This window comes from Esox lucius, chromosome 11 (assembly GCF_011004845.1).
Source record: "Esox lucius isolate fEsoLuc1 chromosome 11, fEsoLuc1.pri, whole genome shotgun sequence".
Lineage (NCBI taxonomy): Eukaryota > Metazoa > Chordata > Actinopteri > Esociformes > Esocidae > Esox > Esox lucius.
Window position 1 is genome coordinate 35,071,841 of NC_047579.1, and position 60,948 is coordinate 35,132,788.

Sequence of the window (60,948 nt, forward strand, 5' to 3'; positions counted from 1 at the left end):
ATTTATTAAAGAAATGCTTCACAAAATGCAAAGCAGAATAAAAAAAAATGACAAAAAAAACCAACATACTAAACAGATAAAAACAAACTCTTTTTATATAAATGTACAGTACAAATAGATATTGCCAAGGGAAACAGAGTTGCAGCTCTCATCACAGGCCAGAGGTACATAATGCATGTTAATGAGGTCCTGAGGCAAATGATCAGGTTGATTTCTAAGCATTGATATTCATATATCAAGCCTCAAATGTCTGACCTGCATGTCCTTCAACTCCCTATTTGACAAACACTAGTCTCCAGTTCATGGGAAGGCTTCTGCTAGGTGTTGTAGGGTGTTCTTTGGAAGGTCCAGGTGAATGGCGTTCAGGTAGTGAAGGAACCTGGGTGGGGGGCAAATACATATTTTCACTTTATTTTCCATCTAATAAGTGTCATGAACATTTGAATATTGCCATTTTGACTCAGACAACCTAGAGGATGTAGGAACTCTGTCCCCTCAGCTGCATTCATTAACAGCACGTTGTCAAAGCAAGTATGATCACTGCCACTGCCAGTTTGTGCTGTCATTACCAGCCTTACTAAATATTGCATCACGCCAAAGGGCTGGAGGAAACAAAATGCACAAAACTTCTTATTTACAAACTCATTGTAATATTTGTTTGAAAACCAAGCAATATAATTTGTTAATTATATTGATCATGCTTTGACCAGCATCAACTATCCTGCCAGCTATGTCTTACTGTAGGTCACAACATGTGCATGTCTAGCAAATTCCCTGTAGTCTATTGTTGCCGCTTATTTCACGGCAACATTCAAAACACAAAATAATACATAGTGGATTTATATCATAAATAGGGACTAACTAGGCCTAGTTACAAGGCATGTTCAATGTATTTTTGCTAACCATACAATTATTATTTATTCATTTTGATTACATTGAGCAATAGACAAAACACACACCTCAGTTAGAAATTGCCATATAGAGTCTGGTTTTCCTTGTTAGGGTGATATATAATTGTAGCTAGATTAGTTCTTAGCTCCAACAGTTATATTCACTACCGCTGCAATTTTTTTTTTTATGGCAACCATAAATAAAATTCTAAGTAAGGCTGGTTGTAACTTTGAATTTGTTTCTGTCAAATTTTTGTCATGCATTTTGTCAGGAAACCTTTAGAAACTGCATTCCACAAACCTTACAGAAAGAAATACATGAACGCTTCATATTGGAGACAAGAAAAACAAACAAGCAAACTTTAGTTTCCAGCCAAATCCTGATCTCTAGATATCACTGCATACAAAATGACACTTTGAATGCCCCCTGTTTAACTATATTCCAGACATCCACCTTCACCCTGACTTCTCACCTGCGTTTCACCTTGCCCTGCTCCTTTAGCGTCTCTGATCTGCAGATGGCCCGGAGGCACGGCAGGAAGTCCAAGGCAGCAGCCAGTCTGTTACCCAGCGCGCCTGCCACCCGGGCTGGTAGAACCTCTTGGACCTCCCTCCTCCTCTGCAGAACCCTGAAGCAACAACAACATAAGGTTAAAAAAAGGCCACATGTATTTACTCAGATGGGATGTTTGATGTATCCAACATCAAGCATATGAAGGTTTATTGGAAGAAATGGTTAAGAATACAATTAAACCCACTGATCGAATTAATAACAAGCACAATTATTTGAATACGCTTTTATAAAGGATCTATCACATTATATCAACACCCTGCCAACTGTTTCTTATAAGCCAGACATAATGAAGTACAAAGACTCACGTGGGTTCACAGAGGCTATCCTGAGTGAGTCTGAAACCTTGTCTGTGTGGAGCCACAGGGAGTGTGAGCTCTGTCACAGCCTCCTTCCTAAGCTCCTCCTCCAAACCCTGGGCTTCATCCCATGCCGCCTCCACCCCGACCCTGCACCTCTGAAAGCTCAAAGCCTCCACCGCAGTCTGGATCTCCCCGGCTCTCTCCCCCACTACCCAGCTCCCAGTGTTGAACTCCTCCCTGGGCTCGTCAGTCATCCCGTCTTTTGTCTCGATGTGGGCCCTCGGGCCAAACGTCCTGTACAGGTCTTTGCCTTCGCGTGGAGGTGAGTCGTGGAGGCGGAGACAGGAGTCCAGGAGGGACACGTGGTCAAAGAACTCGGCCATGGAGCCCAGGCAGCTGGACACCGGCCGGCTCTTCAGCCTCTGCTCTGGAGTCAAGGACAACCTCCTCCTCTTCACCGAGGCTAAGTCCTGACTGTCCCCCAGCAGCCAGGCGGTCTGTACCTGGGGGACACCCTGAGAGGGTCTGCGGAGGGAGAGGAAGGTGTCATCCGAATCAGAGTCGGAGAGAAACGGGTCCTGGTCCTTTCGGGTACCCTGCTTCTTCCTCCTCTTCACCCTGGAGGACACCTTCACGGGGCTCTCGTCCGTCTCGGACCCCCCCACCACCTGTTGTAGCAAGTCACTGCTGGGCTTCTGTGGCATTGAATCAGTCTCTGGCTTCACACTACCAATACCAGGGGAAACATCCTGTGGATCCGCGCTGGGCTCTTCTTTTGGACGGTTTTTCACTTCCTGGTGCGTTCTTTGGGTTGTGACAGTGAGGTGTGTGGTGGGTAGGGGAAGCAGGGCCTCCATGTTGGAGTAGAGCAGATCCAGTCCTCTCCTCCGGCTGGTGGTCAGCAGCTCCCAGCAGGCTGGCTCCACTGCAGACGGGCTCTGGGGAGACAACACAGCGCAGCCGCTTAAAAACTATACTAGGGAATTTGTCTTTATACGTCCATCATTGCTAGAGTCCCATACTGTTTTTCATGTCGCCAACCCATTTTTGAAGACATGGGACTTTAACGAGCACGGCAGATCCTCACCATGATACGAATGCATTTTTGGGGAGGTAACAACAACAACAACGGAGGTCATAATTCCGTAAAACATCTAGACAGAGAAGATAAGAAACGGTGATCCTGGATCGGCACGGGGTAGACTCCTGAGAGATCTCGACTGCGCCGCCAAGGCATCAGGGAGGCGTGAGACGGACGTCAACCACCAACCTTGAGTAGGTCCGGCAGATCCCTTCGCGGCTCCATGTCGAACAGCCCCAATACGTTCTCGGTGCAGCCCGTGTCACAGCGGGGCAGAGGTTCTCCCGGGGTCAGCCGCTCACACTCCTCAGCCCTCACCACTGGTTCCGCTGTTGGCTGGCGTTCTATCGTTGAATATACAACATGTTTTTTAAATAAACATATCACCAAGTCAGCCTTGAGACAGAGTCTTTATAGACAACGAAGGCGTTGGAGCCGTCCTCACCTGTGGGGGTTGAACACTGGAGTGGACGTGGAAGCGGTCGCCCCCCTGCGGAGCGGCTCCAAAACTGCAGGTGCATGAGACTCTGGCGTATGTCACAGCCATTTAGGTGGAGCAGAGAGGAGATGTCACCGGCGTCAAGACGCATGTTCTCAGCCAGACACAGCAGCTGGAGGTAGCTGCTCACATTCACCTGCACGGGCCAAACGGGGTGTTACGACAACAGCAGTAACATTGATTTGAGTGGCAATGTCAGTGTAGTCATTTTATTTCCAGGTTAACAATACCAGAATGAGCCCATCAAGATTTACATTTTCTAGGTGTGTGTAGGACACAGAACAGAAAAGCAATGCCGTTTGTTTTTAGAACAAAGGTCTTTCCTACCGTGGAGGGCGTTTTGAAATTAATTTCCTCAAAGTAGCCGTCAAACATGTTACAGAAGGTGGGATCTATAGGATGAGAAAACGTGATTTAGATGAAGGTCACAGCACAGGCCATAGTGTAGGGAGGCAAAAAATGACACTCATTTACATTTTCTTTTTCTTTCCCGTGAACTGCCACATTTTAGCTTGTCTTCTAATCAAAATGTAATCTAAACAGAATTAGAACAAAATGTACACTACAGCCTCTAACTAATCAATGGAATGGAGTCCTTTTTAACTAGTATTTAAAAAATGTACTTTACTACTAGCATAGAAATAAGAATTACCAGTAGACATCTGCAGGTAATGTTTTAAATTAATATTTCAAATACTATTTCTACCAAATGAATGTGACTGACATATTCCTCATTTAAACTTTCTCACAGGTCCGTCTATCAGTTTACAATTATTTGTGATCTCCTTACACTCACAGTACCGTACCACTCCAACCCTAAACCACTCTGGACACACTAGTACTGTACCATCCCAACCCTAAACCACCCTGGACACACTAGTACTGTACCATCCCAACCCTAAACCACCCTGGACACACTAGTACTGTACCATCCCAACCCTAAACCACCCTGGACACACTAGTACTGTACCATTCCAACCCTAAACCACCCTGGACACACTAGTACTGTACCATTCCAACCCTAAACCACCCCGGACACACTAGTACTGTACCATCCCAACCCTAAACCACCCCGGACATGCTAGTACTGTACCATTCCAACCCTAAACCACCCCGGACATGCTAGTACTGTACCATTCCAACCCTAAACCACCCTGGACACACTAGTACTGTACCATTCCAACCCTAAACCACCCCGGACATGCTAGTACTGTACCATTCCAACCCTAAACCACCCCGGACATGCTAGTACTGTACCATTCCAACCCTAAACCACCCCGGACATGCTAGTACTGTACCGGTCACGTTCATTAAGGGAAGATGAGGAGGATCATGTCATTGTTTAGACGCAGGACTCAGGGACCCTTTAACAGTGTACATCCATAGAACAATGAGTGAACCACCCACCACTGGTAGTGAGAATCACCGGCCTCTTGGTAGTGGTCATGAACGTTTTGATGGCGGCCAGGAACCCAGAGTCATCGTCAAAGATGACATCCACCTCCTCAAAGAGAATAAGCGAGGTGGCGGTCTTCTTGCTTTGCTCATCACTGGGGACCGAGGAGACCTTGGTGACTGTGGGTGCTGATGGGTCCGTCTGAGGTTCTTTAGTCTTACTGGAGCTCTCTTGGGCTTTACTGGTCCTCTTGGGAGCCGCTAGGTAGAAATACATTCATAGAGATAGAGGTGACTTACGTAATTTAAGTCAAATCAGTAATTAAAAGGCATAAAGCTCCTTTGCATGTCTGGGCTTACAGTGCACATTGTATTCACCTGTTGGGTTTTGAATAAGAAAGTAAACAGTGGGACAGAAACGTACAGAAGGAAAAGGATTTCATTCTAACCTGATGGCTGCTTCTTGATTTTGCTGGCACTGGTAGGTTCCTTGTTAGTGGGACCAGGTCTGCCTGTTTTGAAGAAGTTGGCTAGGGAAGTGGGAGCCAGGCTTCCTCTCTTGACACCACGTGGGGACTGGGGGGGCTTCCTGGGAGAGGACACCACCCTTCCAGGAGAGTTCACCTTTCCTGGGATAGGAAGTGAAGAATAATAACCTGTGAACATCGATTTTGTGTAATCCTATTGTAAACACCATAGGTAAAATCATAACGTAACACGCATGCAACCGGAAACCTGACATGCCACACACGCGGAAGAACAAGGCATGTGTGTGTGCTGCCCAAGCATCTCAAGCTGAACAAATAATTATTTTACTGGTCGCTAGGAAAGTCACTTATTAAAGGAGAATCTGGTTGAAAAGAAAGGCCAGTGGGGTCCACACTCACGTGGTGAGGATGCAGCTCTGCTGCTGAAGCTGTTGAAGTAGCATGGCTTGTTGGCATTGACCCCCTGGATGTCCACCTGGTGGGACTGGGTGGCCTCCTTCAGTTGGGACAGGATCTGACGGCCGTTGCGCTGGGATGAAGCGTTTACCTCAAACACCTAAGGGTGGGAACAGGTTAGACAGAGACCAAGACATGGAATTAACTGTCATTTCAGGGGAAAGTCATCAGGGACAATAAAGGCACTTTGAACATGCAAAATGACACTTCACTTCACTTCCATAGGACACACACAGCTGGGTTGAGAAATACGCAACATTTATTTAAGTTTATATTCAGCAGAAACTAGGGGCATAACAGTACACATATTGTGCCTGTTCTTTTGGTACTGAAGCACACAGTGACCAGAATAAATACAAATCCGTACATAAAAACAATAGACCAATAGGCTACGGATGCTGTGTAAATACATGGGAAAAAAGGTGACCAGGAAAGGGAGTGAAAATTTGCTTGCAACAACATTGCTTCAGGACAACAGTTAGAATAGTGAAGTGTGAAGGAACCTTGAAGCCGAGCTCATGGGCACAGGCGTAAACGGCAGCGGTCTTGCCCACCCCCGTGGGACCAGTGATCAGCAGGGTATTACAGGGTATTAGCTCCTCCCCCTCCTGAGAATCCACATCCTCGGTGTCCCAGGAGTCTGTTTTCACCAGAGAAAAAAGGCAGGCTGTTATAGGACAATACTTTTTGTCAAAACCGGATTTTGTGCTCAAACATTTATTGTGCCATCTAAAAATACTAGTAAAAAAAACAACAGCAGGGCGCCAGCATTTTCAGAGATGTCTGTTTACCATTGCTGTCTTCCTCCTGTTTCTTTTCCTTCTGCTTTTTCCTCTCTTCCCGGTCAGCTCTGAGCTTCCATTCTTTCAGCCAACTGAAAATGGGATGGATATTCAACATTACTTGACCGATTATTAAAAGAAACATACAAGGAAAGCCAATCAAGCTAATAAAACCACTAATTGATAGCTTTTCCGTAAAACACATGTAAAGCCAACTGCGTCTCTAGTACACCTGGTGATCTACACAGTGGTTCAGTCCTTACCTGTGCAGCCTTCTAACGGAGGCAGTGTTTCCTATGATGTCACTGGAGTGCTGTGGCTGGTACTTCTCTGTCCACAACACGTCTTCTTTTACAAAGTCAGCTGGAATAAAAAAGCAGCAACTATAACCAATGTCATGGAGAAGAGGAAACCAGCAACTTGAAATATCCAACACTGCCCTCAGCTAAGGTTTGGCTACCACACTATAAAGTTCATCAACCAAATAAGTGACTCAAAATGCATCAAATATCGCTCAGGGTCAAGTGACGAGTCGATAATGGATTCCAAATAAACGATCTGCAATTTTTGTTACTGTGGTCCATCAACTAAGATTGTTTTAATGTACAGAAAAATTATTTTAAAATGTCAACCAATCTATGATATGTACAGAGCTTGCCTGGTGCTTTAAAAGTGCATGTTGAATGAGGAAATAAATCACTAATATGGTGAAGGTTAGGGAGGCAATAACATGGAAATGTGGCCCTCAGTTTGCCATTTTGCCAAGAACTAAACTAAATCATTATTCAAACAGACCAAAGCGGTGCTTCCTAATTTTATTTTCTATTCTTATTATCTTTGATTACTGGTCCTTGTTGTTTTGTGTTCTATGTTTTCTGCTGTACAGTGGCCTCAGGTTTCTTGAAAGGCGTTTAAAATCCAATGTATTATTGTAAGTATAATATCCTCCATTATATTTTAGTGAAGAATGGTGAACAGAAGGTAGCCTTCACAGACACGGTGGCTTGACAGTAACTTACCCACGGCCACAGGGTTGTCAGCCAGCGGGGAGTCCTCCAGGACAATCACAGGGTCCGTTTCAGAGCAGTGTAAAGTTTTTGTCTCTTCTTTCTCCTTCTCCTCCTGCTTGCGCCTCCTCCCACGCCCCCCTCTCCTTGGTGGCTCCAGTTCGGGGGTTGCGGTCTCTCCTTTGACCTCCATATTCTTGCCTTCATCGGACCTACGGGACCTCAGCTTCTTGGCCACCTTCCCCACTGCCCCGTCACCCTCATCCACCCTCTTCCTTTTCCCCCCCGAAGGCTCTGCTGATGCCGGGGCACCAGGGACCTGGGTGACACACTCTGGATCTAGGCAGGAGAGTAAAGATGTGGGCATAGGCATCGTAAAGGTGTGGGGTTAGACTGGCAGCTCAATTAGCACGTTTATCCTGGTGAAAATCCCAGCCAACAGAGGGAGGTATTCTGTTACCTGAGGTGGTGCACTGCTGGAGGTGGTCACCCCGCCTCTTCAGGAAGCGGGTGAAAAAACGCTGGACTGGAAAAGAAGGGTTGGACGCACTGATCTCCCCCATCAGCAGCTTACGGGTGGGCTCGGAGAACTCCTCTCTGAAACCTGACCCCTGCCATCATCAAATTTATTCTGTTATCAACAGTTACACTCACTGAAATGACCTTGTCACGACACCACTGCAGACATAGATGAGTGAGATGAAAGACTCAAACACAGTGTCTGGACATTCACTTTCAGACTGTTAAAGCACGGTAGACAAGACCAAAACTGCGAGGTTGTGCTTTGCACTTTGAGTTTCTTAGTAAATATAACATTTCTGTTTACATTTACTAAGAAATGTACTACTACTTTACTGAGAAACTACATTTACTACTACTGAGTAGTCTGGTTGTTCCACCTGGCTTCTTAAAATTACTAACATGCACTGTCAAGTCACTCTGGATAAGTGAGCCTGCTAAGTGACTAAAATGTAAATGCCTATGTTGTGAAAACATACACAACATGCTCTTAGACTACCTTCAAGCCAAGTAAATCTACCAACAAATATTGCATGTTATAAAATGTAAATAATGTTACCACTAATATGAATAATGTGTAAAATAACAAAACAAACCCTTTCACAGTGAGCTCTGGAGGCTGGTTCAGTCTTAAAGAAATCAAAACCAGGGCGAGATGGAAGCTGGTTTGATGGAAGACTAGGAAGCTTCTTAAGGCAGTGTAAGAGAGGAGAGACAGGCCATGGAAGATTCCAGAGAGGACAGTCTGGGAAAGGGCAAAGACGTTTAAATAGATTAATACAGACAGGTTCAAATCCTGGCTATGTCACACCAATTCACATAAGAAAACTGCTGAAAACTGACATGTGTAAGACAAACATTAACAGGGCGTGGGGCACCATTCACACATCATACAACAAGAGCATTTAAATTGAAAATGTTAGCATGGACACCAACAGACCCTGTGGCGCCTGGAGGACGTGCACTACAGGCTGGAAGGAGGAGCAGGACACTGTGTAGGCCTCCTTGTTGGCAGCAGTCTTGGCCCTCTGCATTTTAATGGACTCTGGGAGGCCACTCTTCAGGAACTCCCTGCGGGCTCTGAACTGCTCATCGTCTTGAGAGTTGTCAGAACCATCATGGCTAGCAGAGACGGTAAGGGACAACAGTGGTGTAAGGCCCATGGACATATGGGACGTTTCTGACTACATTTACAACATAGACCAAAAGATGTGGCGTATAATAAGGTATTAAGTCTAATCTACTATGGAAAATATTACCTGCTGTCATCAAAGATGGATGTGACTGATGTCCTCTGTGCTTTTTTTCCAAGGAACATGGGTGCCACTTTGGGCGCCACAGCTGACAGAAAGACAAAATAAAACAATGTTAGGGCCTTTCAATTTTGTCTTAATAGTAAACAGACCTTATTCCAACCACAGTGATGTAAAGTACCTGCTGAATTCTTTGCCTCTTTGCTAGCGGGTGCCTTTTTCCCCAAGACATCGTTAAGACTACGTTTCTCAACTCTGCTCTTCCCCTTGCCCGTCTGAGCCAAGCCATCCTGGCTTTCTTCCTCCAGGCAGACCACCGAGTCCTGCACAAACAACATGAAAACAGGTTATTTTGTGAACACACTACACAATGTTCAGTCCTAAAATCACTGACCTTAAATTAAAGTGTTTTCTGTCATTCACCATTGCCAATGGCGTGAAAAGTGAAAACTATCTACACTATTCCTAATTACATTAAAATCCATGTTATCAGTGGAGCATGAATAGTACAGAAGGCAACTCATTGCATTCTGTGAGGCTAGAATCGTACAAAGGAAAACCTTACAAGCCAAAAGAGAAATAATCATTCTACGAAAATACTGATGTACCTCATCTGTGTTGTAACTTTTCTTGATGGAAACCTGGCTACGAGAGGAGCGTCGTGAGGAGCTCTGATCTTCCTTACGCACAGCGGCCTTCTTACTCTGCTGCATTGCCCGGGCTTTCTCTACCAACTTCTTAGCCTTTTTTCTCTTCTTGGACGCACTTGATTCCTTAACAAGAGGATTGAAATGGGTTAAGGATGAAGAGAAATATGCCAAAAGGGAGTGTCTGCATTTTATACTGGGTCAAATTGCAACATATATAATTACCTTCGAAGTTAAATCAATTCCACCCGCAGAAATAGTGCTTGGGAATACTCTGGTAAATTTCATCCTAAAGACGGAGAGACAACAGTGGTTAAAACAAAAACGAAATACCCCCAAAATATACAACATTTTTATTGTTTAAAGGTCTGCATGTCCGCAGTAATGTATCGTCATGCCTTTAAGACCGTGTCCAGACTAGGGACAGGCCTCCATAGTGGACGAGTCACTCTATGTCCAGGCCTGCTGCCTCTCTGTTACTGACCAACAGGACGCAGAAGCTAGACAGGGAGGGAGTTTGATTAAACACTGGGCTGTGATGGGGCGGGGAGGGAGGAAAGCCCTTCTAAAAAAACACAAAAGATTCAAATAAAACTGAAATGTAGACTGTTGTCAAGAAGGCTGTATGGTGCATTGCTCAGAAACACAACAGACAAATGTTGCATAAAATATTTACTGGTCAGTGTTTTAGGGACACCACTGGTGTTCAAATGTGGGACAGGGCTAATGGCTAAAGTAACCACTTTCTACATGGTCAAATCTCCTCCAAAAAAAAAAACTGCCATGATAAACTAGACACATTTTGGTCACATCTTACCTGATGGGACTTCTTGTATCGTCTGGTGGACAAACCATTTGTGCTCTGAAAACCCTGCGTTTAGACTTGTGAGACTTTGGGGTGGACATCTGAAACAGGCAGTCCTCGGTGACAGCAGCAACATCTTTCCCCATTTCTTTTTTTGTTTTCACCACTGGGGCAGTTTGATTGACCACAGGGGTCTTCTTGCGGGGGCCTTCCCTGGGGGACCTCCTAACAGTTGTTGGGGTGGACGTGGGGGACTCTGCGTCAGGTTTAGCATCGGTCTTTGCCCTAACGGTCTCCACTGGCACAGGGCCTTGTTTTGTCACAGGGGGAGGAACTGCCCCCTCCTCCAGGGCCTTCGTCCTCCCTCGCCTGGGACATATCTTCTTGGCTGTTTTATTACCTGGCGGGTCTTCCACTGGGACAGACGAATCGGGCCCGTCCTCGGCAGCCTCCAGAGAGGCCTTGTCCGCAGGCTGCTTCCCTGGGCCCTTGCCAGGCTTGGCTGGTTGTTTGAAGGCACTCATGAACTGCTTTCTCTCAATCTGGTTGCACTTGGGTGAGGATTCAGACTCGACAACGTCAATCTCCAAGTCTTCCTCCTGCATTACCACATTGGACCTCCACCTTGGGGCCGTCAGTAGATCCCGTCTAGATTGTGAACAAGGAGAGGGCGCTGACTTCATCTCTACAGCTGCTGAGATGCCCACTCCTTTTCCCCTGGAGAAGATGGAGGCCACCCTTCTCTCTGTGACTCGGACTGGCTCAAGGCCAGGGGAAATGGAGTGCACCTCAGCTTGGACGGTGAGTGTTGGAGGGGATATCTGCTGGAGATGCAGTTTACTGGCTTTGGGTTCATCCCACTTGTCCAGGTCATCCTTTTCTGTCGTTGGGTCGACTTTGCTTTCATCCTCCACTTGCTGCTGCTCCTCCTCCACCTCCTCCTCCTCCTCTTGACTCTGCAGGAAGTCCTTAAAGGAGATGGTGACAGTGCTGCCATTCAGCTGAGACTCCTCACTAGGGTTCACCTCCATGCTTGCATCACACAAGGACAGCTGAGACTCCTGAACCTCTGGCGCACACTCCTCTGTATCTTTTTCCTCTTCTTGCTGCTTAGCTTTTGCCTTAATACATGTTTTCTTTTCTGGAGCAGGTTTTTGACGTTTCACCTTGCCTCTCCAATGGATTTTAGGAGAACTGCCACAACTTTCCTTTTTCTTAGTATCAATCTCATTTTTTGAATCCACCCTCAGGGGTTTATCTTTTTGAGCCTTCTTAAGACATTCAATTTCATTGTCATCCACAGCGCCTCCAGCCATACCAACATCAGCACTGAACTGGGCAAGCAAGGCAGCCGTGTCACTACCCAGAATGCCACAGCAGCTGCTCATTGGCTTGCCCTCTGACCCCTCACAGTCCCCTGGACAGTCTAACACTACATAGTCCTCTGTCTGAGTTGAGCCTGCATCAGCATCCAGCACATGTAACTCCCGGGCAGCCTTGTTGGGCTTTCTGCCTCGTTTCTGAGGAGGATTTGCAGGCTGTGTTACCGGGCTGTCTATTCTGGCAGGTGCTTTAGTGGACTGGGGTCCCAGTTGGTTCTCCTTAGTCTGCTCGACGGTACTCCCTTTCTCTATAACTGGAGGAGTCTTCCGGCTGAAGTAATTCATGATGTTGTTGGACCTGGGTGGGGAGAAGTGTTTCTCCATTGCCTTGGACACCGGTGAGAAGTAGTTTGCAATTGTCTTGACAGCTGGTGAGTCAGAATCTTTACACGATTTCTTGCATGACTGTAAATCAAGGATAGATTATCACTCCATCATTAAATTGATGCAACTAACATAAAGTTCAATGATTTGAGAAAGGCAACTGTAGACAGAATTTACCTGAGTGTCAAAGTCTTCAATGACAGATGCCATGGCAACCACACCAGCCATCATTTCAAAGGCCTGAAAAACATTTACATGGTTTTAGTTGCAGTAGTTCTTGGCCAACGTAAGAAATAAATACTCATATTTTAAAACAAAAAGCAGATACTGTAGAAAGATAACGAAATGTGGCCGGTTGATAGACAGCTATGTATGGTCAATAGTTAGCTAAAAAAAAGAAAGAACACTTACCAGCTTAGTGTGGTGTTGAGCAACTTGTTAGCTTTTCCTTACTTATCCCTTGAAAGTTAGTGTTGAAGACAACACCTCTAAAGTTTGCGAACATTCATCATGTGCAGTGGCAAAGTTGTTAGTTTGATATCTAACTAGGTATCTAACAAACTAAATAAATGACCTAAAAACATTAGTTAGCTGGCTACGGTCGGTAGCAGGTGAGCTATGCCACTCAAACTATTGTTGGATGGCATGCTAGCTGTTCAAAACTTGCTTCCACTAACACGCGCGTGCAGACCGCACAACCAAGTGGTAACGACAAATAACTTGCTACAAACGACGAATTACACACATATATAAGCTATAATTCTGTATATAACATTGTTAATTCGGCTTCAGTCTTCCAAAAAACCGCCTGACTCTTGTACAAAGGGCGCCAAATAATACTTGACCTTCCGCGACATCAATTCAACCAATCACAATGGCAGAGAGTGTAGACGTCACGAACAGTGGTTTGTTTTTTTTACAACAGGGCTCCACCCAACGAATCATTTTCAGCAATTTTTTCAAACTATTATCAAGAACACACAATAAAACAAAGCCCATAATCTGTGCATAGATTTTAATGCAAAAAAATAAATAAAAATACGATTTTGTGAATCAGATGTTCTTATTTTGTCTTATATAGTCCATGACGTTTTGGAGATATGCATTAGTTACGACAAATATCAGTGCAGACAGTCCCTGATTGGGGTGTTCATTTTTACACCACCTGTTACTCTGACAGATGTCCTGCAAAACTCTTCCAGGTGATGCAAACATGAATACAATTATAGTTGCTTCCCATTTGTAAATTGCATGTATATTGTGCAATGTTTACTTCAGACTATTAAGTATCAAATACATTCTATTCACATTTCATTCTCGGTATGTTGAAGAGGTTTACTTCTTAAATATAATATTCTCTCTCACACACTCATAGGTTTGTTTTTCTATCCTTGTGGGGACCTTATCCGACCCAGAAATCCATGCTGCCTAAACCGAACATTAACCCTAACCATAAGCCAACCCTTAACAAACCCTAGGTCAAACAATTACACATTTATAGTGGGGACCGATTTCTCTGTCTCCCTCTATCACGCACACAAACCCAAACCCAAACCCAAACACACACACACACACACACACACACACACACACACACACACAAGCACACACGCACGCACGCACGCACGCAACTAGTTTAATGCAGCATGTTGTTGGGTTCATACGACTTTACTGCCTCGCGAGACTCTTCTCCAGTTACTTGCCCCTCCCCGAATCTTGCTCTTTCCGCACCTGCGCAGCTCTGTCCTGGCCTAAAATTATAGCTAACCAACACAACTTTCGGCTTTCTCCATTTTCCCGTCCTCTAACATGTCGGATTACAACACAGTACCGCCACCCGGGGCTGGTGCTTCTCTAGGGGGACAGCCAGCTATCGGGAACGGTGGAGGAATAAAAAAAGATGCCTTTGCAGACGCAGTACAACGAGCCCGGCAGGTGAGAGAGTAGTGTAGCTGGACATGCTAGTAGTGACTGTGAATCTGGGCAGGGAGGACAAAATGTGCCTCTGCACTGGTTTCGCGGTGGTTTCTTAATGTGTTTAGCGAATTATATACATTTTTGTCATGATAATTATAGGTAACTAGTTAGTAATTCAGCATGGTTAGAACAAAGTGGATTTGAACACTCACTTCCAACTCCGATAATGTTATGCTGTTTTCAATGCATTACCCCCCCCCCCCCAACCCCCTTTGGGGTTAGGGTTGGTGTTGTGGTTGTGTAGTTAAGTACCTCAACTTAAGTTTTTAAATGGTTGTATTGACTTGAGATACTTAGTTATCAACTGTTTGTGTTGACGTCGAAGGTGCGTTATGCATGCCACATCACGATGATAGACAGGAGGATGTCGAGCCATTCCAAAAAAAGGATATCACTAACCTGCCAATGTTTGCTGTCATATTTATTATTATACTCACATAACAGCTAGCATCAACCAATATGTTTGGTGGCATATCAGTGTCTCGCTAACTAGTTAAATGAATCAAATTGACAATGATATGGTCTATTTAACATTGAATATAGACTTAAGTGACTTCCTACTTTTTTTTTATATATAAGATTGCTGCCAAGATTGGTGGCGATGCAGGGGTAACCGCTATGAACAACAGCAATCCCACAGATGGGTTTCCCTTCACAGCACAGAAACGTCAGCTGGATGACCCAGGTACATACATACACACACACACACACACACACACAGGAACTACCGTTTTTTTAACGTTTTTTTAATTTATTGACAGATCAACCAGAGAGCAAGAAAATGGCCCCACAGAGTGACATGGATTCAGCCACTGCTCTGTGTAAGCATCATGTTTGTCAAGTCCATTGATGGTTTGTAGTAGGTGTCTGTGACAGTACAGTGACTGTCTGGCCACTGCCCTTGTTTGCCCACTGTGTTTGTTTTTGTCGGGTCCTCATGTTGTGGTCGGTTGGTCGGTACATTTTTCTCTTTATTTATTTTCTAATGATTTGTTTTTATTGTCACAGCAATTGGAGCCCAATTGGCAGCTTTGGCTCAGCAGAGGTAAGTCATTATCCAAAATGTGTAGCACTGTAAGTCTATTAGCTGAAAGGAAAAAAGCATTGGGAATAGAAATTGAAATTGTGTAGTTCTTAAAACTAAATAGTGACAGTATGTTGATTGTTCAGATAAAGAACTCCTATGCTTGGCTTCTGTCTTCCAGTGTCAGACCCACAACCACGTCAGAGGAGTACAGTGTTCCTGATGGCATGGTGGGGCTCAGTAAGTACACTTCCACCTGCTTAATTGTTTTTTGTATATTGTGTCCATGTTTTGAATTTGAACAATATTGGACTCAAAGTACTAACATCAGAATCAATAGAACAACTCATCCCTTGTCCTCTCCATCAGTCATTGGCCGAGGTGGAGAACAGATCAACAAGATCCAGCAGGACTCGGGTTGCAAGGTTCAAATAGCCCCAGGTGTGTGGGACGTACTTCCTTTTATCTTAGTGGTTGATATTTAAAGCCGAGCTGGAGTGGAACTCCCTTGGTTTCGGTGTTCTGTGTTCCTGACGTTTGCCTGTTTCCAGACAGTGGAGGTTTACCAGAGAGGAGCGTGTCTCTCACAGGGACAACAGAATCCATACAGTGAGTGAGATGTTACTGGCTAGTTGAGGCATGTTTGTGTGTTTGCATGTGTATCTTGCCAGTATCTATAGCAGTTAATGGATGCCACTCATCAGCTGACTTGACTGCCCCTCTGCCCCCCCCCCCCCCCCCCTTTCTGTCTAGAAAAGCAAAGATATTATTGGATGAGATTGTGTCTAGGGGGAGAGGAACACCCCCCTCGTCCTTTCACGAAGCGACTAATGGGCAGAGTGGCTCTGTGCAGGAGATGATGATCCCTGCAGGCAAGGCTGGCCTGGTCATCGGCAAGGGAGGAGAGACCATCAAACAGCTACAGGTGCTGCTACTACTAGACACATATAAGGGCAGGATCCACAAATTCCACATACATGTAAATGTTGCTTAAAGAGTCCTGTTAGTATGTACAAGTTGGAAAAACCCTAACTTGCCATCTGCGCCAGAAATACTGTGTGCCTTCTTGCTGATCCACTGTACTCCTTAGTTTGGATTTGGGAGGTGATCTAGGAATGTGAACTATTGTGCTGAAATGATGTCTGAGCTCAGAATCTTAATGATTGGTGTGTGTTTTTTTTTTTAATTTATATTTTATGTCGACCACTGTGTGATATCTGTGAGTGATTCATTGGCAAGGGTTGGTTGACCAGCGCTGAAAATGCCCTCTGCGTCGACAGGAGCGAGCTGGAGTGAAGATGATCCTGATTCAGGATGCGTCTCAGGGAGTCAACATGGACAAACCCTTGCGGATCATCGGAGAGCCATACAAAGTTGAGGTAAGACATGAATAAATCCATGGGCTTGCTACATTTGGGTTGTTTTTATTAGAGCATGCGTAGAAATACAAGCTAAAGAAGTCGAGGTACAATTTTTGTTTTATTTTGCTTTCTTTTCGTATACTATGTACAATTTCCATATTCACGTATAGTCAGGTTCAGTATTATTAGTACACTTTATATGAGCAACAAAAATTGCATTAAAATAAATACAAAAATGTCTAAGCTATTATGTATCTTAAAGAAATTGAGAGTAAATGGAGCACAATATTGTATTATATTGAATTAGCTGGGGTTTGACACACAAATACCTCATCCTTGTACTTCATCCACAAATGTGCAGGATAGAGCAAACTAGAGATTCCCCTGCCAGACGAGAGTGTTGACCTCTTTAGATGGGTCGTTTTCACTGTCTAGTACAGGTCTGAAACTCTACATTATAATGCAAAGCTTGAGATGCCATTATGATGTAATTTTTATGATGTCTTTACTGGACCGTGTAAGCGGAGCCGGCCAAGAAGAGTGAATGTCTCTTACTTACTGACTGAATGAGTGACTGACTGACTACCTCTTGTTAAATAGAGTAGTGGTTAGAGACGCGGACTGGCAACTAGAAGACCCGTGTATGAGCCTCGTCATAGTAAAATAAATTATGCATTAGGATTTGTTCAGGATAGACAAAAACTACGCTGTCTACAACCTTCAGTAGCTACGTTATAGTAAGCATATATTAGAACACAACCCCTTGCGCAGTAAAAGGGGTTTTCACAATTTTCTCATTGTTTCACTTGATGAAAAAGTCAGTTATCATCACATATTGATAGTTATTGTATCAATGTCACTCATGAATGAAAGAAAAATGAACGTTGTGCCATGAAATGAAATAGCCCAAAACCAATTATGCATTAGAATTTGTTTAGGATGGACAAATACTTTGCTGGATACAACCTTCAGTAGCTACGTTATAGTAAACCTAAAATAAAACTGTATATGGTTATATTGCAGCTATTTCTGGTGGACTTTCGAAGTGTGCACCCGTGCATGCTTTTTGGGGTAATAAAGACTACAACCTCTTGCGCAGTAAAAGAGGGGTTTCTACGATTCTCTCGTCTTTTCACTAGATGAAAAAGTCAGTTATTGTCACCTATATGGGTAGTTATTGTGTCAATGTCATTCACGGATGAAAGAAAAACAAATGTTTTTGTGCCATGAAATGAAATAGTTTTGGCAGTGTAAAAGTCATCTTCAGTCTCGCTAGCAATTGCTAAATTCTTGTGACTATTCCAATTAGTAAGTTAGTAGATACTAGTAAGCCTATTACTGGCTAATAAGCTGTTAAAATGGCCAGTGGCAAAAGCCATACAGTTCATAGATGCTATTTGTGGTGGACGTAAACTTAACCTCTTAATCATTGTTTCATTTTAAATCCATTCTGCTGGACTACAGAGCCAAAACAACCATATTGGTCACTGTCCAAATACTTCTGGACTGCACTGTATATTGGTTAGTGAATATTGTCACACATTTTACAAAGGTGACACTGTAATCTGTCACCTTTGAATTAGGTCCTGCAACACTGCACAAAGATAGTTTGGTAGCATATTTTGGTGCCTCACTTACCACACCTTTCCTCATAAAGACAAAGTTGAATGTAAAAATCTTGCCTGTATATTCACAGCAAGCCATGGAGTTGGTGCAGGAGATTTTGAGGGAGAGGGATCACCCCAACTTTGGAGAAAGGAACGAATATGGCTCCCGTGTGGGAGGAGGAGGCATGGACGTAAGTAAAAGAGCGCATGTGTGTTGTGTGTGCGTGCGTGCATGCATGCTTTTGTTATCTGTATGGATTGGGCGGTTTCCTACAAATAGATGTTGAAAAAGTCACAGTGGATTTTAAAACTTAACAGATAAGGGTACCTTGGGAAATATTTTGCGAAATTGACAACTTACATAAACATATACGTTTCATACGAACAATGGCATGGGAATTGGTTTTTACAATGATTGGCGTTCACATGATTACTAAACATTTGAAATCTAAAATGCATCTATCACAGCAACATAATGTTGACTGACTGCGTAGGTCCCAGTGCCGCGACATTCTGTGGGAGTGGTAATTGGTCGCAACGGGGAGATGATCAAGAAGATTCAGAATGATGCTGGAGTTAGGATACAGTTCAAACCAGGTAAAATATTTTCAGAATCATGGCATATGAAGTACTGCTGCCAGCGTTATAAAGTAATTAAGTGAGTTTCTTGAGCGAGCTCAAAACCCTGTTTGAGGAGCTGAAATGATATATGTGCATGGGAAATTGATAGAAGTTGCACATCTGATCTTTGCTGTGGGTGGCATACCAAATTCCATGGCACTCATCAGCTTTTATTTGCAATTGTGCAGTCTCAGCTTATGGTTTTAATGTCGGCTGGAAATCTAAGGTGTTGCTTTAGTTACATTTAATTACTTATTCAAGAAACAAATCCGGACAGTGACTGCTACGCAACGAGTTTCCACAGTTGACGTACAACTTGCATGACTTGTCTACTGACAAGCTCTGTGGAGAGGGAGTGAACGGCTCCGTTGATATGTCCTGTCTGTGCAGATGACGGCACCGGCCCAGATAAGATAGCCCACATCATGGGTCCTCCAGACCGCTGTGACCATGCTGCCCAGATCATCCAGGAGCTGCTGCAGAGCATCCGGGTCAGGGAGGAGGGAGGACGAGGGGTACGTACAGCCCTCGCTCATACGAAGTAGTACAGAGTCAGGCTCAGTGGAACACTGGAAATAGCATAGTGTTTGGAGTTTGGCAACTACCTCTGCCAGACCTTCTCAAATAGGGCTGATGGATTGCAAAGAGAGTTGAACGGTCATTAGGGTGTGGTTTGATCCTTGTTATTGGAACATTGCAAAGAAATGGACATCATAACCAAGAAAAACTCAATGCTGGAGCAGTCACATAATTCCCCATACAGTACAAATTAGTGTTAATAGGAGGCAAATACCCTCTGAGGCATAACATTATATAACTGATGCGTAGCATTGACTGTAGCATTTCTAGGATGTAAATATAAATATGAATTGCATTAATAGACCCATTTTTGTCTTCCCAGGGCCCCCCTGGGCCTCCAGGAATGCCCCCAGGCAGTGGAACAAGGGGCCACAGCCGAGGGGGCCAGGGGAGCTGGGGCCCCCCTGGTGGCGGAGGTGGGGAGATGACCTTTTCCATCCCTGCCCACAAGTGTGGCCTGGTGATAGGGCGGGGTGGGGAGAACATCAAAGCCATCAACCAGCAGACTGGGGCCTTTGTGGAGATCTCCCGCCAACTGCCCCCCAATGGGGACCCGAACTTTAAGCTCTTTGTCATCCGGGGCTCCCCACAGCAGATCGACCACGCCAAGCAGCTCATCGAGGACAAGATCGAGGTATGCAGGCTTCCTGCTCAGGGTAAGGAAGAAGGGCCTAAGGATGGATGGGTCTGTAGTGTTGGCAAACTCCTTGGAGAAGTGGACATGGTCCCTCATGCACAATCGTTGGAGTCACACTGTTTATACGTCTGCTGTGTTCACCACGGATGGGAACATTTCAAAACAGTTTTGGTTATGTTTTGTAGGGTCCTCTCTGTCCTGTTGGGCCCTCAGGCCCCATGGGTCCTTATAATCCTGGTCCCTATAACCCAGGAGCCCCTGGACCACAGTGAGTTGAAACTGGAAACACTGATGTTTGTCAGACACTGGCTTTCACTACCTTCTAGAGGCTGAACTATTGCATTACAATGGTCCAGCCATGCATGGGGGGGATGGGTCTGAGTAGTAACTATCCTCTCTCGTTCTTTCCAGTGGGGGTCCCCCCGGTCCTCATGGCTACCCACCACAGGGCTGGGGCAACACTTACCAGCAGTGGCAACCCCAACCCCCCCACGACCCCAGTGAGTTGCCGGCAACATTTTACGTGAATCACCTTGACTGGGAGATGAGGCTACGTTGGGATTATTCCCCTGGATGGCCTCTTTCATGTGTTTTTTTTTATTTATTTTTATGCTGTATTCACTTACGTGCAGGCAACTCCTAGCCTAGCGGTGGATTTTTCTACTGTGGGTTGATCTTAGATGTGTAACGGTACACACACACCGCATGACGGTACACACACACCGCACGCCGGTACGGGGCCGCTTGGTTCAGACTGTCCCGTGGATGAAAAAGAAATAAAAACAATTCAAGAAGCGTTTTGTAAAATGCAAAAAAAAATGGAACAAGACAATTTTAGATTTTTTAAACTGAGAATTCTTTTTTAACCTAAATATACTTGATAAGAAAGATTTTTTTGCAGTGTAGGTTTACAGCTGGGGATAATGTAAGCTTGAGACACCCCATTTATGCAAACTAAGCTAATTTATCTATTCGTCATGAGTCACAAGTGCCCATTTGGATCAGCCTTGTCGTTTAAAAAAAAGCAACAACACAAAGTTGTCAGTCTTTGGTCCCAGATCTTTTTCTGGGGCCAAGCTGGCTGTTAGTGGTATATCACCCCAGAACAATTAAACCCTCTGTGATGGGAGATGGACTTTCAGTGGTTTTCAGTGGTTCTGTTGATAACCAACCTCCCCTCATGTGTCTCCCCCTGGTTTCAATGCACTGGCAGGTAGCAGGGCGAGCTCAACACTATGAGGACCTCACCTCCAACTGAAATCTTTTTTAGGCAAGGCACCAGGAGCTGTGGACCCCAACGCGGCCTGGGCAGCATACTATGCCCAGTACTACCAGGGGGGGCAACCGGGGGGAACAGGCCAGCCCCCCGCCAACCCTGCCACTGGTGGTGGTTCTGCACCTGGATACCAGGCCCAAGCCGGCCAGACCCCTGGAGGCCAGCCTGACTACACCAAGGCCTGGGAGGAATACTACAAGAAGATGGGTGTTGGTGAGTTATTTGTGTTATCATTTCAATTTGTTATAGTGTAGTATGGCATGGGAAGTAGTGATTTAAAATGTATGTATTTAAAGGAATTATAGAATTTATAGACCTGTGTAATTACCCTTTAGCCGCTCTTATCTCTACATACAGTGGGGAGAACAAGTATTTGATACACTGCCGATTTTGCAGGTTTTCCTACTTACAATGCGTGTAGAGGTCTGTAAATTCTATCATAGATACAACTCAACTGTGCGAGATGGAATCTAAAACCAAAATCCAGAAAATCACATTGTATGATTTTTAAATAATTAATTTGCATTTTATTGCATGACAAGTATTTGATTACCTACCAACCAGTAAGAATTCCGGCTCTCACAGACCTGTTCGTTTTTCTTTAAGAAGCCCTCCTTTTCTCCACTCATTACATGTATTAACTGCATTTGTTTAAACTTGTTACCTGTATAAAAGACACCTGTCCACATACTCAATCAAACACACTCCAACCTCTCCACAATGGCCAAGACCAGAGAGTTGTGTAAGGACATCAGGGATAAAATTGTAGACCTGCACAAGGCTGAGATGGGCTACAGAACAATAGGCAAGCAGCTTGGTGAGAAGGCAACAACTGTTGGCGCAATTATTAGAAAATGGAATAAGTTCAAGATGACGGTCAGTCTCCCCCTCGGTCTGGGGCTCCATGCAAGATCTCACCTCGTGGGGCATCAATGATCATGAGGAAGGTGAGGGATCAGCCCAGAACTACACGGCAGGACCTGGTCAATGACCTGAAGAGAGCTGGGACCACAGTCTCAAAGAAATCCATTAGTAACACATTACGCATTCATGGATTAAAATCCTGCAGCACACGCAAGGTCCCCCTGCTTAAGCCAGCGCATGTCAAGGCCCATCTGAAGTTTGCCAATGACCATCTGGATGATCCAGAGGGTCATGTGGTCTGATCTTTTTGGTTTAAACTCCACTCGCCGTGTTTTGAGAAAGAAGGACGATTACAACCCCCAGAACACCATCCCAACTGTGAAGCAGGGAGGTGGAAACATCATTCTTTGGGGATGCTTTTCTGCAAAGGGGAAAGGACGACTGCACCGTATTGAGGGGAGGATGGATGGGGCCATGTATCGTGAGATCTTGGCCAACAACCGCCTTCCCTCAGTAAGAGCATTGAAGATGGGTCGGGGCTGGGTCTTCCAGCATGACAACGACCCGAAACACACAGCCAGGGTAACTAAGGAGTGGCTCCATAAGAAGCATCTCAAGGTCCTGGAGTGGCCTAGCCAGTCTCCGGACCTGAACCCAATAGAAAATCTTTGGAGTGAGCTGAAAGTCCATATTGCCCAGTGACAGCCCCGAAAACTGAAGGATCTGGAGAAGGTCTGTATGGAGGAGTGGGCCAAAATCCCTGCTGCAGTGTGTGCAAACCTGGTCAAGAACTACAGGAAACGTATGATCTCTGTAATTGCAAACAAAGGTTTCTGTACCAAATATTAAGTTGTGGTTTACTGATGTGTCAAATACTTGTCATGCAATAAAATGCAAATTAATTACTTGAAAATCATGTGATAGGAGGCATGTGATTTTCTGTTTTTTTGTTTTAGATTCCATCACTCACAGAGTACTATGATAAAATGTTGACTTCTACATGCTTTAAGTGGGAAAACCTGTAAAATCGTCAGTGTATCAAATACTTGTTCTCCCCACTGTAGGTTTCTCATTTGTTGTTGTGGCGTATAGCTGTCTTTTCTAAGCTCATGATACAGAAGATCTAAAATTGTTTGACAAAGTTGTACTCGCTTGGTGGAATCCAGTTCCACCAAGTGAGTTGGCACCGTTCAGGACCTCTGTAGAGTCACCGTCCTACAGAGGATGGGCACCTGGCCGGCGCGGTCTGGGGGTGGGGGGTTGGTAATGGACCACAAATTTTCCCCGCCTTGTCACGCTCTTGAAAAACGGGGGTAAAAGACATCTTTAAAATAGAGATATATATTAAATCACTTCTCCATACATATCACGGTCTCCTCTGCCTCTCCAGCCCAGGCAGGAGGCTCTGCAGCGGGGTCGGGAGCAGCCACTGGTGCCACTGGTGGAGGCCAGCAGGACTATAGTGCAGCTTGGGCGGAGTACTACAGGCAGCAGGCTGCCTACTATGGCCAGCCTGGACAGACTCCAGGACAGCCTGCCCCCCCTCAGCAGGGCCAGCAGGTAAAGTTACACTAGTACAGTGCCAGTAGAAAGTCTACATCCTGTACCTCGTATTTGAATTTGCTTGATTTCATTAAAAACGAGTTCTTTTGTTTGACATTCTCCGAAACCTCTGGGTGAATATATTACTGGTTATAATGGAGTTCTGTCTTTATTTATTTCCCTGCAGACGCAGTGAGAGGCCACGGTTGAGACCTGCATAGAAGAGAGAGAATTAAGGATAATTCTACTTAATCCAACCAGTCAGCAGAATCTGTACATTTAGATTTTTTTAATGCTTTTTTAAAATTTTTGGTTCTTAAGGAATTCTGTGCTGGCAGTCCTTTCTCCTTGTTGCCCCATGTCTACCAATGCACCACTTTTTGATAAAAAGAGAACAAAAAAATGAACATTCCAGTGCTTGGGCCCAGGAGTGGAAAAATGGGACAGATTTGCAGGGTCATTCTTTTATTTTGGTCCCTGGAAACGTCCCTTGTTTCTCTCTATCTGTCAATCAAGACAGAGGAAGAGGCAAAGCGAGAGGATTTATCACCTTGCAAAATCTGTCCATGTTATGCAGATAATTAAGCAACTGAGGTTTTGTAGGGGGAAAAGGGAGGGCATAAATGTTGAATTTCGTCAAGATTAAAAAGTAATTGCTATTTTGATACGTGAGGCTTATTGATCTAATACCAGTTTGGTAATGTTTAGGTTTAGGTTGTTGCTAGTGTCCTGGTAATGTGATAACTGTGCCATCCCTGCATCTTTGACAAGAAAACTATTCACATCCGTTGTCCCTGTTGAATGTTGACATGGACTATGCATTTTTGTGAGGCTAGCATTTCACAGTTGACGAAATCACCCCGCCCCCCTCCCCGAATTGAAAAATTATTAAAATAAAATGTATAAACCAATCCAAACAGAGGAATAGGCAGAAGCTTAACAGCTTGCTGTTTCCGGTCGGTGGACAACAAATCTAATTTTGTGGAGGCAGTGACACAAGCATCTCATCCATTATTTCCATCTTTCTATAGTCACAAATCTGAATCAGGAAAATTCATGTTGGAGAATTGGAAACATTGAAACCCAGATTGATGTCCTGACATGACTATCACTCCACCAATGACAAATACTTTTCACTATTTAACCAGGGGGGAAAATGCCTATTTAATATATTTACTTATAGTCCACCACTACTAATCCTGTATTTACCAAAATGAACATTGATTTCTAAATGTTTGCATTAATCTGACTGATTGAAGGGGGGGGGGGGCATCTGCTTTTGAAGATGATTTCCTTTTTATTTTGCACCATATATTTCCGTGTGAGAGACACTGTGTGTGTGTGTGTGTGTGTGTGTGTGTGTGTGAGAGACACTGTGTGTGTGTGTGTGAGAGACACTGTGTGTGTGTGTGTGAGAGACACTGTGTGTGTGTGTGTGAGAGACACTGTGTGTGTGTGTGTGAGAGACACTGTGTGTGTGTGTGTGAGAGACACTGTGTGTGTGTGTGTGAGAGACACTGTGTGTGTGTGTGAGACACTGTGTGTGTGTGTGTGTGTGTGTGTGTGTGTGTGTGTGTGTGTGTGTGTGTGTGTGTGTGTGTGTGTGTGTGTGTGTGTGTGTGTGTGTGTGTGTGTGTGTGTGTGTGAGAGACACTGTGTGTGTGTGTGTGTGAGAGACACTGTGTGTGTGTGTGTGTGAGAGACACTGTGTGTGTGTGTGTGAGAGACACTGTGTGTGTGTGTGTATGAGAGACACTGTGTGTGTGTGTGTGTGTGTGTGTGTGTGTGTGTGTGTATGAGAGACACTGTGTGTGTGTGTGTGAGAGACACTGTGTGTGTGTGTGTGAGAGACACTGTGTGTGTGTGTGTGTGTGTGTGTGTGTGTGTGTGTGTGAGAGACACTGTGTGTGTGTGTGTGTGTGTGTGTGTGTGTGTGTGTGTGACACTGTGTGTGTGTGTGTGTGCGTGAGGGACAGACACACGGTGTGTGTGTGCGTGAGGGACAGACACACGGTGTGTGTGTGTGTGTGTGTGTGTGTGTGTGTGTGTGTGTGTGTGTGTGTGTGTGTGTGTGTGTGTGTGTGTGTGTGTGTGTGTGTGTGTGTGTGTGTGAGGGAGACTGGGTGTGTATAGTAACCTGAAATCATTCCCCAAATAATTTTTTGGGACAGATCCCCACTAGAAAATGTAAACAAAACACAGTTTCCAAGAGGTTAGGTTTAGTGTAAAACTTTTGTGATTGTTAAAATTGGGGTTTCTTCTAACTTAAGGCATTGGGGTTATGTTAAGTTTAGGTGTAAAGGTTAGGGCAAGGGGATTGGGAAAATAATTTTCTGGGTTATGGTTAGATTTCAGTTCCCCAGATTAATAGAAAAACAAATGTGTGTGACTATGTGCAGCGTTAGAATGTCCCCACAAGTAATGAGAAATGTGTTTGTGTTTGTCTGGTTGCAAACTTCAATGACTGTGGAAAGCTAGTTGACACAGCCATGGGTATATTACCAAAATGGGAAGTTGACTACTGTGTACATCACCAAACGCTAGTCTGTTTAACCTATTGCTCGGGAGATTAATAGTAGTTTTCCTTGCTCTGCTGTCGTATACTTTGTGTGTTTGGTTTTTATTTTTCAATTACTTGTTTTGATTAACTTCATAATAAAAGAGCTCATGATCTCCCACCAGTTATATTATGTTTTAATCACTTTTTGAAATTGTGGCCAGTTTTCCCTGCCTAGGAAAAAACATTGGCCATGGTAATAGTTGTTATAGTACAAGGGTCATGTTCATAAGCTGGGATCAATTGTAGGCACTTTCAAACTATTGTTTTCAGTTGCAAAACATTTTGGTACAGTGTAACGAATTGAATATGACCCATTCTTGCAGAGATGTTGAATCACTTAACTGTTGACAACGAATGGCAGCTTAGACACTGTAATGAAGTCTACATTTTGAAATGTACAGTGTTGATATTGTGAATAAAAAGGACCACCAGCAGCAATAATCTGTTGAATTAAAAGGGTGAAACATAATTAAAAAAGAACAGAAACTCGAGTCTAGTTTTGTTTTCGGCAATTACATAATGCTTGATCGATGAGTGAATGAAAATTTACGATTTTTGTAAGTATTGCTTTAGTGGGACGTATATCTATACCAAACATTTCTTTTTTTTCCGGAACAGCTAAGCAAAGACGGCCAAGAAGAGCGAATCTTAGAGCGAGTGAGCGAACCCCATATATAAATCGTTCTATTATTTAGGGCGAACCTTTTATTAACAGCTATCGTTTAAAGACGCATACTTCCGACCAGTATACTATGGAACACCGTTTGAGTTTTAACGCTTAAAAATTAACACGTTAATTAACACTGACGCGTCAAATAATACTATTCTGTGGAACGCCTTAAGTGTTTTTCGTCGCACAATTAGCGTGTTAAATAAGACTATTGACCAATCAGCACTTGAATAAACTATCGAGTCTTAATTCTTTACGTGTACTTTTTACACGTAGACCACGGTTCAATCTCAAATTGCATAGTACGTACTTCGCGGTTGCGGGTCAAGTACAAACAATTGTATAGTAAGCCAGTATGCTGGAATTGGGACCGATTGCCTGCTGGCCGTTTTAATAGCTTACAAGATCGTACTATCTTACTTGGAATAGTCATAAGAATTGAGCCCATGCTAGCTAGACTGAAGACCAGCTAGACTGAAGACCAACTACACTGCCAAAGCGATCCTTGCTAGAACAGGTATACGTAGCTGGCTACAGCTAACTAGATATCGTTCACATATGCACCGAATGGATTACGCCTAAAATAATAAATGGGTTGGGGTCTATATTACCCCCAAAAAGTACGCACTGTTGCATACCTCAAAAATTCACCAGAAATAGTGGATCATCCAGGCACTTTTGGCATACGTACTAATCTCACATACTATAGTATGGTATGCGATTTGAGATTCAACCACTATCATTTGTAATGCATATGTCACATTGATTCATGTAATGATGCATGGATAGTTGTGTTGCACACCTGTCGTTGCAGGAAAGGCAGCCTACAGTCGTAGCTGGAAAGAAGGGATAAAACTCCCATTCCCTTCCTCAAGGTGATGAAGTACATGCAGTGCAGGCTCTAGCCGTTTGGGTCCCCCTAAGCAAAATTTCATTTGGGGCTCCCTCTCCCCTATTGGTCAGGGGCTCCCTAGCAGTCAGAGGCCCCCTAGCAGTCGGGGGCCCTAAGCGGCCCCTTATGTTGCTTATGCCTGGAGCCGGCCTTGAGTGCATGCCCATTTTGACTGCATGGTCCATGTTGTCCCCCACTGACAAAAGCTAGCTAACAGGAATTTGCTTCCCTGACATTTTTCTCTTCCAGACAATCTTCTGTTTTCTGAAATTCTGCCTTGTAACTACTATTTAGGCCTTTTCACATTGCATTGTTCTTAGCCCAGGGCTTAGGAGGCTCTTATAGCTCAGGGCGGTACAGAGATATTGCAATGCAAGGTGCAGTGTGAACACTCAGCCTTTTCTTGAGTAGCATAGGGGTTAGAGACATGAAATTGCGTGCACAGATTCTTAACCTCACGCTTTTTTGGTACTTATGGCGCGATACATTTGTACTCAGAGGTTGGAATTTCAGAGTTTCCAAGTTTCAACTGGAACGCCCCCTCAAGTCGGAATTCCAACTCGGAACATCGAAGCAACCCCACTAACCCAGTGTTAGTAATCCAAGATGGCAGCACCCTATGCCATTTAGCAGACTAGTGTTTTAAATTATATAGGAAAATTCCGTTTATAGTTGGGTTACTATATTCTGAAGAGCACTCACCTGTCCAGGTTAAAGGATAGGTTATCGGTTACAGAATGGCCGATTTAAAAAGTAGTCACATTTTTTATATACACAATGAAAAACAAGCACAACAAAGGCTAATGGGGGCGTCCATCTTGTTTTCCAACTTGATGGGATGGTTACCAATGTTTCCATCCAATAAGGTTTATTGCATTGTCCCCCACTGACTAAGCTTGAATCTATTTCATGACACATGGTTAGAATGTGGGAGATTGCAAATATGGCATATGGTAATCTTTAAAATGTCTGTTTTTGTATTTTAAAGTAATGCTAAAAACATGTCTACTGGTTACTTGGTTTCTAGACATGGCCTTGCTCTTCAAGCCCCCATCCTGACTCACCACAGTCACTTCAAGCCAAGGACCAGCTGAACTATTCTTCTTTCTTGTTATTTAATCCCAATTATTCCACCACTTGGGGTCAATAGAGAGCTCAGATGTAACCACATTGCCACAGTTCTAGGTTCACTGTTGTCTGTCGGGCTATGCGACTATCTCAACTGTAGTAGCATCAGCAAGTAGATTATGTGACCATATTAATTGTAAATTATATCAATGAAGAGTTTGTAAACAATGTTTAGCTTTCCAATTGCCTTCACCACAGTCTGTTATCTTAATTAAGCTATTGTAGCGGGCTTCTCTTTGTACAGACTCCATCATTGCTTGAACTGTCTGCTTTATTTAAGATTCAAGAATTAAGACAATCACAATGGTACTACTGCCACACAGCGACAGACTGGCCAGCACAAGTGATGACAAACACAGAGCGCTTACTTTAACAAACATCTGTAACATTATAAACCCCACCAAACACCACTTCGGAGATCAACGTTCTGTAACACACAATATATATCAATTTAACACTACAATTCTAATTTTAACCATAATGCCTTGCACCCAGCCAGGGGCATTTGATTTCAAATGTGAGGGGGAAAAATATTTTTTGCAAATGCACATGGTTTTGGAATGGGATGTCCAACAAGCTCATATAGGTGATGGTCGTGTGTCCATGTACTTTTGGCAATATGGTGTATGTGCACTGGTGGACACAACATTGATTCTGCTAGAATAAACATAAAAAATACTGCCTTCAGCCATTTTATTTAATATTACATAGTTAAGATATTGTCTAGAATGTGTGCTCTTAGTGGGGGTGACACAATGTGATCTACATGTATATTTTGCCTGTACTATACTTGAATTTCACAACCTCACCTCCCAAGCTCCATCACAACCCTCTGGCTTGACTACACTGGTCGACTCAACATCCTTCTGGTTCTGTAAATAAATAGGAACATTCAAGATATGGGCTACACATGATAACAAATAATTTTGGTTAAATTATCCAGTTTTATAGACAACTGCTATGTGTCATAATTTCACCTCAGCTCCATTGTTGACCTTTTCTCCCTGGCTGTCTGATCCTGCTGTGACAGAGAACTCTGTCACGGTCACCATCTGATCCTGCTAAAATGCAGTACAGAATAGGACATAAACAGCTTGATCTAGACTGATTCATGCAGAACCTGATGGCAATGTTTGATCTATAAGATCCACATTAGGTTGAAAGGTCAAATTCAACTAACAAGTATTTCATACACTGCCGATTTTGCAGGTATTCCTACTTACAAAGCATTTAGAGGTGTGTAATTTTTATCATAGGTACACTTCAACTGTGAGAGAATCTAAAACCAAAATCCAGAAAATCACATTGTATGATTTTTAAATAATTAATTTGCATTTTATTGCATGACATAAGTATTTTATCACCTACCAACCAGTAAGAATTTCGGCTCTCACAGACTTTTTCGTTTTTCTTTAAGAAGCCCTCCTGTTCTCCACTCAATACCTGTATTAACTGCACTTGTTTGAACTTGTTACCTGTAAAAAAGACACTTGTCCACACACTCAATCAAACAGACTCCAACCTCTCCACAATGGCCTAGACCAGAGAGCTGTGCAAGGACATCAGGGATAAAATTGTAGACCTGCACAAGGCTGGGATGGGCTACAGGACAATAGGCAAGAAGCTTGGTGAGAAGGCAACAACTGTTGGCGCAATAATTAGAAAATGGTGGAAGTTGAAGATGACGGTCAGTCTCCCCCTCGGTCTGGGGCTCCATGCAAGATCTCACCTCGTGGGGCATCAATGATCATGAGGAAGGTGAGGGATCAGCCCAGAACTACACGGCAGGACCTGGTCAATGACCTGAAGAGAGCTGAAGAGAACTTTCATGAGCCAGATATCACTTTTGCTAGTACCAACAACAGCCTCCACTCTACTTCGGTAACTATCTCTGTGCGTATAACCTTTCCAGCAACTACCTCAAAGCAAAGTACCTGCGCGTGTTCCAAAAGCCAGTCTTAATTACGAATTACTGTCCTGCCTCTGCACCGTTCTAAAGCAATGTTTGAACTTCTCTTAAAATACTGTTCTTTTTTTTATGGGGGGTATCCCACTCATTTATAATGAAACCTACGCCACTGCACCTAGCTAACCAGTCAAAGCCCAGTCTGAGATAAGCAGCACACACTGGCACAAAGAACACACACAAACATGGTTGTGTCTACCCTATATTGAGGTATGCACCAGTCACCTTTCAGATAGGTTACAGTATAAACCTAGTCATACTCTGTCCCCAGAAGGGAAAAGGCTATTTCTACTTTAGTGGTTATTCAGATTTACCCTTGGGGTTAGGTTAGGCTTAGGGCAAAGGCATGATTGTTGTGATCACCAGAAGGATAGAAATGTTTTTTCAAGGGTTTGTGTGACTGCATAACAGGCTCCTGCTTTGTGTTATTTTAATGAAACAGTGACAGGATGCTGAAACTTAACACTTCTGAGTTACTGCTGGCCACAAAAACCACGACAAAGCGTTCAGATACATGCACCTTCATTTCATATAAAAAGCTGAGACAATTCCACTTGATTATAGAACGACTACACCTGAGTTTCCCCACATGAATGTGGAAAGTATTAGAATAGGAAACGCTGTGAAAATAACTTCACTTGATGGGATGGTTACCAATGTTTCCATCCAATAATGTTTATTGAAACACTTTCACCTGTGGGCAATCTTGTTTCTGGACAGCTGGCTCAAGGCCCACGAAAGGGAACAAATTAATCAAGAACATTCATATTGGGTAAGTTATCATTTTGATTTGTCAGTTGATTGCCGCCGTTCATGTAGTCTTGGCAACAGCGCATAAACGAAGTAGCCTACTTTGCCATATCGTGATGCATAACTAATCATCAAGATAATACACTGAACAAAATTTTAAACTAGCTCATGCTAGTTTGAGTTTTTGCCTCCAACTAGCATGAGCTAAACACAAAGATCTAAGATTCTTTCTCTATGTACACAAAAGGCCTACTTTTCTCAAATATTGTTCACAATTCTGTGTAAATCTGTGTTAGTGAGCACTTCTCCTTTGCCAAGATAATCCATTCACCTCACAGGAGTGACCTTTTATTGTGGCCAGCCTAAGGCACACCTGTGCAATAATCATGCTGTCTCATCAGCATCTTGATATGCCACACCTGTGAGGTGGATGGATTATCTCTGCAAAGGAGAAGTGCTCACTAACACAGATTTAGATTTATTTGAGAGAAATAGGCCTTCTGTGTACATAAAGTCTTAGATCTTTGGGTTCAGCTCATGATAAATGGGGGCAAAAACAAAAGTGTTGTGTTGATAATTTTGTTCAGTGTATAAGCATAAATTCTGTTTTGCGACATGGATACTTAAAGCACAATACATGCTTGCTAGTTTTCATTGCATAACCTTTTGTTTTGCCGAACAGTTTCCTGTGTTGCAATGAAGTTCACACTATACACATCACAATGTAGTTCTCACAGCTTGCTCAAACGGAAACTAGTCGGCATTTCGGCTGAGGAAGAAAATCCAGAGTTTGACAACTTTAAAAATTATTTATTTTATATCTTTAAAATTAAAAACATCTGAATTGCATTCTACAACCTCCCAAAGGCACAGTCATACTTGTAATTGACCAAATTCATAAAACAGTGCCACACAATACACTATTTTTAAGAAACTAAACACTATAAAAATGACAAAACATTTGTCTGTGTTTTTCAATAAATAAAAAAAACTTTGTCTGGAAAGGAATGTCCATCTCATGGGAAAATTCTCAGGGCCCAGTTTTTCAAAAGTTGTATGGATTTCCCCTGTCCGGTAAGATTAACGGCATATACATAGAATTACTAGATGAGATGAATCATTGACTTGAATTTGGACAAATAATAATGTTATGCTTTTAATCGCCTATATGATAGCTGAAATCCAGGTAGATGACTTCTGTAACACTGAGAGATATGTCATCAGCTGTGGAAGCAGTAGACAACCCAAAGGGTTAAACATGCTGGTTTAAAGGCCCACTGTGCCTGCTAAAGACAAAGTGCTTTGCCGTCATTGAAAATGTCCCATGTGACATTTTATGACAATGTTAAAGCAATATGTTTTCAACAATCAAAACAATAGTGCTGGACAATGTTTTATGAAAATGGCTTTAACAATAACAACAAAAAAACATGTCAGGAAGGTAGGAAATGAGTGAGAGAGGCAGAGGAACATAAGGTGACGGTGCTGACTGGCTGACCTGTCCAGGTTCACATCAAGCCTGATCCCAGATCTGTTTGCTATAAACCTACACAACAGTGGCACCTGTTGTAAAGGGTTTTTTAAGAATACATTAGCAGGGCTTGGCCTGGGTATGTAGAGAGCTCACTTTAGGATAACTTCAATCTAACATGCACTCAAACTCAAAAACAATCAATAAATACACATACACACACATTAACCATTCAAGGAAAGGTTCACTTTGTGGCCAAAAGTAAAGGAAATGGCAGGACTACTATATTACTATAACCCATCTTAACACAGTCCAGCACACCCCTCCTTTGAACATGTAAAAAAAAAAGTGTAAATCAGAAATGTTTGGCATAGAAATTAAGAAAAACAAATAAGGCTGGATCAATTAAATGTGTTGACCACAAGAGGCCACAAACAGCTCAACAATAACCAATGAAGCACTTGAACACATAAATATACCGTATATTAGTTTATATAAGCCCCTCTTATAGAACTGCACATTCATCAGCAGTCAAGGGACATTCTGTGCAGGTGAGAAAAATGAATCGGGCTAACATGGATATGCCTGTGAACAACGGTTTTATCATTTGTGTGTAAAAGAAACCCCAATACCCTAACACTCTTTTTTTCAGGAAAGGAACATTTTAATTTAAATAATTCTCCAAATTGATTCTTAGTGCCTTTGAAAATATCCACCAAATAAACTGCCAACATGTCTTCTGAGGCAAAGACTTAAAGTAGAATTGCACTTTTTGATAATTGATGTTAGATAGTTCTTCAACCTGAAGTCCATGGGGGGGAAAGATACTGTAAACCAAGATTCAGTTCTTTCAACAGCCATTAAGAATCACCACTAGCAACAACACAAACACAATGGAATAATGATTGTGCAGCAAGTTATTTGGGGAGGGACAATCAGTTGTCACTCATTTTGTCTTCCAAACAAATTATTTGTTTACATGACTTTCCAGATGGATCATCATGTGACTTGATGTTCCCCTTTAAACAACCATTACAAATGTCAGCTAAGTTTAGCCACTGCTAAAAATCTGTGAAAGTGTGAGTCTGTTCATTGTTCAAACCAACTTAAAACTGAACCAGAGAGTTGAGTATCTCTTGGCCCATAAACCACTTTCAGGGTGAGGAACCATCAAATATCAAGTGTAAAAAAGTAAAATTCTCTTTTAACAATCGTAAAATCAGACCCACTTTACAAGACACACACAATCACAAAAAACAACACGTTCATTTGCACCCTAGAAATACAGCACAGCAGTAAGACCCCAGTGCACACACACGGCAACACACTACAGGGCATAAACATACGCACAAACACAAACTCTCACGCTCGCAATCACACACACACACACACACACACACACACACACACACAACATCTTCCCTTACTGCGATCAGCTACAGGCTCCAGCTCCTCCTGATTGACTCTTGGGCTTTGATTAACACAGGGGTGACAGCTTAACAGACAACCTAAAACTGCAGAATCATCCTCTTCAGTCCCTTGGTTTCGTTCTGTACAGAAGGGTTGAGATAGGACGAATTGTAACCATCAAAACGTCAGGACCACCTTGGTACAGCAGTCCGTTTTAGGAGGGCAGCCCAAGTTTGCATGTGCAATGGGTTGCTCTATGGTCAGTGCCAACACTGAAAACCATGGCAAGTCTTTGTTTAATACACAGATTCATCAAAGTGACAAAAGTCTCTCTTCACTCTGTCTGTTGAAGTTCACTGTGTAACATTGCTTCAGCAATGCCAGACCGGTCACTGTATGTCCATCTGTGTATGTGGTCTGTCTGTGCTTACAGCAGATTTGTGCCATACAGACCTTAGTGGGATTGTGTGTGTGTGCGTACACTGGTAGAAATGTGTTGGAGTCTGCAGCAATGTTCTCAGTGTCTGTATGCGTACAGTATCTGCACACAGCTGTGTGTACAAACTGTAAATATGAGTATGTATCAGAGGTCTTAAAGGACATAAACATCTGAACATCAGAGAGCCGATCGCGTTTCTGACTGGGTCATATAAAGTTTGAGATTACATAGTGGATTACGCTCTGTAGCCACAGATCTGAAATTATATTAAAGGAGAATGTCCGAATGTTGTATAATAAATGTCTTCATCAAATCACATTTGCCACACATGGCATCTGGTACTATCCGAATTTTTCTCTCCTCCGCCTGTCTGGTTTGACCATTCGTTATATTGAACTTGCAAAGGCCTATGCAGCGTTGTTTCAACTGGCTGTTTTATGCACCACTAGGCTGGAGATAGCTTTTTGCTCTTGGTAGCCTATTTTATGATGTTTCCATTGGAGGTATTGGATCAGAAGATGTGATCTTTTTTTACTTGGTGGTTTATAGAAAATATTTAAAAAATGCATTTGAATTATTGTCTTTCATTTGTGCCCAGGCCAGGTATGTTACTTTGCGTGCTCAAGAAACTGACCTACATATAAAAATAAATACATATGCACAAATTAGCAATAGACGAGAGAGTGGATTCAGTACAGAGAAGTGTGGTGCGTTTTCACCAGATACACACATTCCACTTCCTTTCATCTCTCAACATTTTCAGTGAGAGATATTATAAAATTCTAAGCTATACATATATCATTAATTATATAGGCCAGTCTACAACATACAGTGCATGTGAAACATGAACATTCACTGCCAGACAAGTCAAAACAATTTGGCGGGCTTGCACGACAATAAAGCATGTATTTCACAATAAATTTGGGTACAATCTTAGAAATGTTTCTGACGAGATGTAGTCATCCTCGGATCCCAGTCAGAAATTGATGACATTTTTTAATGACCGGACCTGTCGGTCTGATTAACATTTCACGTATACGACTTGGCTTGGATATCAATCTCAAGATCCAAGAAGACCTCTGGTCGGTATTGTGTATGTTTAAGCAGATATGTGTGTACTGTATCTATAAATTACTTTGTATGTGTGTTCATATAAATCTAACTCTGCAAGTGTGTGTAGTCAGTCTTGGCCAGTGGTGAATAGAACTCTCTGGTCAGTCTTGGCCAGTGGTGAACAGAACTCTCTGGTCAGTCTTGGCCAGTGGTGAACAGAACTCTCTGGTCAGTCTTGGCCAGTGGTGAATAGAACTCTCTGGTCAGTCTTGGCCAGTGGTGAACAGAACTCTCTGGTCAGTCTTGGCCAGTGGTGAACAGAACTCTCTGGTCAGTCTTGGCCAGTGGTGAACAGAACTCTCTGGTCAGTCTTGGCCAGTGGTGAACAGAACTCTCTGGTCAGTCTTGGCCAGTGGTGAATAGAACTCTCTGGTCAGTCTTGGCCAGTGGTGAACAGAACTCTCTGGTCAGTCTTGGCCAGTGGTGAATAGAACTCTCTGATCAGTCTTGGCCAGTGGTGAACAGAACTCTCTGGTCAGTCTTGGCCAGTGGTGAATAGAACTCTCTGGTCAGTCTTGGCCAGTGGTGAATAGAACTCTCTGGTCAGTTCTGGCCAGCTTGGCAGGTGGCTCCAGAGACTCCTCCCCAAGCCCCGTCCCATCCGAGGGCAGAGACAGCTCCTGGCACTCGTCATCACTCTCCTCCTCCTCCTCCTCTTCCTCTTCTTGAAGACACAGGTGGGAGGAAGGACAATATCAGAAACCATGGTTATGGGAATAGATACATAGAAGACTTGGCCAGGTTGGCTGACCAGTCATGGTTATGTTTTTGCTCTTGAATAGTTAATATTCTATGACAATGGCTATAGAAGTTAGGTTCATCGTCATTACCATTATCATCTTTACTATAATACAGTGGATAATGAAAGTCTACACACCCTTACTGAAAATGCAGCTTGGTTTGCAGAGGAGTTCAAGGTCAGTCAAATTGTGAAAGGATCCCCTGTGCACAGCTCTCTTTAGATTAGTCTATCTATCTTATAGGCTTAATGTCCAGGCTCTGAATTTTTGCAATGCATCCCTCTGATAATTTAGCTTTGTGCTTAGGATGTTGTGTTGAAAAGTTAAATTCCGCTTTTTGTCATGGAGTAGCCCAATATCATGATGCTGTTGCTACCAAGATTGACAGTAGGAGTTGTGTACTTTGGTTGATAAGCCGTGCTAGCTTTGTGCCAAAATAGTTTTTGTCTTTAAGGCCAAAAAGTTCTACCATGCTCTAATCAGACTATAACACATTTTCTCACATGTATCTTTCTGCACAATTTTCCATCTTGCCACCCTAAGAACTGGGCACATCCTGCAAGGAGTGGCCAGTTCCTGCCATTGGCCTCCTTCCTCCTATCCCTGTCAACATTGCTTTCTCTTTATGTGAGGCTTTACATGACAAAAAGTTATTTTCAACAAGGGTGTGTAGAATTTTCAAATCTACTGTATATAAAAAATAAATGACCCCATCTGAAATATACCCCAGACCTCTACCCAATACATCCCAAATGCACGTGGGAGAAGAGCTGGGGACTCATTTGGAATTCGGCAAGTTATCAGTACATACCATTTCTGACAATGATTTGCTTTGCATTAAACAACACGAGGGTCTGTAGTTACCTTTGTCTGGATCCAGGGGGTTCAAGCTCCTGCCAAGACTGGCAAACTAGGGGACACAAGATATTAGTTTGTATCTAATCTAGTAACTATTGGTTTCTATTATCAACAGCGCATTGAACTTCGCAAGTGTATTATATGTTTTGTGTGTGTATGAGATCTACATCTATGTATACATCTGGGGAGCCGAAATCCCCGCAAAGATATTCTAACCAAAAGAACTTGGTCCCTACCAGGTTTTTAGCAAGTCTCCACTAAGGAGAATGTAATTTCTGGCTTAGAAAAACATACATTCACATATTGGGATGAAGCTATGAAGTTTAGGTAGGTTAAATTAAGGGGAAACGTTAGGGTTAAGTTTAGGGTTACGGAATAGGGATTTCTGAATTTATAGGTCCCCACCAGGATAGAAAAAATAAAAGTGTTTGTACCTCCCCCATGACGGCGATAGGCGTCTCTCCTTTAGCCTGGGCCACTCGGTGCTCTATGAGATAGTACATGTACTCATCATACAGCAATCTGATGAGGTGGAAGGACCCAAAGCTGGCAGCACTGCGCAAAGTCAGGTCTCTAATGACCATGGAACTGGAGGCAGAGGAGGGGACAGAGGGTGGGAAAGGACACAGGAATTTGGCATGGATGAAAAAAATTCAACAGGATTTCCTGATTAACCAAGGAAATTGTCTATGAGCAGCGAGGTTGTAAATCTCAGGATCTTCCCCCCCGACCACCTGCTTGTTCCCATTTGTATCTTAGTTGGGGCCTTATGGGGACATTTTGGGAAATGTTGAAATATACTGAGCAGTCATGAGACTAGAGCCCATTCTCACCTATAGAAGGACCACTTGAGCAGGAAGAGCTTGGCGGCCTTGGGGAAAGCAGCACTGGCCTGGTACGGCTTTAGGACCTGGGAGACGACGCCGTCCAGCCAGGCAGCCCACTGCTCCAGGGAGTTCTGTTGCTGCAGGGTCAGCTTGAAGTCCTGCTCCAACTGCTGCACCACCCGGTCCTCACAGCGACACACCCACGATGCCTGCTCCTGTACCAAAACAGATGGGGATGGGTAGACGGAGGGAGGGAGGGGGGGGCAGCCATCAGCATTCTTTCATTACTGTCACTTTACGGCCTCCCAGTTTTTAGGTGCCCTTATTTTCAGTCTTTCTGCGCTCGTCAAAATGGGTATGATTTCCTTTTACCTGTTGTGTTAAGTTGCATTAATAATGGCATTTAGTCAATCTGGACACTACTAAAATGAATACCATAATCATCACCATCAGAGCTGGTCTACAAAATATGAATGTATACATTACCACTCAAGAGTGCAGCTGGTGAGTAGACCAACACATATAAAGGGGCACACCCTTGACCTTATTTTTTCTCATGGGATACTGCTGAGTGAAATTGAGATATGCGAACATAGTTTCTCTGATCATAACCCTATCACATTCAATATGCCGCTAGCACTTAACCCTATAAATCTACATAAAACTGTCTTGAAGACACGTAGAATCACTGACGCTACTTCTACTACTTTTGCTGAAGCTTTTGAGGAGCTCTCAAACTACCCTGAATTTGCTTCACCAGATCTGAACCCGGACGAACTATTATATAATTTTAATTCCATTTGTAGTATAATTTTAGATGATATAGCACCGTTAAAAACAAAAAATCAAAAAACATCCTCTGAACCATGGGTAAATAATACCACCCGAACCCTGAGACAGATATGCAGAAGGGCCGAGAGGAAATGGAAAAGAGACAAATTACAGATCTCTTACGAGATGCTTAAAGATTCTCTTTCTAAGTATCAAAATGAGTTGAGAATGGCCAAATCAAAATACTTCTCTACTCTCATAGATAAGAACTACAACAATCCTAGAGTTCTTTTTAAGATTATTAATAATGTCACAAATCCAGTTGTGTCCATCTACCCGAGTGAGTCAGTGGCTATGTGTGAGCGGTTTTGCAAATTTTTCATAGCCAAGATAGCTGAAATTAGAAATAACATGCATGTGATCACTGGCGCCCCGGCAGGCCAGTTGAATTTCACCGGCAGGCTAAATAAGTTTATACCAATTACTATGACTTCTTTAAATGACATTGTAAAGCAGCTAAAACCTACAGGATCACCATTAGACACTATCCCGGCACGATTATTAAAAAAAGTGTTTAATGTAGTGGGTACAACACTTCTACATTTGGTAAATAAATGCCTTGAGTTGGGAGTCATCCCTGAGTGCTTAAAACATGCGTCAGTGCAACCCATACTAAAGAGGCCAAATTTAGACCCATTTGACCTATCAAATTTCCGACCTATTTCACATCTACCATTTGTAACAAAATTTTTAGATAAAGTAGTTCTAAGTCAGCTCCAAACTTTTTTAAACGAAAACAACATTTTTGACATATTTCAATCCGGTTTTAAACAATTTCACTCTACTGAAACGGCGCTTGTAAAAGTGCTAAATGACATTTTTATAGCCACTAACTCTGGAAACTCAGTAGCACTGATACTCCTGGATTTAAGTGCTGCCTTTGATACGGTAGACCACAACGTTTTATTATCTCGTTTAGAACACATAGTGGGCATTAAAGGCACAGTTTTAAATTGGTTTCAGTCTTATCTTACCAATAGGAGTTTTTCAGTAAACATTAGTAACCACCGATCTTCCTCAGCAAAATTAATGTGTGGAATTCCGCAAGGTTCCACACTGGCTCCGATGTTATTTTCTCTATACATGCTTCCTCTGAGTACTATTTTTAAAAAATATGACTTGAATTATCATTGTTACGCAGACGACACACAAATATATTTTCCTCTTAATAATAATCAAACACAGATCGCTGCTTGCCTTGAGGAGGTGAAATCATGGATGTCGCAAAATTTTCTTAGTCTGAATGAGAAAAAGACTGAGGTTATGGTGTTTACATCTTCCAGTCTACATAACACAACAAATATAAATCTTGGTACACTGACACCATATGTGAAGCCATATGTAAGAAACCTGGGAGTGGTACTAGATAGTGCCCTAAAGCTTGATAGACAGATCAATCAAGTTGTGAAATCATGCTTCTACCAGCTACGAACCCTGGTAAAAATTAAATCTATACTATCTTAATTCTAACTTTGAAAAAATTATACATGCTTTTATCACCACAAGGCTAGACTATTGTAATTCACTTTATCTGGAGATCAATGAATCATCCATGAACCGTCTTCAAATAGTCCAGAATGCCGCTGCAAGAGCTCTGACGGGAACGCGGAAAAGAGATCACATAACTCCGGTCCTCAAGGCACTTCACTGGCTACCAGTCTGCCATAGAATTACTTTTAAAGTTTTATTACTAGTTTTCAAATCACTACATGGGATGGCCCCATCCTACCTCAAGGACTTACTGACTGTTCATCAACCACCAAGAGCTCTTAGGTCTGCAAACCAAGGCCTTCTGGTGGTCCCTAGAACAAAACTTAAGACCAGAGGAGACCGAGCTTTCTCCATTGCTGCTCCTAAACTGTGGAATAGCCTCCCTGTTGAAATCAGAGCTGCACTAACCCTTGGCATTTTTAAAGTGAGGCTAAAGAAATTTTTATTTGAGCTGGCATATGCAAATAATAGTTGAGGAAATTGTCCTGGTGCTGTGTATGTATTGTTTAAATTCATCATGTGTTATTTTCTTTATTGTTATCTGCAGTTGTCTCTGTACAGCACATTGGTCTACGGAAGTAGTGTTTATTTGTGCTTTATAAATTAAAAAAAAAATAATAAAAAAAAAAAGAGCTGGGACACAGTCACCCACTCGAGTGAATGGGTAAGTGTGTCCAAACCTTTGACTGGTACTGTATACTGGAACAACCTGAACATTGGCAAAGTCGACGCGGTTGAGGTCGCTGAGCATCTGGTTGATCTGTGCTGTGTTCTGCAGCACGGCTCTAGCGGCCTGGGCCAGGTGGTTCAGAGAGGTGTACCTACGCAGGGTCTGGGCAAAAGCACTGGCCGATGTTACCTGGGGAAGGAGAGTTGGGGGGGGAGACCGTGTCAAGACCTCACCTAGGACACACCATAGAAACACATACATGTAATCAAAGCACGCACCTCTAAACCCAACCCTAACACAAATGTTTATTAGGATTTGCTACAAAAGCGTTTTGAAAAGTCGAGATTTGCGGAAAGTTTTCACAGTGCTTAATATGTTTTCACATAATCTCAGGACATTTTGGTGACTTTTTTCTTAAAAGGTAGGAAAAGAAGCAAACAGTGCAGGGACAGACCTTGATGCGGACCATCTCCTCAGGGATGTTCATCATGGCATTGGTCAGCCAGCTCTCCAGGCTCTTGGCAAAGTTACGAATGGCTTGAGTTAAGGCACCTGTGGACAGGAGAGAGGTTGGACTAAGGCTGAACTGGGTATACTCTACCATGTGGTGTGGAGTACGTTCGTAAAAGCAAACCCACTTTAAGTGTCGAGCATCTAAGTCACTGGGTCTTCATGTTGAAACGCTAGCAGGCCTGTCATGTAATGTGCTTAAATTACATGAATTACATTATGTCACCAAATGTAATATTGTTACGTATAAGCTGTCATGTTATGTATGGTATTATAAACCAGGTAGGTCAAATCCTGAACGCATATTAAACTGTTTACCATTACTATGACAAAACATTTATTTTGACCATTCTAATAGTGTTGTTAACATGTTTCTAATATCTAATAATAAGTGCGGTCCTCATTCTAACCCACTGGGGATGGGCCAACTTCCACAAACCCCCAAGGTGCCTTAGGTCTTCATTCTAACTCACTGGGGATGGGCCAACTTCCACAAACCCCCAAGGTGCCTTAGGTCTTCATTCTAACCCACTGGGGATGGGCCAACTTCCACAAACCCCCAAGGTGCCTTAGGTCTTCATTCTAACTCACTGGGGATGGGCCAACTTCCACAAACCCCCAAGGTGCCTTAGGTCTTCATTCTAACTCACTGGGGATGGGCCAACTTCCACAAACCCCCAAGGTGCCTTAGGTCTTCATTCTAACTCACTGGGGATGGGCCAACTTCCACAAACCCCCAAGGTGCCTTAGGTCTTCATTCTAACTCACTGGGGATGGGCCAACTTCCACAAACCCCCAAGGTGCCTTAGGTCTTCATTCTAACTCACTGGGGATGGGCCAACTTCCACAAACCCCCAAGGTGCCTTAGGTCTTCATTCTAACTCACTGGGGATGGGCCAACTTCCACAAACCCCCAAGGTGCCTTAGGTCTTCATTCTAACTCACTGGGGATGGGCCAACTTCCACAAACCCCCAAGGTGCCTTAGGTCTTCATTCTAACTCACTGGGGATGGGCCGCAGGACATCTGGGATGAGGATCTCCACCAGGCCCTGGTACAGGTTGTTGTCACAGTGGCGACTCCAGCGCAGCACAGGGTCGTACTTACAGAGGATCACCAGACACTCCTTGGGCAGGCGTTTCTCACACTCATCATGCCTGTTACAACAACACAATATACAGGTGTCATTTTGGGACTGCTAAAAGGACAGGCACTCTCATAGATCAGTTGGTTTAGTAGCTACGCATTTAAGTCCCGGGATATGACTTACACAGCCAGGGTACCAGTGTCTCCACTCCGGTTCTCTGCAAACCTCCAGAAGGTCTTCCACAAGGTCTCCACAAGGGTGAACTGCAGATTGATCGTCACGTCCAGTATGGCCTGTAAACAGCGAGGGAACGCCAGCGGCATCAGAATCAACTAGCCTTTTTGCAGAATATGAACAGGACAGCTGTACACAGAAACAACAGGGAGACGTGTGGAACACATGTGCTGGATTAAATCAAGACAGAATGAAGAGTGAAACGCCAGCGAGAGCCGTCTACAGACACACACATACAAAGACAGACTGAGATATACATAGAAACAACCTGTTTGACAGACAGACAGGCACCTCACAGTGTTCCCGATAGAGCAGCTGGAAGCTCTTGATGTGCTCCAGCTCTATGCCCTCTGGGAGGACCTTGCCCTGCAGGTCAATGTCAGGGAATTCTGGAAGGGTCCGGGAAGCATCTGCACGGAGATAAAGATTGGCTAGTCAGGTATTACGCGACATTACGTGGTCATTTATGATCTACTATTTTCTTCAAAGCTGTCTGGGCCATTCTTAAAAATAATGATAAAAAGAAAAAAAGACTTTTTTAAATCCCATTCCACCAAATATTTCACAATATAATGTTTAACCATGCCGCAAGGGCGCCAAGCACAGAGATTTCAACAACGATTGTCGTCTTGGTAAATAATACCAACTGAAACTAAATAAAAATAGGTTTTGCTCTGAAGCGTGGACAGGAAACCATCGCCAACCTCTCACCCAGGAACTGCTGGTACTGCTGGACTTGTGCGCTGATATCAGACAGCCCCGCCCCCTGCTGCTGTTGTTGCTGTTGCCCTGAGCCTGCTGCCATGCCATTGGACATTCCCTCCATCTTCTGCACCGGCTTCAACCTGGGGAGGCAGAGAACCTCATTCAAAACCAGGCATTTCCTTTACACACTCTTTCCTTTACACACTCTTTCCTTTACACGCCACCAGGTGACCAAGGAGGCTGGAGTGCAGGAGAGGGATGACGGTGAGGGAGCCACACCCCACCTCTGTTTCTGAGAGAAGGGCTGCTGTCTCATGGCCAGGTGCTGCTGGTCTTCCATCAGTCTGATCAGAGAGGAGCTGGCCTTGATCCTCAGGCCATAGTAGTGGTACTTGGAGTTCCCTCTGGAAAACACACACACACACACACATTACTCAGCTTCCGATTCAGTCTAAACATATTGAGAATAAGTGTGTGTCCTGACGTGTATGTGTGTTCCTATTTGTATGTGCCTGTGTGACTTTCTATAGGATATAGGACCTGTCTTACCGGGTGCCAAGACGGCGCGTGCGTAGCCCCATGAACACGGACCTGATCAGCTTCCCAAAGGAGGCAGCGTTGACAGGCTCCAGTTTCTGCTCCTGGCAGTGCAACAGGTAGTGGCAGTAGAGGGTGGAGCGAGGCAGACTGACGCCTTCTGCTGTCTCGTAGTTGTCTAGCAGCCACTGCACCTGGCAGAGAGGCGGACAGACGGGGAGAACACACCACTTCAAATCAGATTACAAGACAATACGCCGGACTAAGAACACAGAGTCGGATTAAAAGTTGAATATCTATGACGTGACATGACAGCTCAGCGTGGTCCTCCAACATTTGAGTGCCAAGACCAGTGGATGAACGCTTCAGGAGAGAATGGTTCGGAGGTCAGCGTCTTCGCGTACCTTTTTGTCTGCTGACGGCACACCGCTGCTCTCCTCTCCCTCGGTTATGCTCACGGTGGCAGGTGAAGAGCGGGCGTTGTGTGCGTAGCCCCCCTGACTGTTGTTGCCCCCGTTGCCTCCCAGCATGTAGCCCCCCTGGATCACATAGCTGCCCCCGCCTCCATTAGCTCCCGCCCCTTCTACAGCCCCATTGGCTGTTCCCCCAGTTGCCACCACAGTGGCTCCGCCTGCAGTCGTGGCAGCGGGGTTGGCCACGATCTGACCTGTGCCAGCCACGAACATGGACACGGTGCCGGAGGAGCCCGTCGTCACGGAGACAGTTAGGGGTGTGCCGGTGGTTGTGACCTGTGACTCGGACGTGGGAGGGGCTTCGTAGTACGGGGCACCGGTGGTCTGGTTGTACAGGGGTGTGTCTGTGTAGGAGAAGCTGCTGCCCGAACGACTGGAGGGAGGTGGGGGAGGGAAGGGGGAGAGTTTGAGGGAGGCGGGGGAGGGAAGGGGGAGAGTTTGAGGGAGGCGGGGGAGGGAAGGGGGAGAGTTTGAGGGAGGTGGGGGAGGGAAGGGGGAGAGTTTGTGGGAGGTGGGGGAGGGAAGGGGGAGAGTTTGTGGGAGGTGGGGGGGGGGAGGGGGAGAGTTTGAGGGAGGTGGGGGAGGGAAGGGGGAGAGTTTGAGGGAGGCGGGGGAGGGAAGGGGGAGAGTTTGAGGGAGGCGGGGGAGGGAAGGGGGAGAGTTTGAGGGAGGTGGGGGAGGGAAGGGGGAGAGTTTGAGGGAGGCGGGGGAGGGAAGGGGGAGAGTTTGAGGAAGGCAAGGGAGGGAAGGGGAAAGTTTGAGGGAGGCGGGGGAGGGAAGGGGAGAGTTTGAGTTATAGTCAGCATTTCAACCACTGTCCTAAAAGCTGCACCACCACAGCAGTCCTACATCTGCATGTTGTTTCTTACCAAGTCTGTGACAGTGACCATGGAGTTTAGAGACAGCACAGAGAAATTACATCGGACAAGTCAGACACGGGTTTGACTAATTTGTACGGTGCTGTTTTAGAAATGGATGTGATCTAATAAGCTAGTCAGCAGGACAGTTAAAGCAGCACCACTACAGTCTATTCTGACCACACTGAACACCGTGCCCATGCTGTGGTTTTACCCAGGCTGACAGAGAATTGCATCACTAACAGTCTATTCTGACCACACTGAACACCGTGCCCATGCTGAGGTTTTACCCAGGCTGACAGAGAATTGCATCACTAACAGTCTATTCTGACCACACTGAACACCGTGCCCATGCTGTGGTTTTACCCAGGCTGACAGAGAATTGCATCACTAACAGTCTATTCTGACCACACTGAACACCGTGCCCATGCTGAGGTTTTACCCAGGCTGACAGAGAATTGCATCACTAACAGTCTATTCTGACCACACTGAACACCGTGCCCATGCTGAGGTTTTACCCAGGCTGACAGAGAATTGCATCACTAACAGTCTATTCTGACCACACTGAACACCGTGCCCATGCTGAGGTTTTACCCAGGCTGACAGAGCATCACTAACAGCGTATGTTGTTGTTATATCAGTGTTGGGGAAGCTTACATGGTGCTTGTGGAATAGTTGGTGTCTCCTGCTTCAACATACTGCACCTGGTTGGTGTACACATGCTGCACTGGAACCTGCTGGAGCTGCTGCTGAACCTGGGGCACTCACACACAGAGACACAGACAGAGACACACACACAGAGACACACACACAGAGACACACAGAGACACACACACAGAGACACACACAGAGACAGACAGAGACACATACACACAGACACACACAGAGACACACACACAGAGACACACAGAGACACACACAGAGACACACAGAGACACATACACACAGACACACACAGTGACACACACAGAGACACACACATAGACAGAGAGACACACACACACAGACACACACACAGAGACACACACACAGAGACACACACACAGAGGCACACACACAGAGGCACACACAGACATAGACACACACAGAGACACACACACAGAGACACACAGAGACACACAGAGACACACACACACACACAGAGACACACACATAGACAGACAGAGACACACACACAGACCCACAAAGACACAGACACACCATGAGGAATACTGAACAATCATTTGTTTGGTATTCCTTCAATGGAAAATGCCAGTGACTTGGAAAATGCTCCTGTTCCTATTATGTTGATTTATTCCACTTAACAACCCTACACACAATTACTCACTGATGGCCTCCCCACCTTCCACTTAACCCCCACTGAAGATCAGATTTAAAAATGTTATCAACAGCAGAGTGATGCATTGTTATCAGTGGGATTCTAAATTCAATCAAGTGGACCTGAACGTGCATATATGAACGTGCTTGTATAATGACTGACTTTTATCATAGAACCTGTTTAAAAAATAAAAATGAACACTTTCTTTTTTTCTCTGTAATGTCTACATAGTCCAGTTGTATGCAGACCAATGGGTGTATCCGTTTCGGTATTTCATTATGTGCATTTATTACAGAGTTTGGTGTGGAATTTGAACTAGTAACCTACTCTGAACGCGGAGGCTGCATCCGTCAAGAGAGGCAGTCCCTGGGCTGTGGTGACCGCTGCAGTGTACCCGTCCATCTCCGTCCCCTCCCAGTCCAGAGACACAACCGACAAAGGCAGGGCCAAGAGCAGGGAGAGGTGGGGCTGGAGATGGGAGGGGTACTCCTGAAGGCCGTGTCCATCTGGCTGCATGGCTGTGTGACTGTCTGATTGTTCCCATACAAACAACTGTCTCTCTGTCCTGCTCTGCTCTGCTGTCCACTCCTCTTCTACCCATCTGTATCTCCCTGCGTCTGTCTCATCCCTCACTCTGTGTTTGCTACCGGGACTCTTGAAGCAACCAGGGGTGAAAACGCCGGGAGTTTTATTTGTGTTCTGGATTGAAGGAATTCGTAATGCAATGCATTACAGCACGTGTTTGTTGAATTGCAGTTGATATGTTTAGCTGTTTGTCTGTGTTTTTGTCTTACCTCCTGTGTGAGGTGGACAGGCTGCAGGTTGGTGACACTCAGCTGGGAGGTGCCCTGTTCAGTCTTGGCTGTGATCTGGGACGTGGCCTGCACCACTGACCTCTGCGGACACAAAACCACAACACAACATAAACGTACACAGGGTAGGAATAACTGAGCCCACAACATATCTGCTAGCAACACTCATAGCCCTCTGTAACATGGTCAACATGGGTGTGGTGAGGACTGAATGATATCATTGCTCACACTCGCCCATATTACTTTCTGGTTGGAAGAGCAGTGTGGAAAAAAGCACAAGTTTTGGCCCAGATCCCCATGTGAATATCTGGCTATGATCTGCAAGTCAAGGGAGTCTGCTGGGAGATGTTTAATTTATTTATGTAAAAGCATATGTTCATCTTCATTTTTACACACTTTCTGCCTGGTGTTATTAACTGTAAAAAATCGTTTTTCCTTAAATTAAGGAAAATATATCATTTTTTGGTGGGTCAGGCACTTGCAAAATATTCTGCGACCCAAATTCTGTACCATTAGTTGAGAATCTGATAATGCTAGTTAAGACTGATGATTTATACTGTAATGGGGTTTCCAGGTCCTGCTGGCTAATGCACTCATTTTAATGTAGGACAAATAAATATGTGACTTGTTACATAACTATTGTATATCTTATTGTCTAAATATTTGTTTTTATCAGTATCTACTTTTAAACATTTAAGCATTTCACTGTGTTTGTATCCATTTACACCTTCTGTAAACTGTGTAGTGTGTAAATTGTGTAGAATAGAAATGAACTTGATACCAAATACTTTGGAGAGCTCTATTTGGGCCTGAACCTTTCGGAGTCTGATATGTTTTCAATGATTCAGAAACAAAATTCTATAAAACAAAAGAACAATAACAGCTTTTACAAAAAAAACTGTAAATAAACTGTTGACGGGATAGAAGTAGAGAAAATTCCTTTCTAAAACATTTCTTTATTACATTACTTACAGCCATCCTACAACATATCAATTACCTTTTAGGAAAAAACAGAAATTCCTGTGACTTTTTACTGTATTAATTTAGAATTTTGATTTACTTTAATGATATGTAGTGTTTTTCCAAACTACTACCAACTGAAGGAGGAGGTTCTACCTGCTGTGCTGCCTGGACCTGCTGGACCACCTGTGTGGGAACCCCAGTCTGCTGTAGGACAGCTGGGGGAGGGCTGGAGTCAGACACAGAGTCACTGGACTGGAGGGAGCCCTCTGTGGGGAGAGGAGAGATGAAAGGAGGGAGGACGTGGAGGGGAGAAGGGTTGTTCGTACACAACACCGTTTCCAAAAAATGTGGGACCCTGTGTAAAAGGCGAATGAAAACTGAATGCAAATCATTTATCCCTTTATTTCATTGAAAATAGTACAAAGACAACATATCTTAGGTTGAAACTGAGAACTGCTTTTTGGAAAAATACATGCCCATTTTGAATTTGATGCCAGCAACACGTTTAAAAAGTTGGGACAACGTGTTTACCAATGTGTGGCATCACGTCTTCTTTTAACAATACTCTGTAAGCATTTAGGAACTAAGGGGACAAATTGCTGTAGTTTTGAAAGTGATGTGTTTTTTCCCATTCTTGTTTGATTAAGGATTTCAGCTACTCAACAGTTCAGACTTTCCTTGGTCGTATTTTTAGTTACATAATGCGCCAAATGTTTTCAATGGGTGACAAGTCTGGACTGCAGGCAGGCCAGTTTAGCAACCAGACTCTTTTACTATGGAGCCATGCTGTTGTAATACATGCAGAATGTTGTTTGGCATTGTCTTGCTGAAATAAGCAAGGCCTTCCCAGAAAAATAGGTTGTCTGGATGGAAGAATATGTTGCTCCAAAACCTGTATACATTGTTCACACATGCAATTTGCACTTATGCACCCCCATACCATCAAGGATGCTGGCTTTTGAACCGTGCGCTGATTACAAGCCGGATGGTCACTCTCCTCTTCAGGCCGGAGGTCAGTGTTCATGAGTCTCAAAAATTATTTCACATTTTGATTTGTCAGAACACAGGACAGTTTTCCACTTTGCCTCAGTCCATCCTAAATGAGCTTTGGCCCAGAGAAGGCGGTGGCGGTTCTGGATCTTGTTTATATATGGTTTCTTCTTTGCAGAGTTTTAACTTGCATTTGTTGATGCGGCGACATACTGTGTTCACAGACAATGTTTTTTGGAAGAGTTCCTTGCGTACAGAGATTTATCCGGATTCTCTGAATCTTTTAATGATATTACGTACCAAAGATGATTAAATCCTTTGCAATTTTATGTTGAGAAATTGTATTCTTGAATTGTTGCAATATTGGCCTGGACACTTTCACAGAGTGGTGAACCCCTCCACATCCTCAATTCTGACAGACCCATCCTCTCTGGAATGATCTTTTAATACCCAATCATGTTACTGATCTGTTGCCAGTTGCCCTAATTAGTTGCGTAATATTCCACCAGGTTTAGTTTTTTCCAACCATTTCCAACCATTTGTTGCCCCTATCCCAGCTTTTTTTTTAACGTGTTGCTGGCATCACATTCAAAGGACATATATTTTTCAACAAACAGTAACATTTCTCAGTTTCAACATTTTATATATTGTCTTTGTACTATTTTCTAATGAATTTAGGGTCTAAATGATTTGCATAGCATTGCATTCTGTTTTTCTTAAAATTTTACACAGCGTTTTTGGAAACAGGGTTGTAGATAGTTCACAGGGGGCTCAGTAATTCCAATGATTGAAGGTTATTTTTGGAGTGGCAGATTTTTCTCTGTAATTAGAACTGTGTAAAGTTCTTATCAGTAATAAGAAGTGTGTTAAATTAGTACGTCAAAATCTTAAACTTTGAATCCGCAGTTAAACTGCTTGCCAAAAATCAAGAACAGAGCAAGAATAGAAAGCTGTGAGAGGTATTACTTCCTCTATGAGACTAATCTAGTAATAAGAGCCCCCAAGTAGCCAGTTGCAGCGATCATGAGAGCTGGGAATCAAACGCTGACACTGCAGATTTATTTTTTTCTTAGTGCTGAGCATCAGTGATTTGCACTCTCAATAGACAAAATTATTTGTCATGCTCAACATATATGAACGTGCTTGTATAATGACTGACTTCATGTTTTTTCTGATAAACCATTGAGTCTCTTCAAGGGATTATGTTCTTATGGTCTAGAAAGAAGGGTCAGTTCTGCATTCTTATGTCAACAACAATGAGGTAATGGTACTGGAACTTTAGCCAAATACACCGATCAGCCATAACATTATGACCACTGTCAGGTGATGTGAATAGCACTGATAATTTAATTATCATGGCACCTGTCAGTGGGTGGGATATATTAGGCAGCAAGTGAACATTCTGTCCTCAAAGTTGATGTGATAGAAGCAGGAAAAATGGCCAATCATAAGGATCTGAGCGACTTTAACAAGGGTCAAATTGTGATGGCTAGACGATTGGGTCAGAGCATTTTCAAAACTGCAGCCCTTGTGGGGTGTTTCCTGTCTGCAGTGGTCAATACCTATCAAAGGTTGTCCAAGGAAGGAAAAGCACTAAACCGGCGACAGGGTCATGGGCGGCCAAGGCTCAATGATGCATGTGGAGAGTGAAGGCTGGCCTGTGTAGTCCGATCCAACAGACGAGCTACTGTAGCTCAAATTGCTGAAAAGGTTAGTGCTGGTACTTATAGAAAGATGTCAGAAAACACAGTGCATCGCAGTTTGTTGCGTAGGGGGCTGCGTAGCCACAGACCAGTCAGGGTACCCATGCTGACCCCTGTCCACTGCCGAAAGTGCCTACAATGGGCAAGTGAGCATCAGAACTGGACCATGGAGCAATGGAAGAAGGTGGCCTGTTCTGATGAATCATGTTTCCTTTTACATCACGTGGATGGCCAGGTGCGTGTGCAACGCTTACCTGGAGAACAAATGGCACCAGGATGCACTATGGGAAGGAGGCAAGCCAGCAGAGGCAGTGTGATGCTTTGGGCAATGTTCTGCTGGGAAACCACCTGCCATTCATGTGGATGTTACTTTGACACGTACCACCTACCTAAGCATTGTTGCAGACCAATTGCACCCTTTCATGGCAAAGGTATTCACTGATGGCATTGGCCTCTTTCAGCAGGATAATGCGCCCTGCCACAAAGCAAAAATGGTTCAGGAATTGTTTGAGGAAAACAACGAGTTCAAGGTGTTGACTTGACCTCCAAATTCCTCAGATCTCAATCCAATCGAGCATCTGTGGGATGAGCTGGACAAACAGGTCCGATCCATGGAGGCCCCACCTCTCAACGTACAGGACTTAAAGGATCTGCTGCTAACATCTTGGTGCCAGATACCACAGCACACCTTCAGAGGTCTAGTGGAGTCTAGTGGGCTAAGCCCCAAACATATTGTGCTCCTAGCAATGCCTCTGCTACACAATATTAGGCAGGCATAATGTTATGGCAGATGGGTGTGTGATCTGTCTATTGAAACTCTATACATGAGCTGTTTTAATATGCAACATGTTTTTCCTGTTAATGCAAGGCAGATTATAATGCAAAACCATGTATAAATAGAGATACATAAGGAAATATGCTTGGACATCTGTAATGTCTGCCCATGTCTTAGTCAATAAAGTATTTCATATCCTGGAAGCCGACCAGACTTTTACTCATTATTGACCTTCCTTTAAACTTTCACCAATTAACAGGTGTATCTGTTGGAGTGGGTAAGAAAATACAAAGAAATCGAGCTATACTGGATTAATCAAGTCTACAGTCAGTAGTGTGTAACATGGAGCAGAACTCATACCTGTGACGGTGACTACGATATACTGTGGGGTGTTCTGGGCGTTGCTGACTTGTGACGGAGAACCTCGGATCTCAGCTGTCACATACTGGGTCTGGGGTGGTGGAGCTTGTGTGGGCACTGCCTGGACAACTGATACAGACACTAAGGTTTATTTATTATTAAACAAGCGGGTAGTGGACATTTCTTTACCACATACTTAGTGGAATTGTGAAAAATGTTCCATTATCCCTGACCACTAACAGCTTAATCGATTCCAGACAACATGGCAACAATTATGTAAGAATACCTAAATACATATCAATAAAATATAAAATATACATTACAGTCAATAAATAATGATACTGTCATAAACAATACCTGCAACTGTCTTCTGTGCCACTGTGGGAGTGGCTTGTACAGGGGGTGTGGTTTGCCCTGCTGCAGCAATAGGAGGTGCCACCACTGTGGTCTGAAGCTCACCCAGGAACTGCTGCAGAGGAGCTACCACGGTGTGTGTGGCAGCAGGACCTGAGGTGGAGGACTGTCCGGACACGGCCACGATCCCACCTGCTGATCCTTGGGGCTGGGTGGTCGGCTGCAACTCCCCCACATAGCCTGTCGTGGCCATCACTCGAGCTGGGACTGAGACACTGATGGCATGAACATTTTATTTTAATACTTTTTGCTGAGAGATCTCGCCTCAGTGCCAGTCTAAAACATAACTAACTCAAAATTATATATTTTTCATTGATCTGGCATTTACAATTGCATTGTAACCCTACCGAATTAATTCCACAAATTGAATTGTCACCCATAAAGAAAAGAACATCTTAGTAACTTCAGAAAATGCTTTAAGAATGATATTTAAAAACATACATTCTTATCCAGAGTAACTTACACTAGTGAGGTGCATTAGTGTTCATACATTGTTTTACTAGGGCTGTATCCACTAATTGGCCCCAAAGTGGTTATTAGAATAATAACAAAGCATTCTCCCTGCCCATGTTTCTATAAAAAGCTAAGATGGAGCTAACCAGTGTGAAATTCATAGACATAGCCATGGATGCAAGGACTGACCATCCATGATATCAAAATAATAACAACAACAAGTTTGAGGCATATTCTGAGGCAGTGTTTACAGTAACTCCTATTATATAATAGTCCCATTACACCAACTCTGACAATTATTAAATATTGGAATAGAACAAGCAGATATTTGGGACTCTGATTGGTTAGAACAGTTGTTCTAATATTAGGAGGCGTTCCTAAGTTATCTTTTTTGAGAATCTAATGGATACATTTCATACATTTATAGGTTGAAACATTTATTTAGCAACTCCAGATTGCCTATGAGCGCTTGTTTATTTTGAAATGGGGTTTGTTTAGACTAAAATGAACATCTTTGTGTGTATAATGAAACCTGCCATGCCAGCTCCCCCCTGGAGGCACAGTGGACTAATTACATGAATAGATAACAAAAATAATAGGTTTGAATGTCACAGATGAAAGCAATGTCTCAATGTGACTGCATGAAATGAATCAGAATCAACTAAATCTAAACAAAAAAGTAATAATAAAACATTCTGAATCAAATCAAATCATTTTGAAATGCACTCTAATAAAATGGTTAATTCAGACAATTACATAGCTACTCTTCTGCCCAAATAAAGTTATTCATGACAAACATTTAATTAATTAACACATCATAATGAAAGTAATATGCATCGGAACAACTTGTGAGAATTTAAAAATAGCATTTCATCACACACATTATTGCTGTTTAGCCTAGAGTTTATGAATATTTCCTTTTCCAGATTGATAAGAAGTTGACATATTGGATTCAGACTTTGTTCAGACAAAGTTAAAATGTATCCATTCTACACCACCATTTTGCATTCAATATGTAGAACAGGTTAGAATACCATAGTTAATTTGTTGTGGTGAGAAAGGAAAATAATCAAGCAGGGAGACTGAAATCCATTTTCCTTAATGTTTAACAACATGTAAACTGTGTGACAAAACTCTGGATCAGTTTTATTCTATGTACCAAAATAGAGACACTGCCATCCCAGGCACTATTTGGTAAATCTGAACTCAACTAAATTCTCTTGTTTTCTTCCTACAAGCAAAAACTCAAAACAGGAAGTACAAGTGGGGTACTTCAAGGAAGTGGTCAGAAGCAGATGCTAACGCACAAGACAGTTTCACAAACATATACTAGATTATGTTACAGAATTCATCCAGTAACACTGACAAGTTTACATAAGCAGTCACTGTCATTAATAAGTGAATTGATTAAGTTAACAAAGTGACTACACCTACTCACAAGTAGAAGTCTTACTTCTCTTACTAAACCCAACATACAGAATGAACTAAAGGGCAAGAGCTGCTGCTTTTAAGGAACAAGACAAATGTGGTAGCTCTCAAAAAAATCATTCTAAAAAGCCATAAACAGGCAACGGTACAGGACTAATATTGAATCATATTACACTAGTCGTGATACTTTTTTGAATTTTGTAGGTCTCAAACTATCACAGTCAATAAATAGAAACGTAACTGCGAGTTGCCAAACAATGTGGGCTTGACCAGACAGGGCTTTTCCAGATGAGGCTGGTAAAAACAAGTAAAACTGGTAACACTAGACCATGCACTTTACACTGGACCATGCACGTAACACTGGACCATGCACGTAACACTGGACCATGCACGTAACACTGGACCATGCATGCATCCATGCAGGTAACAATAGTGTGCTCCCCTTCAACATCAGTAAAACTAAGGAGATGATCCCAGACCATAGGAAATGGTGTGAAATATATCTAAAACTATCTAAATAAACAGGGCAATCAACAGTGTAAAGATCTAGTAAGCATGTATTTTACTATTAATCTACATCTGTTAACAAAACATGTAATAAATGAGTGATGCTGGCCAATTCTGATTGCCAATGGTGCTTACCAGCCATTTGTCACCTGTCCTCACTGTCAAGGTTCAAAGCTAATCTGTTATGGTCGACTTGGAGCTATGAAATAGCACCGTGGACCACAGAGGTCCCAATTAATGCTCTAAGGAAGTTATTTAAAAAAATTAAACATTCTACAGCCGTGGGGAACTTCTTACCGCACATTCTGTCAGGGCCTAAAGCCTGTCCCCCATGACACTGCTACTGATTCTAAAATCCCAGTCTGAACATATGCCTTCCCACATTTCCTAAACAATTCACCTCCTGTACACATCCTCTAGTTAATAAAATGTGCTGACAGCATTTGAGAAAAGTAAGATAAACAGAGTTGTGCATGCACATTTTGGACAATAATTTATGCTTAATAATTAGTTCAATCTCTTGTGGGGGGGGCTTAAAAGAAAGAAAGCCATACATTTGGTGTCCCCATACCAGTAATTTGATCATAACCATCTCTAAATATATTTCTACATGCTAGAAGCCTTTTTGCTCCATCCCATTCAAAATGTTGGTCATCTATTTACAGTATGCAATATCCCATTGCTTGCTCATAGTTAGAGGACATAACTGTTGGGATAAAAGCATCCAAGCATAGAGATCACCATCTGTCATTTTAATGTAGTGAAATGGATGCGACTTCCAATTTTATTGGCTGATCCTTCCTGAACAATTGGTTGGTCATTGGTTGATTCCTCCTGAAGCCTGGTTTGGTCTGTGGTATGTGATCACTACAGGTAATCAGGAGGCATAATGAATACGGAAATTGACAGATATGGGATCAGTGGTGCTGCCCATGCAGAACAAAGGTTATAATGACACGTATTAGCAGATTCAATATTTCTATGTTGCTTGACTTCCCACCCATTCAGTGCCACCTTGCTTTAGTTCGTGGCCTTAGCTCGAGCTTGAAAATGAAAGTATCTGGCGCATACAATGTACTTGGGCCGTTTCCTCAGAAAATGACAAAGCAGCATTTATTTTTCTAAGAATTAGGCTTATCAGCTGCTAGTAAGATTGTCTAGCCCTAGCCAGTGTTAGTTATCTATATTTAAAACAGTCTTGCTGGCAAGAGAGCACAAACCCAGTACGCGGTAATGCGCTAGCTACTTGTCTCCTGTTCAATTTAACACAGGTTTGTGTTGTATTCCACGTAGCTAGCCAGAGCAAGCTAACCTTAACATAAGCTTCACATTGGTCACCAAGCGACATCTACAACACCCGCCATTTTGTACCCCTATCGTGCATTTGACATCGCCATAACAACCGTTCGGGTATTTATTTACCGAGGCTGGCTAGCGTCATGTCAGGTAGCTAGCTATAAGGTTAGCTATAAAACACGGACACCATTCACTATGCGGTTGATTATACAAAAACGTTACGTGATATACACCAGGGTTACTGATTATTAGTTATCATGACGGTAATGTTAGCTAGCTAACTACACTGGCAACCAGTTTGCTATAAATGGCTACTGTCTGAAACAACAGCCAAAAAAACAACAGCAGCATCCAAAATTATTTTTCACTTGAAATGTTAGAAGTACACGTAATCTATCAAGAGTTTTGTTTCACCTCTGATTCCGAGTGAATTTCCCACCGGTATTTTTGTTTAAAAAATGTTTTCTAGGATTCAGGCTGTTGTTGTTGATTCTCGTTGCTGGGTTCTTGTCGCCAGGGCTACCGTGGCTATAGCGCTTCGTCCTCACCGGGGCAACTGTTGCTACCCACCTGCATTCCTCCCTCCCCCTCCTTCAAGCTGATTGGCAAACCCCTCACAACATGTCTTAAAGCGATAGGATGACAGGATTTGACGATTCAAAGCTCTTCATTCCATTTGTGAAAAACAATGTCAATTACCAACATAAAAAACATTGTTCAACATAGGCGGATGCCATGTCCAGGACAGAAATTTGATTATTCTGCTGTCAATCAAATTGTTTTGTTCACTATTTAGTAGTGACACCAGGTATTGCTTGGTCTAGGTATGTTTTTATAGGGTACAACTGAATTGTACAACTAGTTCAAAAACTGGGAGAGATTTGAGTTGTGGGTTGAGGAACGCTGTCAAAATGTGCACTGTTCTTAAAGGGGAACCCTTAATTAGTGTGGGACTGTGTAAAAGTGTTCACCTTGTGGCAGAGCAGCATTTCTCAAACCCAAGTCTGTTGAGCGGTGTTGGTCCATGGAGAAATGCCTGCTCGTCCGTGGTTCTCTCATGAAAAAGTCCCACTGAGTGCACTGACAATTTTTAATGAAAAAGTTACTGTGTTACCCAAGTAATCGCTATAGTCCACAATTTAGCGGTTAGCCACACCTCCAATCTCGTTGGGCCTTCTTGGAGGTCTAGAAACTTGCCTATTAAAAAAAGATTTCTATTGGATGTTAGTTTTCAAATAAACAGGCTTGTTGAAGGCAGGTTTAGCATGGTTTCACTATTTCTTTGAACTGGATAGAAACATTTCCTGAAAGTTTTAAGTTCCTATCTAGGTTGCAACATATCAGAAAAGAAGCAAAGAACTGTGCTCTATTCATAACATTGAGTCAATAAAGCCATTACAATTTCTGCTTTAATGCTGTTCTGAAAAAAAAAATAGTTGTTTTGGCGTGCCTTCCTACAGTCTGTTGTAGAGTGTAATTTATCAAGCATGGCCAACAGTCTGCGATTTACTGAAATTGGAAAAGGACACCCCTCCAAGAACTGCCACCTTAACGTGGTGGAGGGGTTTGAGTACCCGAGTGACCCTAGGAGCTATGTTGTCTGGGGCTATATGCCCCTGGTAGGGTCTCCCAAGGCAAACAGGTCTTAGGCGACGGGTCAGACTAAGAGCGGTTCAAAACCCCTTAATGAAGAATAAAATTTTGAGTACCGTGACGTCGCCCGGTATGGCGCAGCCGGGGCCCCACCCCGGAGCCAGGCCCGGGGTTGGGGCTCGAATGCGAGCGCCTGGTGGCCGGGCCTTCCCCCATGGGGCCCGGCCGGGCTCAGCCCGAACGGGTGACGTGGGGCCGCCCTCCCGTGGGCTCACCACCCACAGGAGGGACCATAAGGGGCCGGTGCAAAGAGGATCGGGCGGCAGTCGAAGGCAGGGGCCTAGACAACCCGATCTCTGGACACAGAAACTGGCTCTAGGGACGTGGAATGTCACCTCGCTGGCGGGGAAGGAGCCTGAGTTAGTGCGTGAGGTTGAGAGGTTCCGATTAGAGGTAGTCGGGATCACCTCTACGCACGGCTTGGGCTCTGGAACCACACTCCTTGAGAGAGGATGGACTCTTCACCACTCTGGAGTTGCCCATGGTGAGAGGCGGCGGGCTGGTGTGGGTTTGCTCATAGCTCCCCAGCTCTGCCGCCATGTGTTGGAGTTTACCCCGGTGAACGAGAGGGTCGTTTCCCTGCGCCTACGGGTCGGGGATAGGTCTCTCACTGTTGTTTGTGCCTACGGGCCGAACCGCAGTGCAGAGTACCCGACCTTCTTGGAGTCTCTGGGAGGGGTGCTGGAAAGTGCTCCGACTGGGGACTCTATTGTTCTACTGGGGGACTTCAACGCCCACGTGGGCAACGACAGTGACACCTGGAGGGGCGTGATTGGGAGGAACGGCCCCCCTGATCTGAACCCGAGTGGTGTTCAGTTATTGGACTTCTGTGCTAGTCACAGTTTGTCCATAACGAACACCATGTTCAAGCATAAGGGTGTCCATCAGTGCACGTGGCACCAGGACACCCTAGGCCGCAGGTCGATGATCGACTTTGTTGTCGTCTCATCTGACCTGCGGCCGTATGTCTTGGACACTCGGGTGAAGAGAGGGGCGGAGCTGTCAACTGATCACCACCTGGTGGTGAGTTGGATCCGATGGTGGGGGAGGAAGCTGGACAGACTCGGCAGGCCCAAGCGTACTGTAAGGGTCTGCTGGGAACGTCTGGCCGAGTCTCCTGTCAGAGAGATCTTTAACTCCCACCTCCGGCAGAGCTTCGACTGGATCCCGAGGGAGGTTGGAGATATTGAGTCCGAGTGGACCATGTTCTCCACCGCCATTGTCGAAGCGGCCGCTCGGAGCTGTGGCCGTAAGGTCTCCGGTGCCTGTCGAGGCGGCAATCCCCGAACCCGGTGGTGGACACCGGAAGTAAGGGATGCCGTCAAGCTGAAGAAGGAGTCCTATCAGGCCTGGTTGGCTTGTGGGACTCCTGAGGCAGCTGACGGGTACCGACAGGCCAAGCGGGCTGCAGCCCGGGTGGTTGTGGAGGCAAAACTCGGGCCTGGGAGGAGTTCGGTGAGGCCATGGAGAAGGACTATCGGCTGGCCTCGAAGAGATTCTGGCAAACCATCCGGCGCCTCAGGAGAGGGAAACAGTGCCCTACCAACGCTGTTTACAGTAGAGGTGGGCAGCTGTTGACCTCAACTGAGGATGTCGTCGGGCGGTGGAAGGAGTACTTCGAGGATCTCCTCAATCCCGCTGACATGTCTTCCATTGAGGAAGCAGAGGATGAGGGCTCAGTGGTGGACTCGTCCATCACCCGGGCTGAAGTCACAGAGGTGGTCAAGAAACTCCTCGGTGGCAAGGCACCGGGGGTGGATGAGATCCGCCCTGAGTACCTCAAGTCTCTGGATGTTGTGGGGCTGTCTTGGTTGACACGCCTGTGCAACATCGCGTGGCGGTCGGGGACAGTGCCTCTGGGATGGCAGACCGGGGTGGTGGTCCCTCTTTTTAAGAAGGGGGACCGGAGGGTGTGTTCCAACTATAGGGGGATCACACTTCTCAGCCTCCCCGGGAAAGTCTATGCCAGGGTTCTGGAGAGGAGAATACGGCCGATAGTAGAACCTCGGATTCAGGAGGAACAGTGTGGTTTTCGTCCGGGCCGTGGAACACTGGACCAGCTCTATACCCTCTACGGGGTGTTGGAGGGTTCATGGGAGTTTGCCCAACCAATCCACATGTGTTTTGTGGATTTGGAGAAGGCATTCGACTGTGTCCCTCGCGGCATCT

The 60,948-nt window shown here is 43.9% G+C and overlaps 3 protein-coding genes across 8 annotated transcripts; 1 reads left to right on the forward strand and 2 right to left on the reverse strand.

The window, feature by feature from the left end:
- Positions 1–77: 77 nt before the first annotated feature.
- atad5a (ATPase family AAA domain containing 5a) lies at positions 78–13,225 on the reverse strand. Its single transcript, XM_010874468.5, has 23 exons — positions 12,813–13,225; positions 12,579–12,641; positions 10,708–12,482; positions 10,116–10,179; positions 9,852–10,016; positions 9,425–9,566; positions 9,250–9,331; positions 8,931–9,112; positions 8,587–8,735; positions 7,932–8,082; positions 7,484–7,810; positions 6,728–6,827; positions 6,474–6,556; positions 6,186–6,322; positions 5,626–5,782; positions 5,188–5,367; positions 4,751–4,999; positions 3,671–3,735; positions 3,290–3,479; positions 3,034–3,188; positions 1,770–2,701; positions 1,364–1,519; positions 78–379 (listed from the first exon to the last, which is right to left on the reverse strand). Exons 2-23 carry the CDS (start codon positions 12,630–12,632, stop codon positions 301–303), a joined length of 5,574 nt encoding a protein of 1,857 aa, XP_010872770.5. The 5' UTR covers positions 12,633–12,641; positions 12,813–13,225; the 3' UTR covers positions 78–300.
- Positions 13,226–14,107: 882 nt separating this feature from the next.
- On the forward strand, positions 14,108–24,797 carry LOC105013140 (far upstream element-binding protein 2). Of its 2 annotated transcripts, XM_010874469.4 has the most exons (18): positions 14,108–14,336; positions 14,958–15,063; positions 15,140–15,199; positions 15,387–15,423; positions 15,584–15,642; positions 15,772–15,843; positions 15,954–16,011; positions 16,156–16,327; positions 16,683–16,781; positions 18,460–18,561; positions 18,865–18,967; positions 19,382–19,506; positions 19,893–20,204; positions 20,393–20,475; positions 20,619–20,707; positions 21,478–21,696; positions 23,738–23,907; positions 24,077–24,797. In XM_010874469.4, the coding sequence occupies exons 1-18, from the start codon at positions 14,211–14,213 to the stop codon at positions 24,083–24,085; spliced, it is 2,001 nt and encodes a 666-aa protein (XP_010872771.1). In that variant the 5' UTR covers positions 14,108–14,210; the 3' UTR covers positions 24,086–24,797. The 2 variants fall into 2 exon arrangements, with proteins under 2 accessions (XP_010872771.1, XP_010872772.1); XM_010874470.3 differs by lacking the exons at positions 23,738–23,907; positions 24,077–24,797 and having other exon boundaries at positions 21,421–21,509.
- Positions 24,798–32,654: 7,857 nt separating this feature from the next.
- On the reverse strand, positions 32,655–57,699 carry rfx1a (regulatory factor X, 1a (influences HLA class II expression)). 5 transcript variants are annotated; one of them, XM_034295192.1, is made up of 19 exons: positions 57,541–57,699; positions 53,488–53,657; positions 53,029–53,157; positions 49,354–49,466; positions 48,220–48,321; positions 46,765–46,862; positions 45,182–45,623; positions 44,790–44,971; positions 44,525–44,644; positions 44,247–44,380; positions 43,827–43,945; positions 43,485–43,594; positions 43,220–43,371; positions 42,160–42,257; positions 41,745–41,894; positions 38,720–38,928; positions 38,321–38,474; positions 37,893–37,938; positions 32,655–36,952 (listed from the first exon to the last, which is right to left on the reverse strand). In XM_034295192.1, the coding sequence occupies exons 2-19, from the start codon at positions 53,633–53,635 to the stop codon at positions 36,798–36,800; spliced, it is 2,661 nt and encodes an 886-aa protein (XP_034151083.1). In that variant the 5' UTR covers positions 53,636–53,657; positions 57,541–57,699; the 3' UTR covers positions 32,655–36,797. The 5 variants fall into 5 exon arrangements, with proteins under 5 accessions (XP_034151083.1, XP_034151082.1, XP_034151081.1 ...); XM_034295191.1 differs by having other exon boundaries at positions 44,790–44,965; positions 53,386–53,657; XM_034295190.1 differs by having other exon boundaries at positions 32,655–36,949; positions 53,386–53,657.
- Positions 57,700–60,948: the final 3,249 nt, after the last annotated feature.

Excerpts from the sequence above, each read along its gene's own strand:
- atad5a (XM_010874468.5), bottom strand. The coding sequence starts at position 12,632 with ATGATGGCTGGTGTGGTTGCCATGGCATCTGTCATTGAAGACTTTGAC. Across the intron at positions 8,083-8,586 it reads CCAGAGCTCACTGTGAAAGG|GGGTCAGGTTTCAGAGAGGA; the intron begins GTTTGTTTTGTT and ends TGATGATGGCAG. Across the intron at positions 1,520-1,769 it reads GATAGCCTCTGTGAACCCAC|GGTTCTGCAGAGGAGGAGGG; the intron begins GTGAGTCTTTGT and ends TTGTTGCTTCAG.
- LOC105013140 (XM_010874469.4), top strand. The coding sequence starts at position 14,211 with ATGTCGGATTACAACACAGTACCGCCACCCGGGGCTGGTGCTTCTCTA. Across the intron at positions 15,200-15,386 it reads GGATTCAGCCACTGCTCTGT|CAATTGGAGCCCAATTGGCA; the intron begins GTAAGCATCATG and ends TTATTGTCACAG. Across the intron at positions 15,424-15,583 it reads GCAGCTTTGGCTCAGCAGAG|TGTCAGACCCACAACCACGT; the intron begins GTAAGTCATTAT and ends TCTGTCTTCCAG.
- rfx1a (XM_034295189.1), bottom strand. The coding sequence starts at position 53,635 with ATGGCCACGACAGGCTATGTGGGGGAGTTGCAGCCGACCACCCAGCCC. Across the intron at positions 45,624-46,764 it reads AACTATTCCACAAGCACCAT|TCGTTCGGGCAGCAGCTTCT; the intron begins GTAAGCTTCCCC and ends ACCTCCCTCCAG. Across the intron at positions 43,946-44,246 it reads GCAGTACCAGCAGTTCCTGG|ATGCTTCCCGGACCCTTCCA; the intron begins GTGAGAGGTTGG and ends ATCTCCGTGCAG.